This window comes from Macrotis lagotis, chromosome 5, assembly GCF_037893015.1.
Source record: "Macrotis lagotis isolate mMagLag1 chromosome 5, bilby.v1.9.chrom.fasta, whole genome shotgun sequence".
NCBI classification, from domain to species: domain Eukaryota; kingdom Metazoa; phylum Chordata; class Mammalia; order Peramelemorphia; family Peramelidae; genus Macrotis; species Macrotis lagotis.
The window spans coordinates 117026383-117098471 of NC_133662.1; the positions used below are offsets into that span (position 1 = coordinate 117026383).

At 34.1% G+C, this 72089-nt stretch overlaps 1 protein-coding gene across 1 annotated transcript; it reads right to left on the reverse strand.

Annotated features, from left to right (window-relative positions):
* Positions 1-1302: 1302 nt before the first annotated feature.
* HDAC2 (histone deacetylase 2) lies at positions 1303-56990 on the reverse strand. Its single transcript, XM_074187400.1, has 14 exons — positions 56883-56990; positions 39216-39328; positions 33767-33884; positions 31319-31393; positions 30961-31099; positions 29465-29606; positions 21937-22029; positions 21746-21854; positions 11230-11370; positions 8277-8385; positions 5773-5903; positions 4470-4625; positions 3716-3773; positions 1303-3344 (listed from the first exon to the last, which is right to left on the reverse strand). Exons 1-14 carry the CDS (start codon positions 56932-56934, stop codon positions 3314-3316), a joined length of 1467 nt encoding a protein of 488 aa, XP_074043501.1. The 5' UTR covers positions 56935-56990; the 3' UTR covers positions 1303-3313.
* Between the last annotated feature and the right edge of the window lie 15099 nt (positions 56991-72089).

Genomic DNA, 72089 nt, shown 5'->3' on the forward strand with positions numbered 1-72089 from the left:
CAGCTCCTCTTGGCAGTTCTGAGAGCTAGGACAACCGTATTAGACCAGCTATGGACTACACTGTCCCCATCCAAAGGAAGAAAAATAAAATAAACCAGCCCCTCCCCCCCTAAGAAAACCTCCTGAATATGAAATCTTTATAAAAATTATCTCTTTCCCTTAATCCTAATTTCTCATCCTGAAAATGACTAATCTGCAAACCTGTCTATCAAAAATATGTATGTACAATATTAATCTGACCATATGCTGCTGATGGAAGGGGGGGTGGCAAGGAAGGGTGGAAGGAAATTTTGTAATTTAAAAATATACAAATTTATAATAATGAATGCTGAAAAAATTTTCATAACATGTATTTGGAAAAATAAATGATCAATTAAAAATTTTTAAAAAAGAATTATATTTGGGGAGTAGTATAAAGTATATTAGAGAGATTACCAGAAAAGAGGTATTCATGTACCAAAAGTGAAGTGTAACCAATTCTTTGATTGGATGGTTCATTTGTTTAAATGCAAATGTACAGAAACTTAAAAAAGATTCTTAAAATGATGGGTACAGAGACTTAATGGGAAAACAAGAATAACAGTCTCACAGGATGATTAAGTGTAGATGAGCTGTGATCTATACTGGTTGAAATTACAGACCTATCAAAATCACATTCAAAATTGTGAACGGTTTACAATAACTTAAAATTCTCTGTTGTTAAGAAAAAATAAAATTGGTACATATATAAGTTTGAGACTTAAAGTATTCCCAAAAGAATAAAAAATGAAAAAGTGACCAATGGCTCCCTAAAGAAAAAAGTATGACCTTGGTTTATCTTGTTGCCAATAAGAGAAATCAGATACATACATGATAAAGCTGGGGCACAACTTTTAAGTAAAGCAAGGTCACTACATCAATGTTATGAGTTACATCTCTATAAATTTCAAATATGACTTCCTAATTTTGATTAACTATGTTTCTTATGCTAGTAAGCTATTTTTTCACTGATAATTGATTTGAACACCAATTTATTAAACATTTACAATGTGCACAGCAGCCCACCTATTCACCAAAACTTTCTCCCTTAGAAAGGCTTTTGTTGAGCTGGGTTAGGAATTCAAGAGATGAAAAAGCAAAGAAAGGATTGGGTCCTAATTATAGTCCCTAGGAAGAAAAGGAAACTAAAGAATCTGGAAAAAAAAAGACTAGGCAACCAAGCCAGTTGATTGTTTGGCTTATACTACTGACATATAAAAAATTCACTTTAGACTAGGGATTCTTAAACCTTTTTTGTATATCTTGGGCCCCTCTCTGCAACACACACACACACACACACACACACACACACACACACACACACACACACACACACACACAAACATGAAGACACAAAAACACTCCCCTCTCTCTCTCTCTCTTAGACCAATGAAGCCTATGAATTCCTTCTCTGTACATTTTTAAATTTACAAAATAAAATATCTAAGATTACACAGAAAACCAGCTCTAAAGAAATAATTATCAAAATATTAAAAAATTCACAGACCTCAAGTTAAGATTTCTCAAATTAGCCCATTCATCAGAAGGCTTTGCATTTCATAATCTTAACTGGATTAACTTTAAAAAAAGGGAAGAAAACAAAAAACTTAGTGGAGTCTGCTGAAATATGCAAATCGTTTTAAGTAATAGATCTTAAAAAGGATTAAATTTAAGTTTCCCTTCTCATTTGAAAGCATTTCTCAATTTCTAATACTTTTGGATATCTGATTTTCAATGATAAGTCTCAGAAATTATTCTTCCAAGTTAATGTTTTATTGCCCAGTTTATTATTACTTTCATACACAAACTGACTACTTAAACTATAAAATATGTGAAGTATTAGAAAAAAATCAAATTTCTTAAGTGTCCTAGATGATTGTAATCCATACCAAAAAATGTTTAAATTCTCATTTCTTTTGAATCTCAAAAATAGGGAAAAGAATCACAAATCAAATGGTTTACTACATAAATCTCTAACCTTATTAATCAATTAAAACAGAGATAGTGCTAAGAGCTTTAGCAATAATGTGAAAGAGCGGGAAAAGTCCATTTATATTCTTGATCTCCCTTTTTACCTACTATACAAAATTTACATTTCTTTGGAATCTCAATAATAGGGAAAAGAATCACAAATAAATGTGTCTCTAATTTTAGTAATCAATTAAAACAGAGATAATTCTAACAGCCTCAGCAATAATGTGAAAGATTTAAAAAGTCCATTTATATTCCTTTTTACCTAATATACAAATTTTCATTCTAATTCTAAAACAAATGTTGGGGGTGGGGTCCATTCACTTTCAAATGTTTTGAGAGTTGTATCCAGGAGATAATAATACTTCTAATTTAAATTCACACTGAAAATCCAATTAAAAAAGCAAAACTGAAACTTCTACTCATATAGAGTATATTAAAGATGGTTCATTATGAAATATGGATATGCACAAATGGTTTATTTATTTCTTTGACGTAAAAACTAGCTTCACCTAAGAATATTTCAAACCATCTATATATGAGTGGGACATCTTAAGTTATCTAATGGTCAGGTAAGAGAGATTAAGTTATTTGACAACGAGAGTTTGTCAAATAATTTGGAGCAGGGTATTTATATATACATACAGGATAATGAATACCAAAATTAAAAAATAAAGAAGATTTTACTGCACTTGAATAACAAATTATAGAGTGTTCATTAAAACCAATATTGCAGTTACTTCTATATCCTAATGTGGTCAATTCAATTTGAAGTATGTGAGCTCAATAATATACCTAAGAAAGAAAAATTGCCAAATTTTCAAATCAACTGAAACCAATCTCCTCACTTTCAAATGAACCCCAATATTCTAATCTTTATGTGACTCTTGTATTCTACTCTGTAAAGCAAAACTTTACCCTGTCAACCAGAAGTTGACAACATATTACAATGAAAAACGAAAGACAACCCAAGTACAATTTGTTTTTTAATAAAGATAATTACAAAAGATGGAAAATCAGCTCAGAAAGGCAAATTATTTCTTTAATAGATCGTTTTTTTAGACATAACATAATAACTCACATCAATTTTAAATACTATCACATAAAGCATGGTGGAGAAAGAAATTTTGCATCATAATTAGAAAAACTCACAATACAACTTGCCAACAACCAAAAAAAAAGCCATTTTGAAAATAAATACGGTCCATGCCAAGTAGTACAAAATGAAGTCAGCAGTCTCTTTTGAAAAGAAACTTGTACTTTTTTCTCCCAATATTTTCCCAATTTAGTACTTTTTCCTGAAATTGGTGTGAGGCTCTCTAATTCAAGGATTGCTGAGCTGTTCCGATTTGGCTCTGTTCAAAAGGCAAAATACAAAAGTGGCACAATTTTAGTTTAAAGCACTTTGACTAAACTAACATTTGCAACTACATATATAAAACAAGTATTTCTGTGACAGAAATTGTCTTCCTTCATCTTTTGTTTTCCTAGTTCTTTTCATTAAATTTCTGAGATCTGGGACTAGACTAGGAATGGTAATTTATTTTGTAAAGTCAAGCATAGTTTACTATGAGTTGTTGCAGTTGATTTCTGAGTAAATGACACTACAAATTCCATAACTGTATTCATCATTCTAGTATATATTAATCATGGTGTGTTATTTTAAACTTTTATTTGAAACTTAACCACATTTAACTCATAAGAGATTCAATTAGTACTAGATTACCCTTTGGTGTCTGTCTTTTCACCACTGTTATCCTTAGACTTCTCCTCTTCTTTAACATCTAAAAATAAAAGATCAAGAGTAATGTACAATAAATACAAATAGCTTGCACAGGAAAGCTTAATCAATAAGTAAAAAAAAAGAAAGAAAACAAATCTATATCTTCTTAAAACTGTCAATGAATAAACATAAACTTTACAGTTCTCAGTAACTAAAACTCCACAATTCTTATATCACCTATGTTAAAAGTCTTATTTAATTTCCATTCAAGTGTCAAAAAGTAAAATAGACCAGAGTTAAATCCAATGTGGAAGATAGGGTGAGATGCTGAGTCTTTGGCTGTAATCAAGCTTTATATCATATTTTTATACACATACATACGTACAAACATTTGCTTATTCCTTTTCATACCCCTCCAAGAAATAAAACAGTGCTTACTGCAGCATCTGTACCTGCACATAAGGTACTTAAATGTGTATTGACTTGAATAAACAATGAACTCTCTTAGCTTGCTTCAATTTTCCATTTTATTTTGGTTTTGGAGACTATGAATTCTCAAATGAGATAATGTCCACTTCTGAAAATACCAATTCTTCAAAATCTAAGAGAGATGCATCTCATTTTTTTGGCCAGTTATTTGCTTAGCACAATGCTCACAATGTTTGAGTACTGCTATAACTGAGTTCAAATCACTTCATAGATGAAATTTATTTTCTTAACAAATCCTTCATTTACTACATTTTAAAGACCAACTAACCTGCTTTCTTGTCCTCTGTTTCCTTCTTATCTTCTTCTATCCTTGCTTTCTTCGCTCCTTTCTTATGATCAGCCACGTTTCTACGCCCTCCTTCCCCTTCATCCTCGGAATCTGAAAATTCTTCATCACAAGCTATCCGCTTATCTGATGCTCGAACTTAAACATAATGTAAAAGTATATATTACATATTTTGGCAAATAGCGGTATAAAATTTGCATTCATTATATTCCATTAGCCTTTATGTACAGATTTTATTTTATTTTTAACAACCAATTTATTATAAGGTTTTTTTTGTCTTTATTTATTTATTTTGAATTTTACATCTCAATTCCCTCCCCCCCAGCCCCACAGAAGGCAGTCTGTTAGTCTTTACATTGTTTCCATGTTATACATTGATCTAAATTGAATGGGATGAGAGAGAAATCATATACTTAAGGGAAAAAAAAAGTATAAAAGATAGCAAAATTACATAATAAGATAATTTTTTTTTAAATTAAAGGTAATAGTCTTTGGTCTTTGTTCAAACTCCACAATTATTTATCTGGATACAGATGGTATTCTCCATTGCAGATATTCCAAAATTGTGCCTGATTGTTGCACTGATAGAATGAGCAAGTCCATTAAGGTTGATCAACACCCCCTTGTTGTACAGATTTTATTTTAATCTGTGACACTCAAAGTATAAATAACATAAAATGCCTATAACATACTAAAGCTAAAGCCAAAATTCCAAAATTAGGCCACGTTTCTCTCAATAAATACTAAAACATACTTTAATATTGGGGGGGCAGTTACAGGGAAAAATATGAAAAGCTAGAAAATTAAGGGATTTTTAAAATAATAGCTTACAATGAGAAATACTCTTACATTGTTATGCCACAGCAGCTATTTTTTTTTAAAAGACAAGTAGGTAAGATGCCAAGAAAAGTTTTAGAAATCAGAAGAGGAGATGCTCAATGTAATAACATATTTAAGAGGCAAATAAGGACTACTATTAAAATACAGCACCAAATCTTTCTGAACATTCAAATTTTTTTAAATATACAATATAGCCTGTTAAAAACATCTATTTTCTGATTAAGTATATATATTTTAGTCAAGTGGGTTTTGAATCTTTAAGGAAGACAATGAACCTCAGTTTGTTGTCAATGAGAAGCAAGTTATTTTTTACTAAGAAATATATACTAGAATTCAATTTATATCAAAGCTCTTGGTATGTAAACAATTTTCAAATAGGTTGATATTGCTGGAATGAAGAAAATCAGTATACCTAACACAATTTTCATAATATTTGATAGCTTACTAGAAATTCGTTTGTCTGGATCTTCTCCATCTTCATCACCACTGTCTTCATGAACAGCATCTTCAGGGATGGCTTGCATCTGTACACCAGGAGCATGAGGTAACATGCGCAAGTTTTCAAATAAACGTTGTCTATATTGAACAGGAAACAGGCATTCAAATAATTCATTTTTTTATTAGCCCCTAATATATTTTAAAAGAATCTTGAGCAAGATATAAGCAATCTTTTAAAGCTTGGGTACCTATGAATTCATGGACGAGATATAATTGTAATTTGCATTGGTTCTATTTTTCTAGGAAAATAGAACATTTTCTAATGTTCAAATTTCAATACTGAGTTATCCAAAGTACACAGACAAATTGTACTCACAGGAGTCATACTAGATTAAAACACAGAACTCTTAAAATACTTGAATTCAAATCTATCTATCTATCTATCTATCTGATTTTCTTTTTTTTTTAAAGTTGAATGGGCTTTGCAATAATCCAATTATAGATTAATATGCAATTTCATTCTTGGAATTTTAAATTACCCCCAAGAAAGAGGAAGCAATGAATAAAATCTACATTTCTTTTCAAGTATAAACCCTCAAACAATGCTAAAATAGAATCAATCGATATTTTCTATCTATAACATTGTCATATTCAAAATAAACATTTTATAGGTCTGAGAATAATCTTTTAAAAATTACATTCAGATTCACTACATATCATTAACATCAAGAATTGGTTTTCTTAACTAGGTAATAATTAAATTTTAAAAAATTTCTCTCATTGGTCTTAACTAATGTATTATAGAGAATTTATTTACACTGAAAATGAAAAAAATTTAAAAAAATATCATCAGGAGGTCAACCAAAGAGTTATATTTGAAGTACATCCTGTCAATTTAAAACTGGATTAAAGGAGAATGGGAAAATCTGGTTATTAGGCAAATATATTGTCAAAAAGCAATCCTCATCTAAATCTGTTCATGTTTCATTAATGGATTTCATTAAGAAGTAATTTCCTAATATTTTCATCAAAGCTATAACAGTAAAAGAATGATAATTCATTAAACATTGAAATTATTTCAAATTAAACTAAAAAAATTCTTTAAACTTATTAAAATGGTAAAATTTTGACTGAACTTTGTTGACTTTAAGTCAGTGTGCAACATTTTTCAAATTTTCAATGTTTCAGCATTTGATATTAATTTTTTCTAAACTAAATACCCAATAAAGTCTAATTTAATATTTCTTGAGGACTACTTACAAGCATCTTCAGATAGTTCATTGTTTAAGCTCACAAATCAGAATCTCCAGACTTTAACCTCAGAAGAAATATAGTCAAATTTATACTTGAACAAAAGTCCTCTAGAATATACCCAAGAAGTTTTCATCCAGCCATTGAGGAAGAAAACACCGTTCTTTGATAGGGCTCATTCTAGGTTTGGATAGCTGATTCTATGAGTTGATTAAGAATAAATCTGTTTTCCTGTAACTTTTGTCCATTATTTCTTTTCTTGCCCTTTACCAAGAGGCAGAACAAGTCAAAAATCTTCCTAGATATTAATCATTTAGACACACCGGAAGATGCTGTTGTAGTTAACTGTTTCCCTTGATTTCTGACAGTCCCATATCTTCTCCTTGCTATCTATATTGATATCCATCCATCTAATTATATTTATTTATAAAAATATACATGAATTTGTATGTCTACTTCTCTAAATGTATGTATATATCTATCTATCTATATATATACATACATACATACAAATATCTACAGTTTACTCATATAGTTGAGGGTATTGTTTTTGATATATCAATACCTTATTAAATTATGAGGTTCAAAGATCTTAAGTCTGTAATCAATTCAACCAGGAAGTTAAGGCTTAAAGTTAAGTGCAAAACTGGACTAGGTACTTCTTAATCGATTATATAAAAAAGTTAATACAAGACTCATGTTTACCTTGTTATTAACAGTAAGTTTTTTTTTTTCTGGTTTTTGCAAAGCAATGGGGTTAAATGACTTGCCCAAAGTCACACAATTATTAAGTGTCTGAGGCCAGATTTAAACTCAGGTTCTTCTGATTCCAGGACTGGTGCTCTATCCACTGCACCATCTAGCTGCCCCTATTAATATTAAGTCTTAACCACTGAGAGAGAAAATATTATTCTCAATGTCAGTTAGTAAAAATAATATCTTCAAGAAAGAACTGGATGACCATTTATCATATGTTATAAAGGCATTTCTTATTTTATTCTGGGTTAAACTAGAGTATCTGAAGATTCTGAAAAAAGTTTCAGAATGACAATTCAATGATATTAAGGATAATGGAAAAGTAAAAAGTAGGAAGAATATAATTACAGTTCATTATTTAACACTGATGTTTAAGTTGAACATAAAAGTTATAAAGACTAAAATAAACAAAAGCTTCTTTGAGAAATGTGTTTTCATGTATATATGTCAAATTTTTCTTTTATCAAATATTCGCCAAAATAAATGACTTAAATTACTACTTACTTAATCTTCTCCATATACTCTGGGGTATTCTGATTTGTCATATTTGATGGACTTATGTGCAGTTTAAAGTCTGGTCCAAAATACTCAAAGTAATCATTGTATGGCAACTCTATTAAAATAACAAGTTACAAATAAAAAGCTCATCTTTAATGTAAAAATAGTAAACAGCAATCACACATCAAGGATTATCTATAACAGGCTAAGTCCAAACAAATTCACACAAATGAAATGGAAAAGTAAAGGAAGATCTAAACTAAAGCAATAATTAATCTCATAATGCCTAGGTACAAATCTTCCAAAACAAGAAATTTGAGTTGCTTTAGTCACTGTTCCTCTTTAACTTAGACAAATGATTTCATTAGAAAAGGGCATTTTACTGAGGAAACTTCTTCAACTAATGCAGCTACCTTCTAACTTAAAAGTGTTAGACTTGCTTAGGATACTGAGTGGTTAAATGACTTACTTGCTGGTCACACAACCAATATATGTCAAGAGGAATGGCTCTAGGCCAGTCTTGTTGACTTGGAGGTCGGCTCTTTAGTCACTGTCACACACATCCCCCCTTGCCTCTATCCCTCCATCCCCTTTTTTAAAAGCTAACTGAATATGAACTACTACTATATTTGGTTCAAAGAGCTTCTATTACTATGTACTAGACATTGTTAGGGTCTGGAAATATAAAGATAAAATAAAAATGTGCTGAAAACAGGTAGTAAAATGTAGTAACATGACATTGACTTCATTAAGCCAAAGTACAAAACCATGATATTTAAATTACAAGACCACTTACAACCTCCCACATTATTATCCTTCACAAAGTATATATTAAACTTGTGCAGAGAGACATATGCAGGAAAGAATACATAACATATATACAATATATACAAGGGAACAAGGGACAGGGTGGAGCCCATACTACGAAGTCAGAGCGGGCTGGTGGAGGATGTGGTATATGAAGATTATGAAAGGTAGAGTTGAAAAGGGAATGCAGCAGGGGACAGAGCATTACAGTTTGTGCAAAGGTATAGAGAAAGATGGCAGAATCATAAGGGATCATGGAAAGACTGTCTAATTAATTAATCTCTCATTTTACAGAGTTGCTGCTCTGGTCTGTGAATTGGATTCAAATGAGGCACCGCTGCACAGTCCTCAGCCTCATTCTCTCTTCATGAGTCACCCAAGTCCAGTGGCAGGACCAAAGTCAAGATGACTGGAGATAGATGACTTCCGGTTCAGTGGATGACTACAGCAGCTCTGATGCCTGATCAAGCTTGAAGCGTTCCACAGCATCTGCTTTGGCCACTTTCATGGCCAGGGGGGCTTCACATACTTGGGTAGACATCCCCCCCCCCACTCACCAAAGTCTGAGATGTATTGGTTGCCCCTGCACTTAACAATCAGGAGTTGGCTGTCATGTTAATCTGGCTGGTCCACAGAATGTGTGAAGGGGAGTGATATACATGGTCAAAAAGTGGCCTGGCAGCAGGCTATCAAGGACAAGTAAACAGAAGCAGAGATCCAAGATGGAGCCATGGAGGTAATATAATAGATTGAGAATAAGCCAGACAGGGAGGAAAGTTAAAGGAAAGCGTGTCAGGAGAGCCCAGGAACAAGTAACTAGGAGAGGGCAATTCCCTTTCTACTTTCAGAATATTCCTAAACTTCATTCCTATCTACAATCCAAATACATCAACTTATTCTTCCCACAGGACACTCCATCTGTCTCAGCTTTTCCACAAGTTGTCCTCATATCAGGAATGTTCTTCCTCTTCAGGTTCACCCATCTCTTCTCTCTCTATTCCAATAATTATTCCTATTCTTCTATGCTAAGCACAAAGATTCAAAATTGGGTCTTTATGACCCAAGGGTAATATTGTATTCACTGCACTACTGAACAGTCTATTTTCTAACCATTTTATCTAAACCTAGTCTCTCAACTCCATAATCCCTCCTGGAATGGACATCAAATAAATTCTGCCACCTTTGCTTTTAAGGGCATGTTGATCTACTCCCTATGGACCCACTTACCACTCTCAACCAAAGGGCTATGACCTACCATTGTTCCCTAAATGGTTATTTTACCCAATTAGAATTAGACCTACTTTGAAGGTAAACCATCTTTTTTGCTTTTTTGTATTTGCATCTCCAGTGCTTAGAACATGCTTGTCATATAAGTGCTTAAGAGTTTGTGCATAATAAATATAATTCATTCACTTCTTCATCCTTGGTTTCCCTGGTTTTCTTTAAGTCTCAAGTCAAATTCTACCAAGAGGTCTTTTCTGGTCCCCCTACAGCTACTAATGATTTTCTTTCTGAGATTTCATGTACTTGTGTGTTATGTATGTGTGTTTATGTACACACACACATAGTGTACTCACTTTTCCCCAAGTTTGTAGGGAAGAAGGGGAAATAAAATGACTAGCATTTATATCATACTTTAAGGGTTGCAAAAGGATTTACATATATTTTCACTTGAGAAAATTTTTTTCAATTCAATTTTTTTCTTATTCAAATACTTTTCTGTTCACTAAAATAATTTCTTACTGCAGAATGTTTTACAAGTTTATCCAGGTGCACTCTGGGATCCTTTACCAATGGTAAAGAGGATGGTAAAACAAATTAATGCTCTTTTTGTTATATCACACTGACAACTCTCAGTCACATTCATCCTCTAACTCAGGAGTTCTTATCTTGGGGTCTGTGAATTTATTCTTTTCATTATTCTGAAAACTGTATTTTAAGATAATTGTTTGTTATACTATAACATGTCATTCCGAGAAGGTGTAGACAGGTTTCCCCAATTTTCCAAAGAAGTTCACATCAAAGAATGTGAAGAGACTTTCTCTAACAGCTAAAGGCTTCATCATTCTCTTTGTTCTAAGCAAGGATTAAACATAAGTAATTTTAACATTTTCTCATTATTTCCCCTGTTTAATTGGGTAATAATACTTGCCATTTGGAATTTCACAATCTAAGGCAACAGCAGTTTCATATGTCCAACACCGGGCAACGTTACGGATTGTGTATCCGCCACCTCCAAGCATCAGCAAGGGCAAATTGAAAGTTTTTACAACTTCTACACATTTAGCATGACCTGACAAAGACAGAAGATATATAAATTAGAAATTTTACTTGCAAAGCCAAAAGAACCCCCAAAGGTCATCTAATCCAAATGATGCCTTTCCAACAAATGACCAAGACTTTGTAAGGAGGATGGAACCAATCATCTCCCAGGCCAGTTTGGGGTCAGGGATAATTGCATTGTTTTTTATGGAAAATACCAATACTTCATAGTAAACTTCACTTTTACTAGGCCAAAGTTTAACAGGGGTTTGTGAATGTGTTTCCCAAATAAGTTTTATTTTATTTTAATGATATAGTTTATTTTTTAAATGACCATAATTTTCTTCAGTTCACTAATCATCCTTTTCCTAGAGACATCCCATATAATAGTATTTTTAAAAGGACTCCACACTCAAAAATAAGGAGGAAAAAATGTCAGTATAATTGATCCATATAATAAAAATGCCTAAAAATATATGCAATGCAAATAAGTACAGCTTGTCTTTGAAAAGGAGGTGGAATGCTTTCTCTTTGGAGTTATTCCTGTTTTTCCTGATTTTGCGAAATTTACTTTTGACTTTTTTTTGGTTACTTTTCGATTTGCATTGTTGTAGTCTTGTATTATTTGTTTTGCATGACTGCATCAATTTGATACTTCTCTGAATTCATCTAATTTTACAAGAATATTAACATTGTGTTCACATATTGTAATCAAAGGGTATCCACTTGTTTTCTAGTTCTTTATTAACTCCAAAAGTGCTCCTATAATTGTTTTGGTATATATGGTCACTTTGTTCTTATCAACAACCATCTTGAAACAAAAGCCTAGTTATATAATCTCTGGGTCAAATGAACATTTTTGATATTTTCTTATTCGTTCAATTACAAACTGCTTTCCAAAATGGCTGTAATGATTCACAGCTCCAAAAATAATGCACTAGCATCTGTCTTCCTACAACCTCTCCAAGACTGACTTTTCATCTTTTGCTACCTTTTTACTAATTAGGGTAAAATGAAATCTCATTCTTGGTGATTTGGATTATTTCTTGATATGGTTAATATTTGGAAATACTTTTGATATCTATCAAGGAATGAATTTTTGTCCTATTATCTTAACATGTCAATTACTATGTATCTTAAGTAAGATAACTTAGGTAAGTAACATTTATTAGACAAATATGAACCAAACTTTGCCCTTATTTGATAAATTGACTCAAGGTGCATTTTGTGTGTGTGTAGAAGTTTTTCACCTTCATGCAATCAGTTAAATAATCTTTTGTCATTGTCACTATCCCTTGGTTAAAAATATATTTGTTATGCATAGATATGAAAAGCGTATGATCTGCTTCTCTTCTAATTTTTTATAGCATAATTTCTATTATCAAGGTAATGAATTCATTAGTATGTATCATGGAAGATAATGTCAAAGTCAATTTCTGGAAAACTGCTTTATAATTTTCCTAGTTTATTAGCTTTTAAAAACCAGGTAGAGAGTTGTTTCCTCAGAAGTTTGTTTTCTTAAAACACAGGTCTATTACTGATTCTCTTGTCTTGTGCTTCACTGTTTACCTGTCTACACTGTCTAACTAGTTTTGATGACTAGTTATTATAGTTTAAAGTCTAGAATTGCTACTTTCTCTTCATTTGTGCCCATTTCTTTTATCTCCCTTGATAAGCAGAACTCATTGTTTGAAAAAAAAAAGAATTTTTTTGAGTCCTGCAAAGTATACCTTTGATAACTGATTAGTATAGAATACTGTAAGCTAACTTTTATGAAACTGCCACCTTTAAACTGGCCCAATAATTAACATTCTAGCCATAAGAGTAGTTTGTATTGAACCTCCATAAGTATTTTGTGTGCTTTGGAAGTGATCCCCAGTTACTTCATTTTGTAGTTATTTTGAAATGGCTTCCTCCTTTCTAATTTTACCTCTTTGAACTTTGTTATTCAGAAATATAGTTTATTTTTGAAAGTCTAAAACTTTGTTCATTACTGTTTCAAATAATATTTTTGCTGAGTCCTTGGGTGATGGTACTTGTTCTGTCATTTCAGTTGTCCCCAACTCTTGGGGTTTTCTTGGGAAAGATACTGTAGTGCTTTATTATCATTTTCTTCTCCAGTTCATTTTTAAAGATGAGGAACTGAGGCAATCAGTTACTGTCTAAGGCCAGGTTTGAACTCAGGAAGATGAGTCTTCCTAATTCCAGGCCCTGCATTCTATTCACTGTGTCACCTAGCTGGAGACACCAGCAAATAGGGATCCTTATGCCTTTAATTTTCTCAATGCTATTATTAGCACTTCCAAAACCTTAACAAATAATAGTGGGGATAATGGGCACATCATTAAATTCTTGTACTTAACTAGAAAACTTCTTGTTTATTCTTGCTGTTTTATGCTGCTTGCTTTTGGTTTTGAACATTTTGACATTAAAAAAGCCCTCTATGCCTATTACTTACATAAATGCATATTGCAGTTTGTCAAAGTAGTTTTTCATCTGCTGAGATGGGATTTTAAATGTTTGTCTTCACTATAAGTTTTTTCTTTCCCAAATGTTGAGAATATTTTTACATCCCTGTTGTAAATCTAATTCCATCATAAAAGAAATTTAGTAGGGATTTCAATTTTGAGACTATAGGTAATGTAAGACATATTTTTAAAGGTTTGATGTTAATCTATAAATCTATCAGAAGCATTTTTTTTCCTTTAGCAATTTCTCTACAGCTAGTTCTATTTTCTTCCTGAGTTGGGGATGCTTAAAATTTCTATTTGGTTTTCTATTAATATTTCTTTTAATTTTGAAACAGCCCTCTTTCTTTTATGTTTTGTTAGCATACTATTTCTGTCAATTTAAAAATTTCTGAGTTTGTTGCGATTTCACTTATTTGCCCTTTTTATTAAAATGATTTTTTCCATCCTCTTTTTAACCAGATTGGTCTATCAACATTATTAGCCTTTTCCAAGAATCAACCTTTAGTTGCATAATTTCTACAGTATGATTCTTTCTAGTTTATCTATTTTTTTTTTTTTTTTTTTTAGTTTTTGCTAGGCAGTGTGGTTAAGTAGCTTGCCCAAGGCCACACAGCTAGGTAATTATTAAGTGTCTGAGGCCAGACTTGAACTCAGGTACTCCTGACTCCAGGGCCAGTGCTCTATCCACTGCGCCACCTAGCTGCCCCCTAATTTATCTATTTTCAGTCTAATATTATCTCTCTTTTGTATCTGTTTTGTTAACTTTGCATATTATGCAAATGCATATTATTAATACTCTACTTTGTCTTCAAAAATGTTTCCCCCCCACCAAGTGCTGCATTAGGTGCATCCTAGAAATCTTTCATCAGCATGATTTTCTTCCAAATAATCGTTTTCATAATTTGTTCTTTAACCTACTCTAGGATTTTGTTGAGTCTTCAGATGCTTCCAAATTGCAAACTCTTAATTATTTTTATTACATTGTTATGTAAAGAACATATATATATATATATATATATATATATATATATATATATATATCTTTTTAAACTGTAATACCTCTATACTGTAACATGATAAAATTTGTAAAGGTTACAATTGGTGGTGAAAAGTATGTATTTTGTTTGGAAGTTGCATTTCAAAAATATATCTTTTAGCTGGTTTCTCCAGCAGAATGTTCAATTCTCTATTTTATTTTTCTCTTAAACCTACTCAAAACCAAGACATGAAAATGCCCTGCCACTTGTATTACTATGACCCACTGTGGTTCAGTTTTTAATCTGCAGACATTAGAAGCATGTTTAATATTAATGTCTGTTTTAGCATAATGAAATTATCTCATTTTGTATTCAATATACATACTATGACAGCATGATTGCAACTCCCGTTGTTTTGAAATTTGATTTACACATAAATTTTGTTTTCTAGCCCATATTTATTGTATATATGCATTTTAAAAACATGTTTCTTTTAAGCAACAGATTGTGAGATTGTTTTCTTGCATAATCTGTCACTTTTATTGGATTCTTCAAGCATTCTTTTGCTACCCCATTTTCCTATTTTGGAGTAATTTCTGACTTAGAAGTTCTTTTTTTTAGCTAATTACAGCTAGCTAATTATTCTTCTCTATCTCTACTCCCTCAACTAAACAATCAAATAAAATGCCCCTTGGGTCCTTCCCTTCAATGAATTGTTACTTTTTAGAATTTTATTTGCACCTTTTTCTAAAAAGGATCTTCCTTGTCTTTAGACTTTTGTTCTTTGATTTATAACACTTATTATTAATTAGTCCTTTATTAACATTATTCTATAAAAGAGTTTCATAGACTTCACTGGATTGTTAATGGGGGTCCACAACAAAGATTAAGAATTCTGTCCTAGGAGAACAGAAAACACTTGATTAACTTTAATCTTTATCTGTTAATATAACACTTTTCTAATACATTATCTCCCAGCTTAGGATAATTAATTTGCTAACTTTTATACCACCCTTATTTTAGTTTTTCTTTATTGGTGACTTTATATTATTTGGCTACAATCAGGATATATGAAGAGCTTCATCATAGCATCCAGTTAATGTGTTTCAACAGTCTAGATCTTCCCTTGTAGCCACTTTATTGTAGCCAATAAACAGCTGCCTTGGCTAAGCTAGAAAAATGCAAAGCAGTAGGTCAATTCTTTAAAATGAGTATACTTAAACTGTCCATCCATTGATACTTCTACATTGCTAATCTATTTCCCTTTCTAATCAGATTTCTGAAATGGTAATTTTTCATCCTACTCTTTAATGTTTAAGCCACAAGTGGTAATGCTAAAAGCTACAACTACTATCCTTTTGAGTAACTTGAATTTTGAATATTAGTAGGATGTTTTATGATTCATTTTATCTAAAAAAATTTCCCAATTTTTCACCTTAACTCATTAGAATAATTCCAGTTGGGACCATTGTAAATGAAGATTATTTCATTTTATCTGTTCTTTAAACTTCCTTCTAGAAAAGAATATTCATGACATTCAGGTATAAACATGTGAGATGTCTGCTTGTAACTAAGCTGTAATTATCTTGTTAGTCTTTTTGCTTATGACCACCATAAGTATGGAAAAGCAAAATGACTGGGAGTTTCATGAATTGATTTCTCTTGGACCCTTTGGATGAATAATTCTACTGACTACTTTGTCTTTTTGCTTGGAGTACTTAAGGTAAAAATTATTATTTACCAAACCTCTACATACTAGTATTTTAAACCACTTCTGCTCCCTTTTATGCTGCTCCATTCATATTGCTAATACTTAAGGAGGTTACCTGAGTTGGCCAGTTAAAAAATTTACATCATGGTCCTATGTTCAAAGAATTCGTATGCCTTGTGGCTATTTTATTAGAGATGAGCTACTCACACTTCAATTACTTCTCTGGCAGCATATCTAAGATGCAATCTGTACCATACTGAACCTTTCCAATATGCAAAACATTCAATAACCAACTTTCTTCAAGAATTTGAGGTCATTCCCCATAATGAGATCAGAAAGTAGGACTTTTGTAGAAGAACAATTATTCTAGAATGTTTGACTATCTTAATTTCTCAGTAAAATCTCAAAAGGATAGATGTCCACAAAGTATAGATTTAGCTTCACATAGCATTGACTGAATTTACTATTTTCAAATGAAAATTTTATTATTAGTCTATATAAACAAAGAATATTGGCATGTTATTTGAATATATTTTATATACTACTATCATAAAAACAATAATTTCTGCTTTAATGTTTTCTTGATACTCTTTGAAGAAAACTTTGGATTATTTTATTGATGTAAAAAATTCAGGAAACTATGCAAGTAATCTTTTCACTGATTCACCGCAATTCTTCTAAATTTAGGTGACAGGCCTAGTTTCCCTAATGTAGCTTCTTTCCCCTACCAATAGGAGAGGCTTTACTTGTAAGAAGATAACACATTCTAGATGATTGACCCTGGCTTCCAGGTTCTTAGTAGTCTATGGGCAGAAAAAGTCTTAACCATGTGGAATTTAGATCTTTCAGACTTGGTGAGAAGCTAAAACTATATCCAAGTAATTCAAATGAAATTCTGTGAGAAGATGAGTAATTACACAATTTAGCTATATGAAGGCAAAGTAAACTTCTTGGTACATTTTCAGTGTCTTACAAGTCCCCCAAATTGAATTGAACTATGAGTTCTGATGTTACAGGAGCATCTTTAGTATATGACATAGTTCCAGCAAATTGGGATGAATTTAGGTTAAATGAAGGAAGAGTCCTGCAAATATAGAGATGAGTAGGATCACTGGGCTACTATGTGGTTCTGTTCCCTTTTTCATCAGCCCTCCTGAGGATGTATTTCTGTATAGTAGATTAAATAATCTCCTACTTACACAGAGGGATTAGTTCAGTAGGTGTTGAATTAAGGTTGCCCAGGAAGGGCAAATCAAGTCCAAATTCCCTTGACTACTGTTGACTTCTCTGTGTAAGACAGACTATCAGCTTTAGAAGACTGAAAGAAAACTGGAATGGAATATTCAAGCAGTTAGAAACTAAATTCTCAGCTTTCAGGGACCATGCAATGAATGTTAGGGGTCAAATGTTAGATGAAAAATTAGAGATCTTTCCCGATGGGAACAGAAAATGATTTGTCAGTCCCCATCCAGAAACTCACTTTTTGGGAGTTGGCAATACAGCAAATCTTTTCCATCGATGAACTGGGGTGATCAAAGAGAAACCTAAGGCATCTGGAACACTATTCTCAGTCTATCTTAGGTGTAAGTAGATCCCACCTTCTTAGTGGAGCCTCGCTTGAAGGTTTCAGTCATAAGCTATGAGTCTCCTCAGATAAATAACCTCACAAAAATGGGCTGATCAACTGATGAAACTTGAGCAGGAGGTTAGGATAACTGTTCTGGGAAACTTCTATTGGTTCATTTAGGAACTCTGGGAATTGAGGAGGTATCAAGAGGCCACCACCCTGCTAGGTAGGTAGAAGAAATAATACCATCTTCTGGAAGGAGCTTGGGGAAAGCTCCTAAAACATGAGGGTGATAAGAGAGCAAATGATAGCCATGTCAAGGTGGTATAACAAAATATACAAGGAAATTAAGAAACCAGGTACCCCTCCCTGTGGTATCCTCTCTTGTCCTTGCCCCAGTTAGGCCATTTGGGGAGGCTGCAGAGAACAGACTATGTATAGAAGGAAGACCATAGGTTCAGTGTCTGTGCAAATCTTTTCACCAATTTATAGGCATGTTATTCTGGGTAAGGCAAATGAAATTATTTAGTTACTTGCTACTATATAGTAAATACCACACAGTATCTGGTCCCCAAGGGAGCAAATGGAGGGGAAGGAAGTTGGATCACTTCACTATACCAGCTTCCTATACAACCCTGTATCATTTGAAAGGATGGCACCTGGTAGCTTACAGTAGATCAGGAGCTGAAATGTTAAGCCTATTTCCACAGCTGTTCCTGACCAGGGCATGGGGCAATCAACTTTTCCAATGCTATTTCTCTACTTCTATGGTTGAGGCTGGTCAAGAGTGATTTGCTTTCACCTGGAAAGGAGTCCAATATAATTCCACCATTGTTCCCCAAGGGTTCCTCCACTCTCACTCAAACTACTACATTAAGATAGGCAAAGACATAAATAGGTCTGAAAGGGTATCAGTGAATACTACTACATTGATAAAACATTGTTAATAGGCCAGATGAAGCCTACTGTGACAGGAAACCCATGAAGAAGGACAAGGGTGAGGATGAGAATCAACCATAAGATAACCTAGGGTCCAGATCACTCAGTCAAAATTTGGGGAATATAGTAGGTACAGAAAAAACAGAGGATTCAAGGTAAACTGGAATAAGCTACAAATAATTGCTTTTATATGAAGCCAGAGACCTCTTGGACTTTTCAAATTTTGGAGACCCTGTATTTCCTACCCGAGTATCTTGATGGCCCCCATTTATAGTCATCTTTAATCTGCTTCTTTCAAATGTAGCACAGAAGAGGCCACAGCCCTGGAAATGTATAAGACGATATCTCACAGTCTTGGTCCTTATAGCTCTGTAAGACTCCTGCTTGTGGAAGTCTTTCTGACCAAAATGAGCAAAACCTTTAGCAGATACCAAGAGGTATCCAGAGTAGCTGACTAGTGGGCTTCTGGAGCACCAAGTTTTCTAGTACAGCTGTCACTATCTAACTTTTGTAAGTCAACTGCTTGCTTCTTTCTAGGCCCAAACTGTGATACAAGATAGTCTCTCTTAATAGGCCTCACAGCACAAAAGGTTTCTATTGCTAAATGGAAGTGGTGTGATAGAAATTATAGTTGCTTGAGTCCCTCTGGTATGAATGACTTTCATAAATAGGTAATGACTATACCAGAGAATAGTATAGTTTCCACTTCAGATCCTGGTGCTTCCTCCAGTGGTCTAATGTGCCCTGTTCCTAAAAAAAGATCTGAGTAAAGTAATTTTGCCTGACTGATCAATGGCTCTATCTGCAACAAGAGGTATGTATATATTGTCTTCTGCAGACACTATTCTGGCAACAGAGGATAGCCCAGATAATGAGGATCCTTTCAGTCCATTCAGTACACAAAAAGATCTTTAGATATATTGATTCCTGAGTGGTGACCATAAGCCTGACCAAATTGTCTGGAACCTCAATTGCACAAACACTCTCTCCTTTGCAACTGGGACCAGGGAAAGAACTGTGTGATGACTCCTACTGTATACAGTTATTTGTGGGGCATGTCAACATCCATCAAAGACATCATATGCTAAATTCCCATCAACGTGGAATTGCTATAAGAAAAGTAGAAGTTAGAGAATGGGTCTAATGCCAAATTGAACAATGGGATGGTGATGTCATGCTGTGCTAGTCACAAGTTCATATGATCTCCTTAAATAAAAACTAGGCAGTTATCACTGCCTATTTGGATAAGTTGGAGCACAACCCAAGTGATATTCAACTTGTCTCCATAAGCAAAATGGTGCTCTCCTATCTCAGGGGCATGAGGCTTGCTTCTGACAATCAACAGTTGATCCATTATGTATCTAATTGCTAAGGATAGGTGTCCAACCTCCCAGAAACAATATTTGTGACACATCGATGACATTCTAGGAAGGGGTGATTTCAATTATAGTGGTTTTGGGGATCCAGTCTCCAGAAGACTTACCTGTTAAGAATGGATTGCTTTTGGACTTAGTTTCAGCTAACGTTCCCTGGCCCTTCCTTTCCCAGTGCAGAGATGTCTTGGTCTCAGTAACTTAGCTCCTCTGAGGATAACAAATCCTCCTGAGAAGCAGGTTATGTTCCTCTTAATTGGCAGGCTTCCTTTCCTCTGGGATGTTTTGGGCAACTCCTTCCCAGAAAGGGTCTGGGAGACAAAGGGGTAGAATTGTTGGAGGATCCTTGCTTTCTACTAGCACAGGGGAATTGATAATGGTGGGTTCATAATTACCTGGTAAAAGGGGATCCCTGAGTTGACTTGGTGGCACCCATAATATGAACTAGATTTTAAAACTTGAGACTTTTTCTCCTATCCAAAACATGAAGAGGCATTATGTAAAAAAAGACAAAAAAATATGGTGGTCTAGGTGATTAACTCCTACTTCTCTGATGTAACTTCCTTTTCCCACCACCCCTGTCCTGGTCTAGGAAAAAAGCTGTCCTGGTACTTGATTGGCCCTGGCTTCCATGTTGCAGATTCATGGTCAATTAATGACAGTTAAAAGTTCAAGTCATGTGAAATCTAGGCCTATCAGCTTGATAGGTGCCTATAAACCATAACCTGATGACCTACTGATCATATGTGATTCCATGAGGAGGCAAGGGAGGCCAGGTCTATCAAAGCTGAAGATAAGTGTCAATGTATCCTTGTTGCATATCCTTGCTGTGTTAGGGCAAAGTATACCTCCTTCTGTTAAATGTTTAATGATTTATGAGTGACTCTTGTGTCATAAAATTTGAATCTAAACTAGGAGTGTTGGAATTAAAATTGCATTCTCCAACAGTCTTTGAAAGATGCTGTGGCCAAAAAATTCACTCCTCTCCAGCCAATTTGAGGATGAACATCTTTCAAATTTATTTAAAATGTACCTTAGAAAAGAAACTAACTTCACTCAAAGCTTTTCTAGGGTGGTAGGACCTGCCAAAGATTATTCCATTGGCATTGTCTTTAACAATCCAAGATTATCTCTATATTATGGCCAAGTGAGTTTACCAAAAGATTAATAATAAATTAATTTTTAAAATGACAACAAAGTTCAGCGATCAAATGTTCTTTGTTACTTTATATTATGTATGTTTATACATATTTATGTTTACCTGAGGTTTAAACTTTTATCAAAAAACACATAATTAAGTTAAACAATAATATTTTTGAAAACTCCCCTCCTACCAGATCTAGTAATTCCATATTTTAAAGTAGTTACCTTTGACGGTGAGATTGAAACAACCAAGTCTGTCACCAGATAATGAATCGGCACCACACTGCAATACTACAGCACTAGGCTGATACATCTCCATCACTTTTGATATTATCTACATGGAAACAAAGGGTATCAAAGGTTAATCCCTTTCAACATATAATAAAAAAATGAGATTTGGTATATATAATACTTACTGGCTTAAATATCTGCCCATAGGACTCATCATCTATACCATCTCTCATTGGAAAGTTGACAGCATAGTACTTGCCTTTTCCTGCACCAATGTCCTAAAAATATATAATTAAGACTTAAGAGAATTTTTCATAACCAACTACTATAAAACTTGTCAATCAAACTAATATGTTAAGTTCTATATTTATATGAAAGAAAAAGTGACAAATATAAAATCTTACAGAACTATTAACAAATACCAGCATACATTTGACCTGAAATAGCAGGCACCCAAATACTTGGCAACTAATTATGACAATAGACAAAAGACATCAAGAGGATATCTGCCATTTATTACAATTCTTGCTCTAGGAAACAAGTCATAATGGCACTATGAGCATCTCTGCGACTTAGTGGACAGAAGAAATCACAGGTGGCTGGCTATTAGGCCATTTTGCACCAGGCAGCCATCCATCCCCAAATCAAGTTACACTCTCTCCCTACTAGTGACCTAGCCATCCATGCTATTTTCCAGTATTCCCTACCTACAATCGTTTGTATAGCAACACATGGAAGAAGCTGGTTGTTTTCAGTGTTGGTTTAAAATTTGAAAAACTTGGCAGCAATTCAAGTGAGAAGTGTAAGTCTACACAAGGCAGTGTTGGTCTTTTACAACACAGAGAGGGGCCAGGTTGTGAGTATAGACAAATAAAATTCCAATATATCTGTTTTTGAAGCAACTTTTGAAGTCTGTTATTTAATAATGACTATCATTAACACAGAGTTGCAAAAGACCTTACACTTGTCATCTCATTTAATACAAGAACCATAGAAGATAGTGATAGAATTACTCCCATTTTATAGTTGAGGAAAATAAGGTGGAGAGAGGTTAAGTGATTTGCCTGAGGAAGGAAATGAACTCAAATCTTCCTGAATCCAGGTTCTACACTCCATTTCCTGTACCAGAGAGTAGCTTCTATGAATTTAAAGTAATTTTTTTCCTTTACTGTTAACAAATTAGGCAATGACATTCATTACACACCATCTTGTAAGGTCTAAGAGAAAAGAAGGTGAAAGATATTGGTAAGTTAGAAGTGACAAAGTAGAGAGTAACACAAGGAGTTGAGGATGACATCTTGGTTGCTACATTGGTGAGTGGAAGGACAATGGTACTTTCAACAGTATTCGGGAAGTTAGAAAGAATAAATGAAGGGGTTATGGAGAAAGATGAGATCATTAGTAGATATGTTGAATTTAAGTTTTCCAGTAATGGAGATAACCCTTAGGCAGTGAGATGTGAGAATGGAGGTCAAGGTTAGGTAAAAAGAGTTGATGACATCGCCAAGCAAAATAAAATAGAGGGGAAAAAATATAGAGAACCCAGGACAGAGTCTTAAGGGACTCAAGTTTAGTGGAAGTAACCTGGATAAAGATCCAGCAAAAAAGTCTGAGAATGAGTAGTTGGACAAAAAGTAAGAGAACTAGGAAAGAATAGAGAAGCAAGTCACTGAGGAATTGGCAGCCTTTTTACTTTTCTTTTTTTTTTTTTGGTGAAGCAGTTTGGGATAAGGCAGTGACTTGGTCAAGGTCACATAGCTATTAAGTGTCAAGTCAAGTTTGATATAAGATTTGAACTCAGGTCCTCCGGACTTCGAGACCAGTACTCTATCCATTGCACCACCCTTCTACTCTGGAATTGGCAGCCTTGCCACTGCCCTCTCCAATATGCAAATATAGATAAAAGTACATATACCTCTTAATGAAAATGACTGATATAATGACTGAATCCCTTTTGGAAACCACAAAGCCTGTTAATGACTTGAAATTGGTAAAAAAGGCTTTTCCTCTCCCAAATAAAATGTTTCATAGAATAAAAACTTAAAGGACAAGAAATAATCAAAAAAAGGGGGGTTATCAGTCAAAGATGGCAAAGAGATCAAAGAAAATCAAGATTAAAAAAGGGCCCCTGGATTTGTCAATTAAGAGATCATTGGTAACTTTAGAGAGAGCAGTTTTGTTGAAGAATAGAGCTGGAAGTCAGACTGAAGAGAATTAAGAAGAAAGGAAGTGAAGGTATAGATTACAATCGAGCTTCCAAAGGAGTTAAGAGAGGAAATTTAGAAGTAAAGTTAGACAGATCCAGTTTTATTTTAGGATAAAATTTAGGTATATTTGTTTGCAATAAAGAAAAAATGAGTACAAGGAGAGATTAAAGAGTGGTGAGAAGAGTGAGGAAGATAAACAGGGCATAACTGTTGGGAGAATATGGGATGAGATCTACTTTTCCAAGTAAAGAAATTTGTCTTGTCTAAGAGAAGGGCTACCTCTTCATATGAGATAAGTATGAAAGAAAAGATGAGGGGAAAAAAAAAGCATCTGAGTAATATGAGATGAGGAAAGAGAGTTCTTAACAAATAGCCTCAGTAATATAAATTTGTGGAACCAGTAAGTATGGCTTCATGATTTTTTTCATCTTCCTTCAAAGGTACATTAATAGGAAGGAAAGTAAAGAGGGAAGGAAGTTGTAACAGTAAGCCGGAATTTCAGAGTTCAATAACTAGGAAGTGTAGAACACTTTTAGGTGATGGCAATATCAAAGGTAGGACCATCTCTGAGTATAGCTGACGTAGGGTGAAGTATATTAGGCTGAACAATTGGAAAGTTATAATGTTTTGAGGGAATATCAATATGTATGATGAAAGGCAGGAGTTGGTAGGAGAGTAAGATTCTAGAAGTAGAGTGTTATGAAGAAAATAGTTATTGGAATATTAAGTAAAATACAAGATATTCAGCTACTTTTTATAACAAAATAAGGTGAGCTTTATAGCTTATCTAAATCTTTAATATCTCTAATAGCTTAACAATTCAGGAATAATATCATTCATGAAATTTGGATTTTTTTCAGACCTTCCCAGAAATAATGGTCCTCATTTCAGACATAATTCAGTTTTCTTGAGAATTTTAAAATATGTATTATTTTCATGAAATAATAAATGCACTAAGACTATGTAAAAAACATTCTCTGTATAATTCATAAATGCATATTAACAGGGTATGAAGAAAAAAATCATCCTTGCTGATCATGGCATTCTTTTTATCATTGAACTCCAATGGCTTCCCATTACTTCTAAAAACAAATATAAAATTATTTATTTGGCTTTTAAAGTCCTTTGCAGTCTGGTCCTTCCTACTTTTCCAATCTTCTTAAACCTTAATACCCTCCACATTACCCCATGAGATACAATCATACCATACTCCTTTGTTGATCAAGATACTCCATCTCTAACTCCCAACACTGCATTTTCAATAGTTCTCACCTATTCCTGGAGTTCTTTCCCCTCTTCATCTATACCTCCTGGCTTATCTGACTTCTTTAGGTCACAGCTAAAATCTTACTTTCTATAAGAAGCCCCATTGCTAGAGTCTTCCCTCTCTTAATCAACCTTCAATTTATTATTCATCTATCCTATAAATGCAAAATTTTATGTGTTGTTTCCACCATTAGATTATGAGCTCTTTGAAAACAAAGGTTGATTTATCCTTTCTTTATTATTTCCCAGACTTAGCAAAATGGCTGGCACATAGTAGGCACTAATAAGGCCTGTTGATAATATTTATTTCTATGCAGGTTAAAAATATCTACTAGGATAAGCATAATAAAAATAATGATGATGATGATGATGATGATGATGATCTTTGTCTTTCATTTTCTAAGAAGACTATGACATCAGGGAGGTGATGCCATGACAAGAAAATGAACTGAATCTGACTGAGGGGATAATGGGCTACGTCACCAGCCTCATTTTGTTCTCCAGAGTCATCTGGGTTCAGTGACCAGATATGAACAAGATGACTGCAGATGGCCCTGGATGCGAGGCAATCTTAGTTAAATGAATTGCCCAAGGTCACACAGTCAGGTTTGAACCCCTGTTCTCCTGACTCCAAGGCCAGGAAGGCAATCAATGAATAAAATTCTTTCTTTCAAAGTGTTCCTAAGATCAAGTTTTCCTTTTCTTTCAACTGCCCTTGGTTTAAACAAACACATCAAGATTTGTCCTCTTGCAAAGTAGTCAACTTTCATGTAGTACAATGGTACTTTATTTTGGGAAGGGAAAATCAATTGAACTTAGTGACTGACTGGACATGTTGGTTACAACACATAAGAGAAAGAGTGAGGAGTTTAGGATGAAATTTAAGTTGTGAGTCTGAGTAACTGGAAAGCTTGTTCCCTGGATGCTAACAAGGAAAGGTTGGGGGAGAGGAAAGGGGAGAAAAGAACAGTTATTATATGCTCCACTTAAAAAAAAAATTCTATTTCTTCTTTGGTTTTCTGATTATGTTCTGAGAAAAGATGGCCTTTCAGATAATCTCCAAATATATTAGGAAAGGAAAAAGAAAGTAGAAAGATTTAGGACAACAAGGAGGCACAATACCAATAAATGCAAACATAGCCAAGTCAATTTTATATCAGACTAAATATTTTAAAATTATCAGCACAATTGGTATAGAATTCTATATACAATGTGAAAAATGTCAAGCAAGTTAAAAAACTTTCAAACTAGATAGCAAGAAATTCTATTAATTTCATTGCTTACTATAAAATATTTTAATTATAATAAACACCAAATTTCTCATGAATTAAATATAGAATGAAAACTAAGTCGTCTTTCAAAAGAAGATAAGGTTTCAATACTCTCAGTAATTCAGCATTAATGATTTCTCGATTAAAGAATTGGTGCCATCTTGTGGACAGAAGAAGTAAAAATCATACTTAGAAATATTTAGAATTGAAGCCTTAACAATGATTTGTTTTATATGTAACTACCATTTAGGAAGAAACACTGTACAGTGATCATTCTATCTCCCAAATATTTAAATATTTCAAAGTCATGAAAAATATTAGTTCAAAGTCATAAAAAAGGAAACAACATATTAGATATAAAATTTATTAAATTCAACAAATATTATTAAGCACTTATTCTGTGAAAAGGCATTGGAGATAATAAATAGAAAAACTATAAGACAGCACCTGCCTTCATGATACTTCCATTAAAGGGCAATTACTGTCTATTAAAAATATCTATTTCTCTTATAGTTCATGATTCGTGGTTTAGTTATAGCAGGTAGGAAAAAACAGTAAAATATTAATTGGTAATAATCTAAGAATCAAAAGAGGAAAAAGTAATTTCAACCTAGTTCCTAGAAAATTCCTTTAGAATATCATAAACTTAACACAATTTTTTTTAATCGTGCAATTCCAGTGAATAATGAAAAAAAGCAATTTAAAGTTTCATGACCAAATAAAAAATCAGTGTTGAGAGTTTAATAGAAAAACCATGACTGTTTAGCTTTTAAAATTACATAATTTTTGGTTGACTACTTAAAAAAATTCCAACTTCTTAAATTCTATTTTTGTGGCCAGAGCTTCCATTGCAAATTTCTATTTTAAAGAAAGTTGGAAGAATATTATGACTTCATTTAAAAAAGATACTATAGTGATATTTAAATGCTACCTTTTATTAACATCTAAAGAAAAAAAGCATGCTGATATGCGATTCTGTTAAAATTGCTGCAATAGGGGCGGCTAGGTGGTGTAGTGGATAAAGCACCAGCCTTGGAGTCAGGAGTACCTGGGTTCAAGTCTGGGCTCAGATACTTAATAATAATCACCTAGCTGTGTGGCCTTGGGCAAGCCACTTAACCCCATTTGCCTTGCAAAAAACAAAAAAAAACCAAAAAACTAAAATTGCTGCAACAATGACATTTTGATTTATCACTAAATCTATTTTGGTAAGCAAATTTAGGAAAACTAATTAGAACTTGAATAAAACAAATGTTATGGTGACAAAAATTCAGATATATTTTGCAGACAAAACTGAATTTTAGGAAAAATTTAGTGTATAGTTAAAAGAACTCAGTATTTTTCAGTTCATCAAAAATGAGATTTAGGTTACCATCAAACTTCTGATAAGATATAAGCTCTATGAAGAACTTTACACTCATTTTGTCTTCTTATTCAAGAGAAAGATAGTCTGCAGGTCCTTCAAGTCTGAAACCTCCCTAAGACTATAAATTGCAGAACTGCATAGAGAAAGCTTTTTATAAGAAAGAAATCATAGATGCAGACTCATTACCTCACAATCTACCCCTCTCACACCCCTCCAAAAAAGAGAGAAAATAACCTTAGTACTCTGCTACAAAAGAATGTTTCTGAAGAAATAATTTCATTCTTTATAAATTAGTGAAAAGGAAAAGACACAAATTTGTTTGAGTTATAAGACATGTTACCCCTGAACATTACACTATATTCTATTTAAAGTTACCTAGTACCATAAAAGCATTGCTTGGTAGGTAGCACTAATTAGGTCAAAGGATTCAGGATCCAAAATAATGAAGTAAGTTCCAATGTCTTCATTTTGCACAAAAGCAGAAACTGGAATGCTGAATGTTTAAGTACTCCCTAACCAATGAGCTGATGTAACCAGAGTCACCCAGATTATAAGTAGTAGGAGCTGGAATTTGAATCCAATTCTCTTGATTCCAAATCAAGTGTTCTTTCCACTATGCTAAATCACCTTTCAATATTAAAAATGGAAGACATAGCTACTAGACAGCCAAAATACATACTATAAATGTTTATGTTTTATAGTACATAATAACCATTAAGGAATGGTTATCTATAAATAAGACAGATACTTGATAGTATCATTCTACTAATCACAATATAATAATAATCAGTCTTTGTAGACACTTGACAATATCAGAGAGGTGCATAGGAAAGCAACAAATCAGTTCAGTGTTCTCAATGTGCAGAAACTGAACTAAAATCTTATTAAAAACAAAAACACCTTTTTCCTTTTACAATTAACTTGCTTCCCTTTGTGGTTAATAGAGTTATGAATGACAATATATTTCTGAAATATTTCAACACAAAAAATTATTAAAATTTAAATTAGATACCAAGGTAGGGCTGCATTGGGAATTGGCTGATGGATTTTATAATCAACAGATAAAGTAAAAACCCCCCAAACCCTATATTCACTCCATCCAGAGAGAAACAAGAAAATTTAAGAATTAAGTGAAATTAAATTAAATTAAACCAACGATGGGGGCTGCTAGGTGGCGCTGTGGAGAGCAATGACCTTGTCAGGATGACCCGAGTTCAAATGCGGTCTTAGACACTTAATAATTGCCTAGCTGTGTGACCTTGGGCAGGTTATTTAGCCCCATTACCCTAAATAAATTAAATTAAAAAAAAAAAGAAAAACAATGATGAAAATTGCAGTTTGTTACAATCATTTTAAATCAACTAACAATACTTTACAGCTACATCAGTTATGCAATGGTTCATGAGACAAGTACCTTTTATGACTGTGGATACTTAGTAAGATTTTGATGAGGAAAATAAAATTCAAGTTTAGGCTCCAGAAAGTTTTACATATACTGTGTTTAATGCACAGAAATTAAGAAGGCACATTTCTTAATCATTTCACATATGAATTCTACAATTCCCCATGAGATAAAACATATTAAAATGTTTAGGAGTCTTACCCTCAAGTCTCCTGTGCCAGGAAAGTATTCACCATACTTGTGGAATGATACAGTCATTACACGGTCTGTTGTATAAAAAGCTTCCTCAACACCATCACCATGATGGATATCAATATCAATGTACAGGACTCTCTGATGGTATCTACAAAAAGATTCGTAAGAAATAAGTATTTTCAGGAAAAGAAATTCAGAGAATAAAACATATTAGTTAAGAAAGAAAGAATTTGCCAAATTCACAAAACTACCAAAACTACATGGCACAATGGGGCTGCAAGGTGGTGCAGTGGATAGAGTCCCAGCCCTGGAGTCAGGAGGACCTGAGTTCAAATACAGCCTCAGACACTTAATAATTACCTAGCTGTAGAAACTTTAGGAACATTAAAGAACTATAAAAACTTAAGGAAGGAGAGAAAGGAACAGACTTTGACCAAGATACAGAATTATCAACAAATTTTAAGGGGTTTTCTCCTTGCTTTATAGGCCATCATCAGGATCTGATTTGTTTTCCTTTTCAGTGTTGCCATTCTCTTTATGGTTTAAGAGAATCAAGAGGGTAGTACTCAAGATCTCTTTACCACTTTTTTTTTTTTGCAAGGCAGATGGGGTTAAATGGCTTGCCCAAGGCCATATAGCTAGGCAATTATTAAGTGTCTGAGGCCAGATTTGAAGGCAGGTACTCCTGACTCCAGGGCTGGGGCTCTATTCACTGCCCCACCTAGCCACCCCTCCTTACCACTTCTTAAAGTCACTTAACCACACTGCCTTGTAAAAAACAAACCAAAAAAAACAACAAAAAACCACCAACTACCTGGCAGACAATCTATGATCACTTGAATTATAAAAAAATTAGCATCCAATTCAATTCATATTTCTATTGTTGAGAATCATAATTTCCTCTCTCTATATACTCTGGGTGCTATTTCTTTAATCTCTGTGTGAAATTCAGGCAAAGAGAACTAGTACATACTTCTATTTTCTGTTTTAATATAACATAATACCTGCTAATGCTTCCAACAATTACAGTAAATTTAAGAAGTGGTAAGGAGATCTTCCCTAGCCTCTTGATTCTCTTAAGGATGAAGTCAAACTGTAAAGAGAATGGCAACACTGAAAAGGAAAAAAAAAATCAGATCCTGATTATGGCCTTTTATAAAGCAAGGAGAAAACCCCTCAAAATTTGTTGATAATTCCATAACTTCATCAAAGTCTATTCCTTTTTCTCTTTTCTTAAGTTTTCAAAGAGTCCTTTAATGTTCCTAAAATTTCTTATAGGACATTAATTTTGGGTTTTTACATTAATATTTTATTCTCTTCCAAAAACTTTCAAGAATAGCCCCTCTTAATGTTGGATTAAATGATTACAAGTCAAGAATAAAGTAGAATAAAGTATTTTAAAATTATCTTTTGCTAATGGGGAGGTATTTTCTGGTATATCTGGTGATGCCACTATAGTTACCATATCAAAAAAGTAACTATTAATTTTTTAATTAACTTACTTGAGCAATTCCAGGATGGCAAGGACAATATCATTAACATAACAGAAACCTGATGCCTCAGATTTCTTTGCATGATGAAGACCTCCAGCCCAGTTAACAGCCATGTCAGTCTGTTGTCTGTTTAATTTTACTGCCCCAGCTGTGAAAGAGACATTTAAAAAGAGAAAATGTTGTTAGTTCTAATAATGATTAAAATAAGAAACAATTCAGCATAATTTTTCATTACTCAAAAGATAGGGAATTTTTAGGTCTTGATTTTCAAGTCAAGAAATATTTAAATGTCACTCAGGTGTTTTTAAACATGGGAAGATTAAAATTTTAAACTCATTTAATGTAGGATTTAATCAGGATAACTTACCAACAGAGCCACCAGTTGAAAGCTGGCAGAACTCAAAAAGCCCATCAAACACAGGACAATCTTCTCCAACGTTAACTGTGAAAAAAGTACCATCTAATTTAACTTAATTTATTAATGCAAAAAAATTAAACACAAATTCTTATATGTATAAAGTTAGTCACTGCCATGAAGGAACTTAGGAGTTAGTATAAAGTGGATACACAAATGCATATTAAAAAAAGTGTATATAAGTATATAAAAAAAGATTCCAAAGAAGGCAGATTATTTTTGTCTTGAAAGAGCCATATTTCAATAGCCAGAATAGGGAAGTTTTCATATTTACAAAGCAGTACAGTTTGAGACAGAGTAGTGTGAGATAATAGAAAGGTATTTAAGACTGTGGAGGCCCTTGAACATCCAGCTAAGAAGTCAAGGTTTCATTTAGGAAGCAATGAAGAGATTTATGAGAAGTAAAATTATGCAGTAAGATCTGTACACATGAAAGTATTTTATGTGATAGAATAAAGGTAACCAGAAAAGGAAGGGAACAGATATTTTAATAGACTAAATGAGAAGCAATGATATTCTACTATATAGAACTAGACAAAAATATCAAAATTTTTTCAAGAGAAATACTGAAAAAATAAGAATGATGGAAGGTTGGATTATTAGATCTCACTCAAGCCACATTTTAATAGTAACATAAAAATGATACGGTAATGGTTACACCATAAACATAGTGGAAGACAACAGTTAAATACTCCTAAACAAATAAACACAATAACCCAGTATTTAAAAAAATCCAAGAAAACTAATTATTAAGGAATGGATACCTCATTCAACATGAAATGCTAAGAAAAACCCAGAAAGCAGTCTGATCAAACATAAATTGAGATCAACATCTTATAATACAATAAATTCCAAATGGATAAACGATCTAAATAAAAAATCAAACCATTTAAAAAATAATTGGAAAGAGTGAGAAGATAGGGGAAAAATTCTAGACACAACCATAGAAGGAATAACATGACAAAATAGACAATCAAGATGATGCAAAATTACAAAGCTAATGTACAAATGAAATCTGTTTAACTAGAATAAGAAATGTGATAGATTAGGAAAAAATTCTTTTGCATTAAATAACTGATAAATATCTGACATCCAAAAATATATAGGGAACTGATAAAGGTTAAGAGGCATTCTCCATTAAACAAGTGGTCAAAGAAAAAGAATAGGTTTCAAAAGAAGAAAAATAAGCTATCTACAACCACCTGAAAAAATGTTCAAAAATCACTTATAATCAAAGAAATGAAAATTAAAACAAAGTTAAGACAGAAATCCTTCAAATTAGCAAAAATGCTAAAAGATGGGAAAATACTGTAGAAAAAGCTACAGTAACACTAATTCCCTGTAGTTTGGAGCACACAAGTTAGTAACAGTGTAATAAAAACACCTAAATTATTTATATGAAGTTGACCCAGCAAGTCAAATTCTAGAAAACTAAGCATTTCCCCTCCAAGTAGGTTATTCCCAGCAAGAGACCCATATGTATAAAAATGGTTATAAGGGATCAAGCATTTATTAACTGCTATCTCATTCAACCCTCACAACCATCCTGGTGAGGCAATTATTATTATTATTATTATTATTATTATTATTATTATTATTCCCATTTTTTTGGTTTTTACTATTGAAGGGTAAGGATAATCTTGGTATCAAGATTACCCTAATTTAAAAAAAAGATTGCTCTAATTTATTAGTTTTCAAAAGTCCAAATACATATATACATACATATATATATATATATATGTATGTATGTATATATATGTATATATGCTTTTTTCCCCATTAAAAGTTGGTAATAACAAGGTCTCTAAAACCAATAACACAATTTTGAAATCCTGGCAATTTCTACTAGTTATATTACTTTTACAGTCCTAAGTCAATCCTTTGTTAATTAGAACAAAAACTATATAGAATAATTAAGCAACCCTAAATGTCATTTTAATAATTTTCAAGAACTACAGACTATCATTACTTCATTTCACTCATATAAAGTAACTTTCAACATTTTAGTTCAGTTTCCCATCTGTACAATGGACAGACTAAAACTTGTGCTATTTATCTTACAGGGCTGCAATTAGGTTCAAATGAAATACTATATATAAAGTACTTTGCAAACTTTAAAATGTTATAAAAATGTTAGCTGTCATTATCATCATGAAGTACTGAAAATTAACTGAAACAAAATAAATGCTAACTAGATACTCTTCATAAATATCAGTATCTTAATATGTACTGATGAAATATATATAGAATGGGAGGTGATGAATAAGAAGATTAATGTTAATCCTATCAAAACTATATGTGATCATTTAAAAATAAGCTTTTCTATAGTCTCATATAAAGTCCTATGTAGAGGAATTTTATGACACAATATTAATATCTACTTTTAATATCCAAACTCACATCTTTGCATCTGCTTGCTATACTCAGACATGTTATCTGGCCTTATTGAGCGTAGAAATTTGATGTATTCATCACTGTGATACTTGGTCATTTCTTCAGCTGTAGCTTTATGGGGCCTCTGTAGGAAAAGAAAATTTTAGGATTATATCGAATTATTTTAAAATTAATTCATTGACAAAGGATGTTTAAACATTTCTATTTGTTGCCATAGCTAAAAAAGTCTGAAAAAACAACCTATTCCAGAAAGACCAGTTCAAAACCTCAGATTCATAACCTTAAACGTCTATGCACAAAAGTTCAAAGTTTAACTAATAAGAAAGAGGAATTAGATGTCCTAAACAAGAAGAAAATAAACTTGAATCTCCTAGGTATCACTGAAATTTGGTGAGATAAAACTTCTAACTAGAATGTACTCTGGATGGATTATGCCTTAATAAAAAAAATTATGAAGAGGAAAGGAGATAATGGTAGTGCAAAAAAAATTATACTTAGGTGAGGAGATCTACAAATCCAGATTCAGGGTGGGGAAAACATGATGCAAAGTATTTCATTGCAAATCAATGGATTGAGAAAAAGAAATAATTTTTTTCATTCATAACAAGGGCAGATCACCAGGATGAAAAAAGAAAATAGTTGGAAAGTATAACACAATATAAAATAAGTCAGATGATAGAAGACTTGAATTATGCAGACACTTGTTAGAGCTCTTAGTGCCAAAAAGACAGCAATTTTTTGACATACCTTAATGATAATTTGGTCATTCAGAAAGTAGAGGAAACAAGAAGGAGGAAAATTTACTTTTGGATATGATTGAACAGAGACACTGAATACTAGAGTAGAATTGATGGGAACCTTTTCCAGGAGGTGACTACTATGTCCTTAGTAGTATGTGTGATTCAGGAGAGGAAAGTTAGGAATATTCTGGCATTCAAATACCTTATATCTTGGGAGAGTTCTTTCTTTCTTTCTTTCTTTCTTTCTTTCTTTCTTTCTTTCTTTCTTTCTTTTAATATTCTATTTATTTGTTTTTATCAATATTTTTTTTTGGCAAGGTTTTGAGTTTTACAATTTTTCTCACTCCCTCTTTCTCCCCAACAGAAAGTAATCTGATATGGGCTCTACATTTATAACCAAGCTAAACACAGATCCATATTGATCATGTTGTAAAAGAAGAATCACATCCGAATAGAAGAAAAATGACATTATACATAAGACAATTTTTTAAAATTGAAGATAATAAGTTTTGGTCTTCATGTAAATTCCACAGTTCCTTCCCTGGATATGGATGGTATTTTTCATCACAAGTCTCTGAAAACTGTTTTTGATTACTGAATTACTGAAATGAACAAGTTATTAGTATGCATCATATTCTTCTGGTTCTGCTCAAATCCATCACATACATGCACCACAATTTGTTCAACCATTGCTCGGTTGATAGACATCCCCCCAATTCTTGGTCACTACAAAAAAGAGCTACTATGAACATTTTTGTTTATGTGGGATTTTTTTCAAGATCTCTTTGGGATAGAGACCCAATGGTGGTATTGCTGAATCAAAGGGTCTGCACATTTTTATTGCCCTTTGTACATAATTCCAAATTGCTCTCCAGAAAAGTCGATTCAGTTCACAACTCCATCAACAATGCATTAATGTCACAGATTTCTCATATCCCCTCCAACAATGATCATTTTCCTTTCTAGTTATATTGGTCAATCTGAGAGGTGTGAGGTGGTACTTCAGTTTTAATTTGCATTTCTTTAATCAATAATGATTGAGAACAATTTTCATATGATTATAGATAGTTTTAATTCTTTTGAGAATTGTTTTTCCATATCTTTTGACCATTTATCAGTTGGGAATAATTTGTTTTTATAAATTTTACTAGGTTCTTTATGTAGTTTAAAAATGAGAACCAATTACTACATTCCTTTTAATCTTAGTTGCTGTGGTTTTGTTCATGCAAAACCTTTTTAAGTTAATGTAATCAAATTATCCAGTTTGTTTTTCATAATGTTCTCTATTTCTTCTTTGATCATAAAGTGCTAGCCTTCCATAGATCTGACAGGTAAACTATTCCTTGTTCTCTTAATTGGCTTATGCTTCACCTTTTTTTTGGGGGGGGGGGTTACATGGCAGTGGGGTTTAGTGACTTGTTCAAGGTCACACAGCTAGGTAATTATGTGTCTGAGACTGGAGTTGAATTCAGGTCCTCATGAATTCAGGGTCAGTGCTCTATCCACTGCACCACCTAAATCCTGTACCCATTTAGACTTTACTTTATCTTGGGTGGGAAATGTTGAACTATGCTTAGTTTTTGCCATCCTATACTTGAGTTTTCCCAGAAGTTTTTGTCAAAGAATGAATTTTTATCCCAGAAGCTGGAATCTTTAGGTTTATCAAACAGTAAATAACTAGTCATTTACTGTTGTTCCTTTTGTAAAGTATTCCACTGATCCACCACTCTATTTCTTAACCAGTATCAAATACTTTTGATGACTTAGGCTTTATGATATAATTTTAGCTCCTGGTATGGGTACACCACTTTCCTTTGCATTTTTAAAGTTAATTTTTTTAAAATTTATTTATTTAAGGCAATGGGGTTGAGTGACTTGCCCAAGGTCACATAAGCTAAGCAATTGTTAAGTGTCTGAGGCCAGATTTGAACTCAGGGGCTGGTGCTCTATCTACTGCACCACCTAACTGCCCCTTATTTGCATTTTTTTTTATTAATTCCCTTGATATTCCTGACCTTTTGTTCCTTCATATGAATTTAATTACTATATTTTCTAGTTCACTAAAGTAATTTTTTAGAAATTTGATTCGTTATGGCACTAAAGTAATTTAATTTAGATAAAATTGTCATTTTTATTATATTAGCTCGACCTACCCATGAACAATTGACATTTGCCCAGTTATTTAGATATGATTTTATTTTTGTGAAAAGTGTTTCATAATTGTCTTCATAAATTTTCTGAGTTTGCCTTAGGTAGACTTCTAAGTATTTTATGGGATTTCTCTTTCTATCTCTTGCTGCTGTATCTTCTTAATATTATGTAGAAACGCTGAGGATTTATGTGGGTTTATTTTATATCCTGTAACTTTGCTAAAGTTGCTAATTTTTCCAGTAGATTTTAGATCATTTTCTAGGATTCTCTAAGTTTACCATCATATCACCCTTTTCAGGTAAGAGTTTTGTTTCTTTATTACCTATTCTGGTTCCTTCGATTTCTTTTTCTTCTCTTACTGCTAAAGTTAACATTTCTAATACAATATTAAATAAGAGTGGTAATAACAGGCATCCTTGTTTCACCCCTAATCTTATTGAGAATGCTTCTATTTTATCCCCATTACATATAATGTTTGTTGTTTGTTTTAGGTAGATACTTCTTCTCCTTTTAAGGAACATTCCATTTATTACTCTGCTGGGAGAGTTTTCAAAGGATTAAGGGTTTTCAAAGAGGTTCCAGATCCCATGGACTAAAAAAATCTAAAAGGGAAGTCAGCTCAGGAGGGTCAGGAAAAATTCAAAAGTGAAATTCCTGAAAAATAAACAAAGGGAAATAATTCTAATGAGAAGGAACAATAGGAGCTATGAAGAGAACAATGGGAATGAACATGGAACTCACTAACCAAATGACAAGCTATAAAAAAAGATATATCCACAAGATCATAGCAAGGTTGGGCAATTGAAGATGAATGTTGTATGGTCCTAGGTGATGATAAATGACAAAAGAGAAAAGGCAGAGGGTCTCAATTTTTTTTTCCATATCTGTTTTCCCTATTAAAGAAATGAATATTACAACAGAAATATCTGCACAATACCCAATATAAGTAAAGGAGCACTAAGTCCTCTTGGATAAATTCAAGTTTTCTGACTTAACTAAACTATCCATATGCTCTGGAACCAAAAGAACTGAAAAGTAGGATGATTGAGTCATACTGGAAAAATATTTGAAAGCAAAGAAGGCTGGAGATGGTCTGATTTTCAAAACAGAATGATTTATACACTATAGACCAGAGAACTTACCTTTAATTCCTAGGAAAATTCTAGAACAGAACATTAAAGAGATTAAAAGCCAGCTAGGAAATGAAGTGGTTTTTACTAAAACCCAGCAGAGCATCATCCAGAATGGGTCATGCCAAAATAGCTCCATTTGCTTTTCTGACAGGATTATTCAACTGGTATGGCAGGCATGTTAAAGAGTTTATATAGATTTTAGTAAAGCATTTGATAAAGCAGCTCATACTATTCTTCAGTACATTAAAGGGCAATACAATTAGATTCAGAATCTGCTGAATACTTGGATTCATAGAGCAAACATTAATGTATTGGTCAACTTGGAAATCTCCTTTCAAGTATCTGAAGGATCTGTGCTTTGCTGTCCTATTTAATATTTTTATCCATGTATTCAGATAAAGAAGATATAGATGGTATCAAATTTGCAAATGGTACAAAGATAAGGAAGAATAGCTAACAATGAATGACATTCAGTATATAAAAAAACTCTTGACAGGCTGGATAAGGCTAAATCTAAAAAAGATGAAATTTAGTAAGGATATAAAGTTTTATATTTAGATTCAAGAAATCAATTTCACAGACAAAAAAAGGGAGATTTACATGGTTTACTGAATTGAAAATTCCATAAACCAACAGTAGGATATGGCAATCAAAAAAGCTAACACAATCTTGGGCTAGATTAAAGCAGATATCCCATGAAGGAAGTGATACTTAATTCTTTGAGAACACCACATAGGGAATAGTTTAGGAAGGATAATGATAAAAATAGAGATTCCAAAGATGATCAAACAGAATAATAAAGTTTTGAGTTAGGTCATAAAAGCATCAATTGAATAAAATGGAAATGTTTGACTTTAAATGAGGGCTGAGATAGAACATAATATAATGTCTTCAAGGATTTGAAGAATTGTCAAATGAACAAGGATTGGACTTGTTCCATTTCACTCCAGTGGGTAGACCCAAAAACAATTAAGAGATTTGTAAAAAAAGGCAAATTTAAGCTTTATATCAGAAAAAAATTTCTAACAGACCTATCCAAAAAGTGGCATATGGTGGGTATTTTCTCAGTGGAAGTCCTCAGGTAGAGGTCATATATTATACTGGGAATTCATTTTCAGGTACACACTGGATTAGACTCTACTAAGGATCCTTCCAATTTTAATATTTTTATTTCTTTATACTGCCATATTTTATTAATTAATTGAGTTAATGAATTGATATTAATATATGATTCTTTAAATATAAGGAAATAGACTATTTAAGATCCAGGAGTTTCAAGAAAGTTGAGGATGGAAGAAAAAAACACTGATGATAATTTTTTCACTCATCATTGTTAATAACTTCTAATTTTGTCAAAATTGTGCTCATTTCAAAGTAGCAGCTCAATTAAAATTTCAATCAGGAACTTTATTATGAAAAGGTGATACTTACATATATTTCCATTTTTCTATACAACCCATAATTTAACAACAGGTTATGGGTCATGCGGATCCTATGAGGTTTCATAGGATGACCCTGTCCATAATAATAATTTCCAATATCACCTGAAATAAGAAGAAATAAGTATAATCAACAATGACAATATTTATAGTTTACTAAGAAGCATTTTAAAGGACAACACTTTATCAGAATATCTTACATAATAATATCCTGAATTATATCATTTGACAGCATATCATCAATTAAACAAGCCACACTGAATTTGGAGATGTTCATGAAGGAGCAGAAAGTGTCCTTTTATTAACTCACTATGACACCCATACTGAACTCTAATATGCTTATATATAATATTAATTTCTTAAGTCCCTTCTAGTTTGAAAAAAAAATCTAAGACTTTCATGAAATGTTATCATTACCAAGTCAATGGAAAATAAACCAGTTTGAATTCAACAATTTATAGATGCAGATAGCAGTTTTACAGGATAACTTTTCATTAATAAGATTAAACATCTTAAATATTCACCCATTAATTATTTAAATAATTATTATCAAATATTGTTAAATATTAATACATTAATACTAGCTATCTTAATACCTTAAGGAATTAATACCTTAATATCTTTTTTTTGTTTGTTTGGGTTTTTTTAGGTTTTTTGCAAGGCAAATGGGGTTAAGTGGCTTGCCCAAGGCCACACAGCTAGGTAATTATTAAGTGCCTGAGACTGGATTTGAACCCAGGTACTCCTGACTCCAAGGCCAGTGCTTTATCCACTATGCCACCTAGCCGCCCCAATACCTTAATATCTTAAGGAAGAACACAGATCTTCTTTACAATAAAAATACACTTAGTTACCTTTTTTTTTTTTTAGATTTTTCAAGGCAATGGGGTCCAAAGCCACACGGCTAGGTAATTATTAAGTGTCTGAGATCGGATTTGAACCCAGGTACTCCTGACTCCAAGGCCGGTGCTCTATCCATTGCACCACCTAGCCGCCCCTACACTTAGTTACTTTAACAAAGAAAATATATATTTTTCAGCCAGGTGAACGAGATAAACTAAAATACTGTACTAAAAATTATTTGTTTTTTATGATCTTGGTAAATCCGACAGAGAAAAATTAACAAGTCTTTTTGATTTTTTAGCTTCCTCAACTTAAGATGAATAAATACAAAGGAAGAAATTGTTCTTACTACTATGTTAAAAGGAATATTTGATGAATAATAATAAAAACCCTGATAATCTTTTAAAAAATTCTCTGATAAATCTAGATTCTCAGTGTGACTGTAGACAGTCACTCATATATGTATGAATTTAAAAAAGTCTTATCAGGCAAAGGAGGTAGAGTCAAGATAGCAGAAAAAGAGTCAGAATTTTTGAGACATTCATCTAATACACAACTCCTCTACAAGTTAGAAAATGTGCCAAAACTGATAGGGAAAGTCAAGAAAAAATGCCAGTGAGTCAGAAAACTTAAGAAGATAAGACCGAAAGATCTGTGGACACTGGGTTGGGGCTGGCCAGGTATAGCAAGGGACGCAGCAGCATCTGCATGGGGAGCATTCTAGTGCACAAGCACTGTAAAGGGGCAGATTGTGAACAACGGAGCTGGAAGCACAGGGGCAGAAAAAAAATTCCAGGAGTTCCTGAGCAGCATTGGGAACATGAATGTTGTCAGCTTGAAGTTCTGTCACTCATTACTCAGTTTCAGGTTATAATTGCAGAGAGAGAAAGGGATAATTATGAACAGGAAAGGCCTTCATTGTATATAGAGTAAGGAACAAGTTCCAGAACCAAAGCTGTGTGACTCTGAGTCCAAGAGCAGAGGAGTCTTTAGCCCCCCACACAAATCTATAAAAGAGTAACCTGGGCAGGAAACCAAGATTAAAGCGTGCCAGCAGTTCAGTTGCTCTTTATCTCACATGTTCCTAACAAGCTAGCAGTGACTGAGTGCAGCAGTAGTCTACTGAAACTCCAATACACATATGCAAACAGACCTAAACCTGCAGGGCTCAGACAAGGGAGGTAGTGAACACAATTCTCTCCAGATCACATTTGAACCACCAAAACCCTTGCTGGCCATTAGATTGAGCTGCGAAAACAGAAGAAGGACATCTCCCCAGAAGTGAGCAGAGCCTGACATTAACATAAAATCCAAAGTCAATAAGTAACCTCGAAAAATAAGTAAATGAAAAAAAGAAATGTACTACAAAGAACTATTATAGTGACTAGGAAGCTCAAGACATAAATACAGATGATAACAAAAAATCTACAAGCAGAGACTCAAAGAAAAATGCAGATTGGATGCAATCCCAAAAAGAATTCTTAGAATAAGCTTTTTAAAAAAGATGTCTCAAAAGAAAAAAAACAAATAAATAAAATACTAGCAAGGAGAATATCACAAAGAACATCATATAATATTTGGATTTATACCAGAAATGAAGAGTTGGTTTGATAATAGGAAAATTGAAAGCATAATTGACCAAATCAATAAGTCACATAAACACCAAAAATATTTCAATAGATGCAGAAAAAGTTTGACAAAATAGAAGACTCATTTCTATTAAAGCTCTAGAAAGTGTAAGAATAAAAGGAGCTTTCTTGAAATGATAAATTGGACCTGTCTAAAATCAAAAGCAAGCTTTACTTGTCAAGAAGATAAACTAGAAGCCTTTCCAACAAGAGCAGGAGTAAAGCAAGGATTGAATTACTATTTAATATCATACTAGAAAAGCTAGCTATAGCAATAAGACAATAAAAAGAGATTAAGTGAGTGTAGGCAGCTGAAAAAACAATCTGCACTTTTTGCAGATGATATGATGACTGACCCTAAAGTAAACTAAAAAGTTAACTGAAACAACATATTCAGCAAATTGCAAGAGATAAAATAAATCCATATAATTATCAGTATTTCTGTATATTACCAAGAAAACTCAGCAGAAAAAGAAAATCCATTTAAAATAACTTTAGTCAGCATAAAATACTTGGGAGCCTACTTGCTAAGATATTCACACAGGAACTAAATGAACCTAATTTCAAAATACTTTTCACACAAATAAAGACAGATAATATCTGGAGAAATATGAATTGGCTATGAATAGACTGAAGCTATATAATAAAATTAAACTACTATCAATTTTTTCTTTATTATTAAGTGCCATAACAATGAAAACTACCAAGAATCATTTCATAGAGCCACAAAAGACAATACAAAACAAAATCCATCTAGAGAAACAAAAAATAAAGACTATCAAAAGAATTAAGAAAAAAATAATTGAAAGGTGGTCTCAGAGTACTGGAATTCAAATTTAACTGCAAAACCATCATCATCAAAACTATACTGATTGAATGTGCAATACAGAGGCTGATCAATGGAGCAGAGTAGGTATACCATATACAGAGAAGCAAATGAACACAGAAATCTAGTAATGGATAAATCTAAAGATACCAGGGCAAGAAAATCACTATTTGACAACAATTTTTAGGAAAACTGTAAAATAGTCTGGTAGAAATGAATCACTGACCAACATTTCACATTTTATACTAAGATAAACTTAAACTGAGTTTATGATGTAGATAGACATAAGAGAGAATATCATAAGCAAACTAGTGGCAGGGAAGAAATTATCTAACAGACCAATGAACAGTGGAAAGTTTTATGATCAAACAAGGAATAATGAGGCTCACGAAAGATAAAATGGAAAATCTTGATTAATAAGAATACAATTTTGTACAAAAAAAACCCAACAGCTAAAATGAGAAAAATAATAAACTGGGGGGGGGGATCTTTGTAGGCAAGTTTTTTTCCTGATAAAGGTCTCATTTCTAAATTGTAAAAGGAACCATAGTTATAATAAATTTATGAGAATAAAAGTCATTCCTCAATTGATAAATGGACAGAGTATATGAATGGACAGTTTCCAGAGGAAGAAATAAAAGCTATCAATTGCTAAATTAAAAAATGTACTAAATCATTAATAAGTAAAGAAATACAAATTAAAATGATTCAGATACTATCTCATGGAAAATGACAAATGCTGAAGGGAATATAGTAGAACAGAAACATTAATGTATTGTTAGTGGAACTATCAAGTAGTCCAATCATTTTTAAAAAGCAATCTGGAACTATGTCCAAGAGTCTATTAAGTAGGGAAGACTTTGGATGTAGTGATACTATTACCATGATACTATTACCGCCACCCCAAAATACAAAAAAACGAACCCATAAGTTCATAAAATACTTATGGCAACTCTTTTTTGTAAGAATTCCCAATCAATTGGGGAATGGTTGAACAAGTTATATGGAATATGAATGTTATGGAACACTACTGTGCTCTAAGACATGATGAAGGAAATGGTGTCAGAAAAAACTGGGAAGACCTGTAAGAATTTATGCAAAACGAAGCAAAGAGAACCAGGAGAACAAGTAAAGTAACAAGCAATACTGTAAATATAATCAACTATGAAAGACTTGTAATTCTAATCAACACAATAACCCATCACAATCAACAGGAATCATAATGAAACATTCTCCATTATGAATAATCCCCAAATTATAAATGATTAAGAAAGGATATTGCTTAATATCCATGTCTCAACCAAGTGGATAAGTGAATAGAAACCATTAAACAGATCCATTAATATAGTCTTTTGTTTGATGAGACCTATTCATAAAATTTTATTTTAAGGTGTACATTTTATGAGGTCTGTATCCCAGAGATAACAAGAAAAAGAAAAAAAAATATTCATGGCAGTTCTTTTTGTGGTGATGAATTAGAAATTGAGAGGATGTTGATCAATTGGGAAATGGCTTAAAAAATCGTGCCATATTACTGTGCTATAAAAAATGACTAGAGGAATGATTGAGAAAAACCTGGGGAAGACCTACATGAATTAATACAAACTGAAGTGAGCAAAACCAGATCACTGTATAAAGTAATGGCAATATTGCAATGATGAACAACTGTGAAAGACTTGTTCAGTTGAGTCCAACTCTTCATGACCCCAGGGTTTTCATGGCAGAGATATTGAAGAAATTTGTCATTTCCTTCTCCAATTTACCTTACAGATGAGGAAACTGAGGTAAACAAGTTTAAGTGATTTGGCTACATTGCTAGTCTCAGGTCACATTTGAACTCAGGCCTTTCTGACTCTAGGCCTGGAAACCTATTTCCTGAGTCAACTAGCTTGCCTTCTTCTCCTGGTATAAGAAAACACCCCCTACCAATGCAGATGATCATTTTGCATCTTACAGGCTCAAAGGTGACCTGCCCATGTCAATGCCTCTGCTACTTATCTTGATTTTTTTTAATTGAAATTTTATTTCTCAAATTACAGGTAAATGTTACATTCATCCATTTGCAAATTTATGAATTGCACATTTTTCTCCCACTCTCCCTTATCTCCCCTATCCCCATGGTGGAAAACAATCTGGCAAAATTTATACATGTACAATTGTGTTTAACATATTTTCGTATTAGTTATGCTGTGAAAGAGGAATTAGACCTAAGGAGAAAGGGAAAAATACATGAGAAAGAAAGGAAAAACAAAAAAGAAGTTTTAAAAAAGTGAACATAGTATGCTTTGCTCTGCATTCAGACACTACAGTTTTCTCTGTATGTGGATGACATTGTCCATAGTAGGCCTCTTAGGATTGTCCTTGATCTCTCTTACAATGTTGTTCTTAATGTGTGCAATGTTCTCTTGGTTCTGCTCACTTCAATCAGCAACAGCTCGGCAAATCTTTCTATGCTTCTCTAAAGTCCAACCATTCATGGTTTCTAATAGAACAACAGAACTCCATAATATTCATGTGCCATAACTTATTCAGTTATTCCCCAATTGTGACATTCCCTCAATTCCCAATTCTTTGCCACTACAAAAAGAGCTGCTATAAATATTTTTGAGACTTTTCTCAGTTTTTATGATTTCTTTGGGTTATATACCTAGTATTGGTATTACTATATCAAAGGATATGAACAGCTTTATTGCCCTTTTGGACATAGTTTCAGATTGCTCTCCAGAATGGAGAGTGCTCAACTCACCAACAATGCATTCATGTCCCAATTTTCCTGCATGCTCTCTAACATTAACCATTTTCTTTTTTTGTCATCTTAGTCGATGTGATAGGTGAATGGTACATTTGTCCACAGGACATATGCCTTGCTGATTCTAAGACTATTCTCTGTGCCAAGGTACCTTTCCATATTAATTATTTATTATATGATGTACATAGCATAGAAAGTAGGTTTTTTTTTTTTTTAGTTTTTTGCAAGGCAAATGGGGTTAAGTGGCTTGCCCGAGGCCACACAGCTAGGTAATTATTAAGTGTCTGAGGCCGGATTTGAACTCAGGTACTCCTGACTCCAGGGCCGGTGCTCTATCCACTGCGCCACCTAGCCGTCCCTAGAAAATAGTTTTAATAGTTTTACTACATCTTTATTTTTAACCTACTCCTTTTCAAATTATTAAGCAAATGGATGAAATGATTTATTAATGTGAAATATAAAAATAAATTATTATTTTGTTAAATTATATGTTTTGTTATAAGTTGACAAGCTATTCTCAAATGTACTGAAGCTTTATGATGCAAAAGTACGTTGAAAATAATCTTGTATTAGGAGTTGTTGAATACTTTTTGAGTTATCTATCTTATTGAGAGCAGAGAAGCCTTTCAAAATGTCTTATTTATAAAAACAATTTTTATGAAAATTCTGAGGATAAAGATTTTTTGTTTCTCTATGATGGGCATCAAAATAATTCCTCAGAGATTAACTATCCATTTAAAAAAATGCAGTGATATTTCCAAAAATAAAAATTAAATTTATATATCACCTTAGGGTTTACAAAGTTATGAATACATTATTTGATATTAAGTATTCATACTTAATTAAAACTATTAGTTTTACTTTTTGAGATAAAGCACCTTGAATCTATTAGTATTTCTTTTTTTATCTTTTTTCCAAACTCTCTTCTGAAAATGATTGAACTAGGAACTTAGGAATTGCTTAAAGATTAGCCATTTCTATTTTCCAGGTGCCATTAACAAAGACTGGCAAGCTGTAGGTCATTGTTAGGAAAGCAAAGGTATCTTCTATGACAATAAGTGGGTAACAAAAATTCCATTCATTTCTGTATTAGCCACAAATCATAAATTATCCAGAGATCTGCTACGACTGTACTTTAAGCAGCAAAGAATTATTTATAAAGGCAAATATTCAGTAAATTCTGAAATGGCACTTCAACCAGTAACCTTATATCACAATCAAAGGGGAGATAGTTGGAATGCTAGTAAACAATGTATCTACATAATTGTCAGAAAGCAACATATTGTATCTAATCCCACTATCAAACTGTTTACAAATATGAACATATAGGAGTAGGTAAAGAACTTCCAGTGATCATTGGTAAATGTTCTCTAAGTTTATATTCATTTGTCCACTGCCAGTCATCTTGACTTTGGTTTTGTCACTAGACTTGAATGACTCTATAAGAGTGAGGCTGACAAATTTGCACAACTCTTTCTTACTTAAATTCAATTCACTGCTAAATAAAGATATCATTTGTGATGTTACTGGTGTGCTTCAAAAAGAACAACAGTTTTGAAATTTTACAATTGCTGTATTTTCCCATGTATAAGATGCAGATTAATTTGGAAAAAATATTACATAGTTATTGAACTCAAGTTTTATTCATCATAAAATTCATACAACTCATCACTGTCAAAACTCTCATCCATTAGCTCATCTTCATCTCTGTTTGATGACAAATCACTGTCTTAGGAGAGTTTCTGACTGTTCTCCTGCCTTTGCTCTGGTCTGTGGTTGAACACAAGCACTCCCTGGGTAAGTCCAGTGCATGGACACATGCTTAGTCCATTCCGTTTCATGAACCTGAAGCACAAATTGTGTCCTCCTTTGAAATCAGTCAATTCTTTTTCATCAGCAATTCTTCTTGCCTCATTTTGAACCATCTTTGTGGACACAGGAATTCCAACAGCCCTTTGCTCTTCAATCCATCTCTTCAGTTCCCTCTCTCTAACTCAGGTCATTTTGATGACTTGTCTCTCATGAAATTCCTCCGCTGTGGAATTTTCAGAAGGGTTCCGTCTTCCTGTAGCCAGTCTTGGATTGTTTTCTCAGTTGGAGGAGGGCCAAACTGATGTTCAGCAGCATGATTTCCATTCACTTTTGCAATATGGATCACTTTGAACTTGAATTCAGCACTGTATGAAAATCTTTTCTGAGTCATTTCTGGGCATAACATGGCAAAATGTAATCTAATATACCAGTAACAAATGCAAAACAATGAGTGCAAAGATAAGAAGTGCAAAAACAAGCAGGAAATTCAGGTAAAAAAAATCTATGAGTGCAAAAACAAGCATGAAAAAAATGGGAATGCAAATAAAAAAATGTACAGCGATTGTATAAAGCACTCCCAATTTTTAGACCCCAAATTTTTTGAAAAAGGGTGAGTCTTATATATATAGGAAAATATGGTACATACTGCAATTCCTTGTATGTTCACATTTCCATAACCTCTACTATCAACACCTAAGGTTCATAACAATTGAAGTTGTACTAGGTGATGCAGTGGATAGAGCACTAGCCCTGGAGCCTGGAGGACCTGAGCTCAAATCCAACCTCAGACACTCTGGCAAACACTTAACCTTGACTGCCTCATATCTAGGACCATCACCAGTCATGCTGATCCATGTCTGGCCATTGGAGAAGATGGCTCTGGAAAAGAAGTGAGGCTGGTAACCTAGCACAACATCCCCCTCACTTAAATCCAATTCATTTGTGTGTCATGGCATTATCTCCCTGATGTCATAGTCCCCTTCAAGAATTAAGGACAAACATTATCATCATAATTATAAAATATCTACAAACACTAATTTGAAGTATTTCTTTAGTTTCTTATTCTACAAATATTTGTTTTATCAACACTATGTACAAGGTACTATGTAACTCACCAGATGGAGAGCTTAATTTTCCATTAAAACAAAATATCAAATTATAGAAGGATTCCCTCAAGAAGCTGTCACTTTTCATTTAAAAATGCCTAAAAGATTTTGAAGGTTAAAGATGAAAGAGGAACAAATAGGAAAGATTAAATTGTTCTTAATTTTTAAAGAACTACTTTTGCTCCCTTTAATAGTATGACAATCTAGGTTGTTTTTTGAGAACAGAGAGAAAAGTGGTTAAGACATTTGCAGGAAGAGAGGAGTGACAAAGATGTCACAAAATTCTTCTGTCTTGCTAGATTAATTTTAAATTATGAAGTACTATGAATCTCCTCTCCTTACTTAGACAATAAGAACTCAATAAACAACACCCCCCCCCCCAAATTAGCTTGTGAAAGAACTATAACCACAGTTTGGTTATAAATTAGACAGGACATTGAAATCCACCTAATCTAACACACACACACACACACACACACACACACACACACCACCCCCAAAGAAGACTTCTGACAATATTCTTCTAACCTGTGCTTAAAAATGTTCTCCACATTTAAAATCTTAAGTTCTAAGAAAGTAAAGCACTCAAAGAATATTTAGCATTTATCCATTAGAAGAGCCCTCAGAGGCTATATAGTCAAACCAGTACCTGAATAAGATTTATTATAACAAAATTTCCAATAAACGTTTGACTATTTAAGTCCCTGCTAGAAGACTATCAGTCTATATACCTCCTCACTTTTGGAAAGTTTCTCCTTCATGATGTTGCTAAAAATTCCACATACTGATTTTGTTTCTGCCCTGTGGAGAAAACTTCTATTTCTTATAAGATATAAAAAACAGCTCAATTTCTGAGAGTTCAGAAAAGTAATTTGCCTTTTGTATTATTTATCTCTCCATTTCATGTCTAAATTATGTTTGGAGCTATTTAACTGATTTAATTGGATCCTAAATCAATGGATCCTCTTCCATGTATGTTCTTCCAGATGTAGATTACAGGTCATGTTGAATTCTTAAAGGTTATCAATTATCAGTTTATACCGTGGTCCAAGGTAGCAGTTGCCAAGCATTAGCCTGGTTCAGAATCATCACCAGTTAGATGGTCACCAGTTGCTTTAATCACAGTAACTCATAGAAATACAGCCCCCAATCCCAGTCCCATTTATTGAGTGATAAAATGAAACTTTTAAAGTTTCATCTGGATTCTCTTGGAAAAATATATAACAAAAATAATTTTTAAAATCCATATCGAATAAATTAACCATACCATATTTCTCTAAAAACGGCTTTACCAAGGATTAGAAGCCTTGAATATCCATGGGGCATAGGTGAAATCAAGTCAACAAGTATTTATTAAACAGTTTAATAAATAAGGGTAACTTAAGTACCTGAAATACAAAGAAAAGCAAAAATATCTTACTTCAAGAAGTTTACAATCTAAAGGAAAAAATAACAAAAAATTATACAAATATAAAACATATATAGAGGATAAATTTAGAGGTGACAGTCAGACTTCTTTTAGTAAGATTACTTTGATAGATGAGTAGAAAATAAAGAACAGTAGGGAGAGGCCTAAGGTAGGAAGAAAGCTAATGCAATATTCATAAGTATGAGATGGTTATGAACTGGACTATGTGGTGTGTGTGTGTGTGTGTGTGTGTGTGTGTGTGTGTGTGAGAGAGAGAGAGAGAGAGAGAGAGAGAGAGAGACAGAGACAGAGACAGAGACAGAGAGACTGAGTGGCAAACAGACTGAATAATAAAGTGAGAGCAAGTAAAGGATGACATCTAGGTTTTGAGCCTGTCTGAATTATGGTACCTTCAATGGTAATAGGGAAGGAGGAAAAGTACAAAAGGGGAGGTAGAATGTAGAAAGTCTGGGAATATTGAGTATAAGATGTCTATGGAACACCCAGTTTGAGATGCCTAATTGGTAACCAGCAATGTGAGAATGGAGGTCAAAAGAAGTAAGGGTTGGATAAATAATTATGAGTATCATCAGCATAGAGAAAAACAGAATCCAAAGGAGTAGATGAGATAGACAAAAGAAACAGAATAGAGGGAGAAATGAAGGAGGGACCCAGGAAAGCTTATTCAACTCAATACAGGCCATGTTTCTCACGAAAAAAAAAAATCATTAAACTTGTATTAAGTAAGGGGTGGCTAAGAGGCGTAGTAGATAAAGCACCGGCCCTGGAGTCAGGAGTACCTGGTTCAAATACAGTCTCAGACACTTAATAATTACCTAGCTGTGTGGCCTTGGGCAAGCCACTTAACCCTATTTGCCTTGCAAAAAAAAAAAAAAAAACTTGTATTAAGTAAAAGATAGTTACTCTTGCATAAAATACTTGGTAATATATCTACCAAGACATAATACTCTTTGCAGAAATAAAGGCAGCTATAAATATTTAGCAATATCAATTTTTTAGGAATGGGTTCAGTCAACTTAATAAAAATGACAATACTACCTAAATTAACTTATTCAAATTACCAACATAGCAAAGAATTATTTTACTGAGGAAAAAAATAATGAAATTCTTATGGAGGAAGATCAGATCAAGAATTTCAAGGGCAATAATGGAAAAAAGTGGGAAAAAAAGGGGAAATCTGTTAGTTGTAGATCTCAAAATAAATTAAAAAGAATTACTCAAACAATTTGGCAATAATTAAAAACAGAAAGGATAATCAATGGAATAGATGGAAGTATATAACCCAAAGAAGTAAATGAACACAGTAACTATTCAATAAACTCAAGGACACTAATTACTGGGATACAAACTCATCTTATGACTAAACCTGCTGGGAAGACTAGTAAAGTACTTACTTGGTGCAAATTGGGTATAAACCAACATTCATACCATATACCAAGAACAACTCCAAATGGATTCATGTTTTAGATGTAAAAGGTGACATTAGAGGAAGGAATACATTACCTTTCAGATCTATGGACAGGGATAGAGTTCATGATTAAACAAGCAACAAAGAAAGGACCTCAAAAAATAAAATGAACAATTCTAATTACACAAAATTTGAAAGTTTTTATACAAATAAATCTAATATAGATAAAATTAGAAATGAAAATATAACTAGGAAAAAAGTCATCATTAGTTTGCATGATATCTCATTTCCGAGATACTAAGAGCCATTCTTTAAAAGTTATCATCATGTAAAAATCCAAATAATTAATAAATCAAATTAAAATTATTATGAAGTTCTACTTCACATTCACCAGATTGGTGAAGATGACAAAAGAGGAAAATGATAGTTGTTGGGAGGGCTGTAAGAAATTAAGTATATTACTGCCCTTTCTGGTCTATCTGAACTGGTTTAGACATTTTGGAAAGATATATCCAAAAAGCTACTAAACTATGTATAGCTTTTGACCCAAACATATATTAGGCTTTTACCTCAAAGAAAGCAAAAGATTGATATGAAAATATTTATAGTAACTTTTTGTGGAAGCAAAGCATTGGAAATTATGAAGGTGATCATCAATTGAGGAATGGCTAAACAAATCATAATATGTGAATGTAATGGAATATTATTGTGTGCAAAAAATAATGAAATGGACAGTATTAAAGTAAAATGGAAAGACCTCTATGACCTGTTGTAAAGTAAAATGAACAGCACTAGGGAAAATAATTTATAAAATGACAACATTATAGAAAAAACTTCCAAAGACTTTAGAATTTAAACTCTTACTAATATAATGATAACCCAGAGGATTAAAATGAATCTCCTACTAAGCTTAAAATATAGACAGTGACCACATAAACAATATGGGAATTTGTTTTGCTGGATTAGGCATATTTAACGTGAGGGTCTTTTTCTGTTTTTCTGTTTTACTCTTCTACCGAGGGACAGGGCAGTAGAATGGAGAATTTTTTTTTAAAATAAAGAACTTCATATAAATACTCAGTTTGAGCAAAATTAAGTACTCATTTCTCTGACTGGCTTGTAAAGAGGACATGCTCCATTATGCAGTAAATTTAAGTTATGATGACAGAGGAAGATGATAAAAATGAGTAATAACTTTATGCCAACTAAAAAAGTTTTAAACTCTTGTAGCTAATATAATTTCAAATATAGCAAATTGCTTCATCTCTAGTAGTATATAGCTATTATACAGGGTGTCCCAAAAGTCTTAGCAGTTTTAAAGCTTTAAGCGTTACACATTTGTATATGTGTACAGATACACACATTACACATTTGTACATGTACATTACACATGTGTACAGATACACACAAATAGCTTCTGTTTTAAAGGGGCTGTTTTTTCCAAATTTGGTGGGGGGTGGGTTTCCATCTCAAACTCCTCTCAAACTGCTTAGTATCTTTAGGTGTTTTCCAATTATTCTAATATGTCAATAAGGGTTCTAGGTGGAAAAATGCAATAGTTGCTTATTCTAATATATTACATTTCATTGATTTAGAGCTGAAAGGGAACTCAGAGATCAACTCCATTTAACAGTTAAGGAATTAGATACCGACAAGTAAAGGTTACACATCTAGTAAACAGCAGAATCAGAATTCAATCTCATCTTTTGACTCTAAATCTAGATCATTATTCTGCCTCTAACACGTGAACACAAAAATATGCAATTTACAATGTCCTACAGCTTTTATTTTATCACTAAATTTATAACTCTCTTTTATCCAAGAGTTATTCCATGCCTAACGATTCTCTGAGGTGGCATTATTGATCCTATCAATATCTCAAATTCAGAAGTGTTTTGTGGCCAAATTAATTTGGGAAATATTCTTTAAATGGTTGGTGAGTTATCTAAACTATTTCTACTTTTCCTTCCTGATGATTTCCTAGTAATATTGAAAATCACTCTTACTCTTGAACAGTGCTCAAATATTAGCTGAGTTAATGAAATTTGCAGTTAACATGGGCATTTTTATGCTCTGTGTATCTCTCCAGTTATTTTTCTTTCTCCTCTCTCCTACTACTTTGTCCTTCTGAGTTTTAAAATGAAGAGGATGAAAATAAATGGTCACCAAAAAAAGTGAAGAAAAGTCATAAAAATATTTTTTTCTATTCTTCTGGACTGAGGAGGCACTTAATAACTTATTGATTTCAACTAAACCATTAAACTTAAGGTTGTTTCTGAGAGATACAAATTTTAATTATATACATTATCCTAATTAATATTCTTGAAGATCTGAAAAACATTTATATTTACCATACATATCTCAGCACCATTTACAGGAAAAGAATCAAAACTATTAAATAATGCTAGAGTACAAATAAAATAAAGTTATTAAAATCAAAGATATCATTGCCAAATTGTTAACCAATAGTGGTTCAAAAATACAAGAGGAACCCAACTTCTTTTCGAAGATAAAATTCAAAATGCAAGGCAGCAAATGCTGATCTAAATTCAATACTCTAAAATAGTCAACTCTAATCAATCAACTATTAAGCATTTACTATGTGGCAACTCAGGCACATAGGGAAAAAAAATCAGTCCCTGCTGTGTAGGATCTTACATTATACGAAGGCAACAATAGAGATAAACAAATAAATACCAGGTAATGAGGGAAAGAAGTGTTTATCTGTTGGGAAAGGTTTCATGAAGAAGCAGGCTCTTGGATTGGGCTTGAAAGAAAAAATTCTAAAAGTCTGGGGTGGGGAGGAATGAGTATAATTTGGAATAGTCTTTGCAAAGGCAGGGAGATGGGATATGATGGAATGTCTTGAGGGACAGTAAGTAGACCAGTTTAACTAGATTGAAGTCTAAGAGAAGTAATATATGATTAATTATATATTAAGATAGTTAAAGGTTGACCAATTAAGAACACAGATTTAAAAAAGATGAGAAGTAAATTAATTCAACTCAAACATTTATTGAGCATCCACTGCATTTTATAGGTATGCTTTTCAGTAGGAAAAGTCTATCATGAGGCCTTTCATGACAATGAGGCAAAATTCAAATAAAAGTTAACCCAATAAATCCATTTCAGAAGTACAAAACACAAATGCTAGCTGAGGACAGAGGGGGTTGGGGAAAAGGTCTTCCAGGAAAAGGCATCCAAAGTGCCATTCTTTTAAAACAGAATTCATAATAAAATAGATGAAAAAGAGATGATGCTCTTGGTTGTTCCATTAGAAGCAAAAAAGCAGAGGACTTTCTTGTGGGACAGGGAGTAGTCAAGTTTAGTTGACTAAAGAGCCTGGAAGAATTTGATAAGGCTGAAAAAATATAAGATGGTGTCAGATTGGGGGAAGAGATCAGTGTCACATAAAGGATCTAATCTAATGATTTTCAAGGTTGTATCCCTAAAAACTTTGATGGAACACAGTAGGATAACTAATTAAAATGGCCCACAATAAAGAAATGCTGACAAAATCAATTTCTATTGCCTTTCTCATTGTTTCTATTCCATCAATTCTGTCTTGCCATGAACCAAAAAAACCTTAATATATTCACTGAGTAGTAGCCACCATATCCCCAAAATCTTCAGAGCTTTAGTAGGGTTAACTCAATTCTAACATTTATTTAAAACACTGCATGCAAGCTGGTGGTAGAAAAATTTAAAAATGACAGTTCCAGCTCTCAAGGACCTTACAATCTACTAAGAAGGATACATTAGGTAACAAACATGCTTAGTTATAAAGAGAGAGTAGTGCTACAGGGAAAAAAGAGACTAAGTTTCTCCCTAGGATACCACAGATGTTAGTTACTAAGATCAAGAGAGAAAGTACTGACTGGTTCACTCCATTCACAGCCCACAATTCACTGCCAAGACCAACTAACAGCTGTTTGAGGCGTTCTATGGATCAGGTTTCCCTGAACTCTTCAGACCTTCCCTTACAACACCAATTTTAAAAAGAGTGCTCTAAAACTAAATCTAAATAAAAAGAATCATTTGCTAAGAGAAAGAATCAAAGTCTATTTTGGTTAAAGAAACCAAAAAAAATTTATGGTACCCACAAAACACGTACAAAAAGTGAACTTTTAATCTTGCTAAGACACCTTAAGCCTCAAATATAACTATTAAACAACTTAGAGTAAATAAGTATTTTAACAAAGATAAAACTACTGCTTTATTTGCATAGCCATAAAATAAAATTCTCATAAAAATTTGATAAATTTTTTTGGTTCAGAGAAAAAAACATAAGAAAAAGTGTGTCAAAAGTTATGACATTTTCCCTAGAAAGATGGAGTACTGATTTCTAAAAAAAAAGGTTCAAAGGTAAATCATCAACATCTATTTTTTTGGTGTGACTATGATCCTATGTAAGCTCCCTTCCAAGAGATATCATATCAAACTTAGGAAAAGGAAACTTTTGAGTCATTTCATACAATTATTCACAGGAACATCAGGCCAAGATGTCTAATTTTCTGCTAGAATTTGGGTTTTTTTTTCCCTCCCAGCATAATGTTTCACTAACTTTCAAAACATTTGTACACTCTCCACTCAAGTCCCATTCATGCTAAGGAGATAACGCCAGGGCTCACTCACTACACTTAAGAAGGGGAGGAAAAAAAAAGTGCTAGTGGAGGCTCTTCACCAGGTTGGCCACAGGGTGATTTTTTTTTCAGCCACATCAGTTGTTGAAGAACCTCTAATAAGATGCAGAAGGGTTGCAATAGGTACCAGTGGAGGTGAATCCTTGAAAGTACTCAATTCCCTGCAATCATACAGCATTTTTGAATTTTCCTTTACCAGGATTCTAAATCTATCTACAGCCAATGTTCCAAAACGTCCTAAAAGGCATCTCCCACCCCCCAATACACATACCCCTCACTGAACAAAGACTAACAAAGAAGTGGGCGGCAACCACGTCCAACTTGGCATCCATGAGATAGACAGAGGCTTCACCAAGGCCAGGCCCCATCAGATCTGATTTCCAAACACAAGTAGCAACACCTCCACGCCCCCCCCCCCCAGTCACCTCTCATTCCTCTTAATACGAATTGATCCTTATACCAAAAGTCTCAAAGTCGGTAAAAAAAAAAATCTGTTTTTTTTTAACAGACCCCAAACGGTGACATTCAAGCCGAGGCAGAAGAGCCCCCCCTTTTTTTTATCCCACTGGTCCTGAGGACGTGGGGCTCCGTGAACTGGAGGGACAAAGGCTAAGGAGGAGAGGAGGAGGATCATTCCTTAGCACGAACGTCTGAGGCCGCCTCTCAGGCCAGGCTCGGGGTTTGGGCACTCTCTTCCCCCTGCAGCAGGGGATGGATGAAAGGTGGGAGAGAGGGAGGAGGGAGTGAAAGGGGAGGGAAGAGAGGAAGGGGCTGCGGGGGGCAGGGGAGAGAAGGCGGGGCCGGCTCTAGGGGGATGCGCCGCTTTGTGTAAACCCAGACCATCTCCCCAATAAACTCCGAAAGCATTATTTCGGGAGAGTCGGTGCAAATGGGATGCACTCCTGCCCCCCATCTGCTCCCCACGCAGGCAAGTGGGAGTGAGGGCGGGCCTTATTCGCCATTACCCCGAGCCCGGAGCAGCCCGGGCGGGCTCCCCGGGGGGTGGTGACTTTTCGGGGAGGCGGCCGGGGCTGGGATGCCCGTTTTCCCGCCTGCGCGCGGGCCGGGGGCCGGGCGACCACCTCTCCTTCCCAGCGGGAGGGGCTCTTCCTGCGGGGGGGGGGCGGAGGGCGGGCCGAGGCTGCGGGCAGGTGGGGGAGGGGAGGGTCCGCCCCCCCCCGGCGCCCCCTCCCTGGCAGGGGCGGCCTCCTTTACCGTCGTAGTAGTAGCAGACTTTCTTCTTGCCGCCTCCCTGACTGTACGCCATGGGTGCCCGTCGCCGCCGCCGCCGCGGCTGCCGCTGCTGCTGCTGCTCCGCCGCTGACTCCGGGCGCCCGGACTGCTGCAGCTGCCGCCTCCGCGGCCGGCCGGGAGCGCGCAGGGACGGAGGCTGGCCCGCGCCGGGACGGCGGCGGCGGCCGCGGGGGCGCTGCAGGCGGGCGGGGAGGGAAGCGGAGAGGGAGGGAGGGAGAGGAGGGAGGGGTGGCGGGAGGGGGATCGGCACCGCCCGGCCCAGGCGGGGAGGAAGCAGCGCCGATTCGCGACGCTAGGGGGGCGGGGGAGGCTCGCGGGGGGCCGGGGACGCGCTCATCGCGCCGGCCGTGGGGGGAGGCCGCACAAGGCCTTTCCACACGCGGCTGCAGGAGCCCCCTCCGTACGCTATCTGTCTATGCACAAGGAAAATAAAACACGTGAAAGGAGCTGAAGAGACGAAATCGAGTCACAGGTTTACCCAACGACGACATAGCAAAAGCCGCTGCTTGGATCTCCCTCTCTTTCGGAGAGGGCGAGATGGTCGCTCCCACTCCGCGCCGGCGCACTGAGGAGTTCATCCGTTCCCTCTCCTTTGAGTCCGCCTCCCTCCGAGCACCCGCCTGGACCCAACCACGTGCTCCACCCCAAAGCGGGCGGGGGTGAGGGGCTGAAGGAGCCCCCCTCTCCCGGCTCTTCCCCTGTGCGGCTGCGCCCCGCTTTGCACTTTTACCGTAGCTCCCCTCCTCTCAGCTCTCTAATGCTAGTCACCATCTTGGCCGTCGTGGACCCTGAACTTCTCACAGGCTCGTTTAAAAGCAAATAAATCATGAAGACATGTGCGGGCTCCTATGTGCCGCCGCTCACTCACCTCAGCCTAGCCTTGCTCCCCTCCTCCCCCACTTCCTCCCTTAAGAAATAAAGTCACTCGATGGACACAGAAAGGCATTTTTTTTTTGGATGCTGAAGCCATTCTGTTTCCAAATCTCTGTCTAAAAATAAAAGCAAAAATAATACGTTTATAATGGACTCTTTTGCCTTTTTTTCTCATCAATCCTAAATTTATTAGCTATTGGAAAGAAAAGAGCTAAACATGTTAGAAATGTCCCCTAAAAGTTAGTTGTTAACAAAATGTCCATCAGCACCTGGCTCTGAACCCTCCATATACGGACAAGTGAATTTGACAGGTTTCTGTGCCCTCCTGAGTATGATGAATGGGAAAGCTGCAGACAGTGTTGTGTCTTCTCAAGATCCATCAACACCGTCATCAGGGTGTATGTGTATGTTACATCAAGAAGGAGGGGGAGATAATACCCCCAAAACTCCAATGGCAATCTTTAATCTGAGCCACCTATCTTGCTCCATAGCATGTTCAGTAATTCATTGAATGATGAGTATGGTTGTGATCTATTTCTTAAGCTTGGTAGGTCTTTACAATGGTTTCATTTTACATCATCTTTTGACTATAATCACCCCAAAAAACTGAGTTATGAGTAAATTTTTCTACTAATATATTTTACCATTGACACTACCTCATGTACCACATGATAGGTAACTTTAAAAATGTGTTGTTTTTACAACAGCTTTATTTCTGAACATATTCCATCTATCTCCCATCCCCAGAGAGCCATTCTTTGTAATAAAGAATAAAGAAGAAAGGGGAATAAAGGCATTTCTTCAAAAACATCAACATTCTGACATATGTAATAATCTATACACATAGTTGCCTAGCTTTGCAAACAGAGGAGGGAGATAAATTTTCACATTTCTTCTCTGGGGCCAGGTTTCATCATTACAAATGCAAAAAATTCAAGGGACTTTGGTTGTTATTCTTTCCATTTACATTGTTATCATGTATATTGTTTCTCTGGCTTATCAGTTCATATATCTTTCCATGCTTCTCTGAATTCTTCATATTCATCTATTCTTAGAGGACACATAAATTCTAACAGATAACTTCTCTCCGCAATTGACCATTAGTGGCAAAACTTTCCTTCATAAACACTTTGGGGCATACACTCTCCAAACGGCACATAGTGTCAATAGTCCTAGTGAGGCATATACTTAAAGTGCTTCAAGTGAAAATTCATTCATAACTCAATTTTTAATTTTGGATGCTTATAACTAAAAGATAGCTGAAAGTTTACCAAGTGTGAAAGCCCCAAAGCCTAAGAAATAAAATAGTCCAAGAAAAGGACCATAGATGGAGAATTCAATTCAACAAACATGTACTTTGCACTTTCTATATGTTTGAAAATTCTGAACTTATATACTTAAAAAAAATCAAATTGATTAATTATTATGAATAAAAAAAATATGGGGAAATAAAGGCAATTTTGAAAAATGGATTGGTCACAATTCTTAAAATCTACAGCCAAACCTCTTATCAGAGTAATAGACAACAACAAAATGAGTGATTCAATTTTTACCTCCCAAAATAATAAAGATTCAAAAGAACAATTCACAAATGATACTCATTCCCTGAATAATTGAAAATTGCCTCCAACTTTATGCTAATAATTCCATTTCTCCAAGTCTCAGTTTCCTTATCTAATGATGTACAAAATACAGTATCCTTCTGAGAACCCTATTTAAATTTAGATCTGGGTAACCAATAATGTCTTTCTAGAGACTCTTCATTTTATGAATTTAACGGCTGTACTTTAAAAACTAGGATCAATTCAATGCTAAGAGCAAGTAGAGGGCAACAACTATATGCCAAAAATTTTCTAAAGACAAAAATGAAAATCCTTGCTTTCAAGGAGCTTCCATTCTAAAAGGGGTTTGGGAGAGGGTGTTGCATACAGATAAGTAAGTACAAAGCATGTAAAAAGTAAATATAATTTAGAGGGGGCACTAATAAATATGTGTTGTAGAGTCACTCCATTTTTAATTAATATAAAATAATTCTTTAATCAATCACGCTTTCTCTTTCCAAGTATCTTTTCTTGGTCTAGCACTACTGTGGCAACATCAAAGGCAATCAAGTAGGGAAATATTGGACAAATTGTGAAGATTGGCTCTAGGATGTTGTCACAAAATAAAGTAGCCTCAAGTTTAATTCTAATCTTCCCCAGAATCACGGTATTTGCATTTTCATGGTAGTAGATCCCAAATGGCAATTCATAGCATATGAACAGCTCCAACATTCAAAAATCCAAAATTTGAGACTTAAAATTTTAATGTACCTAGTGATAAAAAATATTTCAATGTAGAGCTGTCCAATAATTCTATTAATTTGACTACATCCACTAACTATTGATGAACAAACATAAGTTTTTGTCAATGATTTCAATATTTTATGGGTTATCTATAGATGTGTGTTTGTGTGTTTGTGTGTGTGTGTGTGTGTGTGTGTGTGTGTGTGTGTGTGAGAATGTGTGCACATTTTTCTCCCTTACATTCCACATTGGCAAATCTTGCCACCATGTCTTGTAAGGCTTTGAGTTCCCCATCTCTGGAAGTTTTAGAAAACTAAATTACTATTTTATTTTAGAGACATTATAGACAAAATTTTCTGTTATAGATAGGACTGAATGACTCCTGAGGTCTAACACTATGATACTCTGATTCTTGTTATATGATGACAGAACTATAAATAATTGTAATAGCTAGTATTTGTAGAGCACTTTAATGTTTGCCAAGTGCTTTCATCTCATTTGATTCTCAATACAATTCTGTGAAGTAGAAACTATTATTATCTCTAATTTACAGATTAGGAAGCTAAGATTGAAAAAAGTTAATTGACTTTGTTCAAGGTCTCAAAGGTAATACAAACATACCTTAGAGATATTATAGGTTCAGTTCTAGACCACCCCAATAAAGCGAATATCACAATAGTTTATCAATTGAATTTCTTGGTTTCCCAGTACATATAAAAGCTATATTTGCACTATATTGTCTAAAAATGTATATTCCTTAATTTAAAAATACTTTATTGCTAAAAAAAAAGCTACATCTGAGCCTTCAGTGAGTCACAATCTTTTTTACTAGTAGAAGGTCTTGCCTTGATGTTGATGGTTGCTGACTGATCAGGGAGTTAGTTGGTCTAGCTTTAGGGCTTTCAACATGACTTCCCTCACTAAGTTCAATCATTTCTAGTTTTTGATTAAAAGTGAAAGTTGTATGACTCTTTCTTTCATTTGAGACTTAGTAGGGTTATTAATGACCTGATTTCAATATTGTTTCTTAGGAAATATGTCACCCACAGAAGAGGGAGAGATTCAAGGAATTTTAGGTTGGTGGAGCAATCAGAACATAAAACATTTACCAATTACATTCACCTCTTATATAGGCATGGTTCTTGGATACCAAAATAATTACAACAGTAACATCAAAGATCACTGAGCACAGAGCACTATAACCAATATAATAATAATAATAATAATAGTTTGAAATAGTCTAAAAATTTTCAAAATATGACACAGAGACATGATGTGAACATATGCTGCTGGAAAAATGGTGCTGATAGATCTGCTTGATGCAGGGTTGTCATAAACCCTTAATTTGTAAAAAAAAAATCTGCAAATCACAATGGGGCATACTTTAAGTATCTGAAGCCCAATTTAAATTCAGGTCTTGCTGTCTCCAAGATCAACACTTTATCCATTGTACTACTTGACTGCCTCTTGATGTTATTGCCTAACTTTAGTACCTCTTTTAGTCTCTTGTAGTTACTGCAGTTATTTCAAGGATCTGTGATTTCATCTTTGGTGGTTGACAGGGACTCTCTTGCTTTTATATTTGTTTTCCCAGAAAGGGAGTAGAAAGCAGATTTTTGGCCATTTATGCTAAGCCCACTCCTATCCCATGACTATCTCCTTGTAAAGAGGAAGCAGGGAATAAAGAAAGGAAAAATATAAGAAAATTGAATGGAGAAAAATACACAATTAATGATCATAACTGTGAGTGTAGAATAGGGTGAATTCACTCCAAAATGAAAATTGACTCACTTAAACAAAGAGTTAAAATGAAATCATAGGCAGCTAGGTGGTGCAGTGGATAGAGCACCTGCCCTGGAGTCAGGAGTACCTGAGTTCAAATCCTACCTCAAACACTTAATAATTACCTAGCTGTTTGGCCTTGGGCAAGCCACTTAACCCCATTGTCTAGAAAAAAAAAGAAAACTAAAAAAAAATCAGATCATAGGCTAAGAAAATGAGCAAACAACAGAAGAAAAAACTCTGACCATAGACAATTACTTTGGTCCTTTGGAGGATCAAATCATAAAAAAGTCAAAGCTTCTATATCCAAAATCTCTAAGAAACATATTAATTGATCTCAGATTAAGAAGAGCTCAAAAAAGATTTTGAAAACCAAATAAGGGAAGTAGAGGAAAAATTGGGAAGAGAAATGAGAGGGATGTGGGAAAATCATGAAAACCAAGTAAGCAGTTTGTTGAAGGAATTACAAAAAAAAATGCTGAAGACAATTGCATCTTAAAAGCTGATTTGAGTTAAAGGAAAAAGTCAACCCAATGAGGAGAAGAATGCTTTAAAAAGCAGAATTGGCTGGATGGCAAAGGAGATGTAAAAGCTCTATGAAGAAAAAAATTCTTTAAAATGTGGAATGGAATTAAGGGAAGTTGATGAGTTTCTGATAAATCAAGAAACAATAAAAAACTAAAAGAATGAAAAACTAGAGGAAAATGTGAATTATCTCGCTGGAAAAGCAACTGGCCTGGAAAACAGATCCAGAAGAGCTTATTTAAAAATTATTGAACTATGAAGAACAAAGCCAAGACTTCATTTTTCAAGAAATAATCCAGGAAAACTGCCCTGATATCATAGAAACAGAGGGTAAAATAGAAATCAAAAGAATTCAATGATCATCTCCTGAAAGCAATACCAAAAATGAAAACTCCTAAGGCAATAAGAAAATATTACAAGCAACCTGAAAGAAACAATTCAGATCTCAAGGAACCACAGTCAGGATGTAAAGATCTAGTTTTCTAAATTAAGGGTTTATGAGGCTCGGAATATGATATTCTGAAAGGCAAAAGGGCTTGGATTATAACCAAGAATCAACTATCCAGCAAAACAGAAATACTCTTTCAGGGGGAAAAGATGGATATTCAATGAAATAAGGGACTTTCAAGCTTCCCTGATGAAATGACCAAAACTGAACAGAAAGTTTGATCTTCAAGGACAGAACTCAGGTAAAGCATAGAGAGGGTGGATGGGAAGGGAAAATTATGAGGGATTTGATGATGTTGAACTACCTGTACTCCTGCATTGGAAGATGATACTGATAACTCATATAAACCTTCTCATTTATTAGGCAGTTAGAAGGAGCATATATAGACATGACCCAGGAGAGAGATAAATTTGACCGTATAATATATTAAAAAGATGGAGTTAATGGGTTAAAAAGGAATGTGCTGAATGAAAGGGAAAGGAGAGGTAGAATGGACTAAGTTTTTTCACATTAAAGAGGCAAGAAAAAGCTTTTTGCAATGGAGTATAAGTGGGGGGAGGTCAGGGGGAGTGAGTGAGCTTTTACTCTCATCAGGAGTGACTCAGAGAATACATAAGATACACATTCAATTGAGTTTAAAAATCGATCTTACCCTAGAGGAAAATAGGAGAGGAAAGGGATGAGAGAAAGGGGACAAGTGGAGGGGAGGGGGCTCTAGGTCATAGAAGAGAGGTAAGATGGTGGGAGACAGTACTCAGATATAATACACTTTTGAGAAGGGACAGGGTGTAAGGAGAGAGAATAGAATAAATGGAGGTGGGGGAATAGCTAGCAATAACAACTGTGGGTGAAAATATTGAAGCAATTTTTCTGATGGACTTATGATAAAGAATGCTATCATCCTAAAGAAATACCTGATAGTCTCTGAATACAGACTGAAGATCACTTTTTTCCTCACTTTATTTTTCTTGAAGTTTCTCTTTCTTTATTTGAAGGGGATTATATTTACATTTATATGATTATTGTAGCAATGTATTTCATGGCTTCACATCTTTAACCTACACCAAATAACTTGCTTTCTCAGTGAGGGGAGTGGGGTGAGAGGAAAGGAGAGAATTTGAAACTCAAGGTTTTAAAAGTAAATGTAACTTGCTTTTACATGGGGTTAAAAATATTTTTTTTTTAAAAGCAGAATCTAACAACATATTGGTAATAATAAACACACTTGAAACATAAAATATCCATAGAGTTAAAATATAGTGTTGTTGTAGCAAAATCTATCATGCTTCAGCTGAACTGAAAAAAAGCAGGTTAGCAGTTATATAGAAATATGTTTTGCATGACTCCACATATATAAGCTATATCAAATTGCTTATCTCAAGGAGGAAGAAAGGTAGGTAGGTAGAGAGGAAGAGAGGAAGAGAATTTGAAACTCAAATTTTTAAAAATGAATGTTCAAAATTAAGAATTGAGAAAATTGGGAAAAAATATTGCATTAAAAAGAAAAGTCTGCCTCTACTAGAATATAAGCTCCTTGAGGACAAGGTCCAGTTTACTTTTATACTTATAATCACAGTATCTAGCATAATAGTTGGACCATACTGAGTGCTTAATGAATGCTTTTACATTGATTCATTATTCATTTCATTCCTCTGTGCTTTAGGAATTTCATTTTGGCAATGTAGAACATGGAATAGAGAAGGAAAATTTGAGACAGAGAGGCCAATTGCTCAACAATCCAGGTAAGAGAAGATGGAAGGTAGAGGTTCTATGAAAGGAGATAAAGGGACAAATGTAATAGACAATATGGAAATATGACCTACAAAATTTGATCATTGATTAGAAATGACAGGTTTTGGTTTTTTTTTTTAGGGTTTTTTGAAAGGCAAATGGGGTTAAGTGGCTGGCCCAAGGCCACACATATAGATAATTATTAAGTGTCTGAGGTGAGACTTGAACTCAGGTATTCCTGACTCCAGGGCTGGTGCTCTATTCACTACGCTAGCTGCCCCCCAAATCATTTATTAGATTAGGAAGTTGGGAGCGAAGAAAGAGTAAAGGATAACTTGAAAGTCATATGAATCCAAAAGACTTTAAGAATTGTGGAACCATCAGAAGAAATGAAGAAGTCTGACAGAGGGAAAATTATGAGATTTATTTTGAACATATAGAGTTTGAATTGCTAATGGAATATCTGGGGAAAGCTAGTCAACACATAGTTGATAATATAGTACAAGAATTCAGGGTAGAGATTAGGGATAAATAGAAAGATTTGGGAATCAGCTGCACTATTGATAATTGAACCCTTTGGGAGAAGATAAGATTATTAAGAAGAGAAAATAAAAAAGGCCCAGGATAGAATCTTGGAAGAATGAAAAACAAACTCATATTAAGTAGGTAAGAGAAAGATAATGATCTAGTAAAAGAATGATGAGTGGATAGACAAATAGGAAAAACATATGAGCTTGCAAGGCTACCTAAGCCATGGGAAAAGAGGGTCTATGAGGTGGTAGTATCAAAAGCTCAGGTAGGTCAAGATTGTTGAGGGCTAAGAAAACATCATTGGATTTTTTTCAAAAATGTACTATTGATGCTTTTGTTTTTTCATAATTTCAGAATGTTACCATCCTCTTGCCCTCCCCATACCAGACAATGAACCCTCCCTTAAAGCAAAGAAAAATACTTAAGCAAAAAACAAATACTAATACAACAATGTATGTAATATTTTCAACATTGCATCAAGAAAAGGGAGATTTTTTTTTCATGATTTTTTCCCTCTAAGATAGTGATTTGCTTTAAAATAGCTCATAGTACAGGCCTTTAGATTTAGCAGTTAGATCAAAAATATTTGGAGAGAGAATAGTATGCTGGTGTTTGATGTCAAATTATGAGAGACTGAAATGTGACTGGAAATGAGGAAATGGAGAGCTTGAATGTGGGCAACTAATTACAGGAGCATGGTCATGAAAGGAAGAAAAGATGAAGGACAGAAGTCTTGAAGTATAACAGTTAAGTGAAGATTTTCTTTTATTTAAAGGGTCATGGAGAATGTTAATATAGGGAAAGAAGGAATTAATTGATAAGGATATATTGAAAGAGAAAAGGAAAGAAAGAGGAGACAAGCTTCAATACACAGTAGGGAACTGGGATCAAGAGCACTACTTGGAAGAGCTAACTTTATTAAGAAGGTCCATCTATTTACCAGAGATTGGAGCAAAAGAAGATAAAATGGAAAATGATGAAGTGTTTTTGATGTTTGAAGTCATGAAGAAGAAGAATTTGAGGTGGATGGTTTTTACTTTCTCAGTAATGTAGGAATAGATTTTTCTCTGCAGAAAGGGACAGAAAAGGTGTTATAGTCAGCTTGAGGAGGGAGAAGAAGATTTAGAAGAGATTGAACATTAATTAAGTTCTTATCACAGGTTTTGTGCTAAGAATCAAAAATAATATAAAAATAAATAACTCTTTCTTCAAGATGCTTGCATTTTAATGAGAAAAGATACACATAAGTGGGTGATGGAGAGGGAGAAGAGAAGAAGAAATTGGAAGAAGAAACAGATACACAGCAGGGTGACATGCAGAGAGGTGTGGAAACCTGGTTTCTGGGTAGGTAAGGCAAGAAACTTGATGATTTAGAGCTTAGGGGAGCTAGAAATGAAGCCCTAATTTCCAGTGATATGGGATAAATGCATGATTGTAAGAAAGAGAAAGTCAATCAGAAGGAAAAAAAGGGAATGTTAAGTAGCAAGGAAAGTCCAGTTGAGATTATTTTGCATAAATTTCTAGTGAACCCAATTGGTATGGTCAAATGACTTAAAAAACAACAAGATTTTATTGCTAGCTTTTTAAAAAAGTTAAGCATCATCATAGTTTTCCCAGTGTGCTTCTTTCTAGCCATGTTTGATCTTTATAATTTCACTACATTCACTTTAAAATTTTTGTATGTGATGGTTCTTTCCATTCCATTGCTATAATCCATTGTTTTCTTGGCTCTGCCTCTTTAAGTTCATACTGTTTTTCCCCTCCTACTTTCTATTCTTCACATTCATAACTTCTTTCAACATAGGAATTCATAACTTCTTTCAATATTTCTTTCAACATTCCATTACATCTATATACTTATGGCATACAAAAAGTTCAAGAGACAAAGTTTCTAAGTAGTTAACCATTTTATTAATCATATTAGCACATAATTAATAAAAGACCAAAGACCCTCATGGAATTGACTCAAGGCTTATGAGCCCTTGGAAGAATTGGTGTTCTTGAGGATGGCAATTATCTCTGATTATTCAACAAGTAATGAGAGAGAACGAATATTATAAGGCAAGATGGGTATCCAGTCTAATGAAGGACTGGGGAAATGTGATTTTAATTATATCATTTACTTCCAAACCACCCTTAGCCTTGATCAATCTTTCAAAGAATTTATTTCCATCCAAACTTGAATAGAGCATAATGGGCTTCCATACCAGGTGGAGTCTGAACAAGTATGAGGAGGTTAGTCCAATCTCATTATTAGCAATGTTTTCAGATACTGGCTCAGTCTAGTAGAGAATAAAGTTTTAGAAAGGGATAAATCCTGTGTCGCTCCAATATTAGCAATTAATTATTTAATAATCATTTCTCTCAGAACACAATTTGGTGATTCCCCAATTGATAGGCATCTGCTTTGTTTCCAGATTTTGCTATCACAAAATATATTGTTAATAAAAATTTTTGTGTATGTGAGGACTTTTTTTTATTTAACTAATAAATGACTTCCTTGGAGAATATACTCAATAATGTAATCTGTGGGCATGGACATTTTAGTTACTCTATTTTCATAATTCTAAATTATTTTCCAAAATGGTTGTCATGATTCATAGGTCCACTAATAAGGTTCTAGAGTGCCTATTTTCTGTGATCCCTCCAATATTGACTATTTCCATTCTGGCATCATCTTTGCCAGTTTGTAATGTGTGAGTTGAAACTTCAGGGTTATTTTGTATGTCTCATAATTAGTGATTTGAAGCACTCTTTCATGTACTTCTGGATAATTATAAAATATATTTTCATAATAATGATATAATATTAAATGAAACAAAATTTATTTTGAAAACTGTTGGTTCACAGTTTTTGACCACTTATGTATTGACAAATGGCAAGTATCTTATATATTTGTAAATTGTTAAAAAATCTTGGATACTGAACTTGTATAAGAGAAATTAGGTGCATTAATTTTGTCTGAGCAGAAGCTTTCTAATTTCATGTTATTAAGAATTGCTATTTATGGTTATCTATTTTTTTTGGTAATTGACTCTATCCAGTTTTGTTAAGAACAAATTTCCCACTCACATCTGTAAAAGTTATTAACATCTGCTTCTCATCTAATTTTTTTGATGTATGATCATTACTATTATGGCTCCTATTTGGAATGTACTATGTAATATGGTATAAGGTTTTGGTCTAAGCCTGATTTCTGACTGACTGGTGTACAATTTTCCTAACAGTTTTTTCCTTAGTTTTTTTTAAATCAAATTGGGTGTTCTTTCCTAGCTAATTTGTGTTGTCCACCTTATTGAACACATAGTTATTGAAGGTTATTGTTTTTGATTTTCTTTTACCTTATCTGCTCCACTAATATACTCTCTATTTTAAAAGTCATTCCAGGAGGGCAGAGCCAAGACAGCAGTGAGAAGGCAGGAATTTCCAGAAACTTGTTCCCCCCAAAACTCTAAAAGTCATCAAATTATAACTCACCAAAATCTAGAGGGGCTGAACTCACAGAAAGACTGAGTGATACAATTTCCCAGTCCAAGACAACTTAGAAGATTTCCAGGGCATGTCTGTTCCACCAGGACCAGGGGTTGGAAAATGCCACAGTGCATCACAGCTGGGCTGGGCACCTGGGTTCATGGCAGAGGGAGTGGTTTAATAATTGGGAATAGTCATAAGGGGTGGTGAGAGAACTCTGCTGCACCAGAGTGAGTGCCTCCCACCTCAGAGCAGCCCTGTGGAAAAAACCTGCAGTGGGAGTCGGCAGAGCCACCCAGCATGTTCATTCAGAGCTCTCAATCCATAGACACTAAGAGGGTTAGGGGAGACTGTTGTAATCTCTCTGCTCTCCTTGGGGCAGGACTCAGCTGTTTGCCCACGCTCCGATCCAGGTTGCCTTTTGGACTTCCACACCACCATAGCCGAGCAAGGACCATCCTCACACCTCCAGGGCAGAACAGTGGGTCATCCCCCAAATCCCCCAAAGTCTTGGAAGTGTGTTAAATCAGTTATAGATTGAGGAAATGAGCAAACAACAGAAAAAGAAGTATCAGACCATAGAAAATGACTTTGGCCCAAGGCCAAAATACATACTCTGAAGATCATAAAATCAAAGCTTCTGTTTTCAAAACCTCCAAGAGAAATAGAAAATGGACTCAGGCTATGGATGAACTCAAAAAAAAGACTTTGAAAAGCAATTAAGAGAGGTGGAGGAAAAATTGGGAGGAGAAATGAGAGCAATACAGATAAATCATGAAAACCAAGTCAGCATCTTGGTGAAAGAAATACCAAAAAATTGAAGAAAATAATATGTTAAAAAAACCAAATTGAAAAAGCCAAATGGAAAAAACAACACAAAAGGCAAATGAGGAGAAGAATGCCTTAAAAAGCAGAATTGGCCAACTGGAAAAAGAGATAAAAAAGTTTTCTGAAGAAAATAACTCTTTCAAATGCAGAATGGAACTAAAGGAAGTGGATACCTTTGGGAGAACCCAGGAAAAAATAAACGGCTCCAAAAAAACCCCAAATTAGAAGAAAATGTGAAATATCACAGTAGAAAAACAACTGACCTTGAAAACAGATTCAAAAGAGATAATTTAAAAATTATTGGGCTACCTAAAGTCATGACCAGGATAAGAGCCTAGACTTCATTTTTCAAGAAATAATATAGCAAAATTTCCCTGAGATTCTAGAAGCAGAAGGTAAAAGATGGAATTCACTGATCACCTTTTGAAAGAGATCACAATCACAAAAGAAAAACTTCCAGGAATATTATAGCCAAACTCCAGAACTCCTAAGTCAAAGAGAAAATTCTAAAAGCTGTGAGAAACAAGCAATTCAACTACCATGGCTCTGTAATCAGGATTACACAGGTTCTGGCAGCATCTACATTGAGATCTCATAGGACTTGAAATATGATATTCTGGAAGGTAAAAGATCTTGGTTTACAATAAGAATCAACTTCCCAGAAAAACTGAACATCCTCTTTCAGGGGAAAAGATGGACTTTCAATGAAACAGGGGACTTTCAAACTTTCCTACTGAAACAACCAAAACTGAACAGAAAGTTTGATCTGCAAGAAGAGGACTCAGGTGAATCATAGAGGGGGTGGACAAGAAAAACTAACTATGAGGAACTTAATGATGTTGAACTATTTGTATTCCTGTGAAGAAGATACTAATAAGTCACATGAACTTTCTTATTCACAAGAGCAGTTAGAAGGAGCATATATAGACAAGGCACAGGAAGGAACTGAACATGATGGTATAATATAGTGAAAAGATGGAGTCAATGGGTGATAAAGGAAAGTACTTGGATGAAGGGAAAGTAGAGGAGAAGGGGTTAAGATATTTCACATAGGAGTCAAGAGGATGCTTTTACAATGGAGTAGAATAGGGAAACATGATGGGGAATGAGTGAGCCTTCATTCTCATGAGAAATGGCTCAGAGAGGAAATAACATACACACTTAAGAGGGTATAGAAATCTATCTTATCCTAGAGAAAAAATGAGATGGAAGGGATGGGATAAGGAGGAATGGAGGGGAGGGAATAGGTGATTGAAGAGAGGGAAGATCATGGAAGAGGGTACTCAGATACAACATACTTCTGAGCAGGGACAGGGTGAAAGGAGAGACAGAGAATAGAAAAAATGAGTGGGAAGGAATAGAGTAGAGGGAAATACAGTTATTAATAATAACTGTGGGGAAAATATTGAAGCAATAAAGAAGGCAACTCATCCCAGAGTCAGATCAAAGTGCATTTTTTTCTCTCTCACCTTTCTTGAGGCTTCCCATCCCTTTTTTTGGGGGGGGTTATGATTATTCTCACAACAAAATTATTGTAATAATACTAATATAAAATAGAAAAACTAACAAATCATTCCAGATATTTAATGACTTCTGTTTTTCTCAAAGGAATCTTAATCCTATTAATATCTTCTTTGTAATTATATTGGAATAGCATTAAAAAGTTTAAATTAACTTTGATAATATGTTCAGTTTTTAATATATTGTCATGGTCCATCCATGAACACTATTTTTTCCAGCTATTTAAGCTATTCTTTATTGCTTTAAGAAATATTTTCTAATTGAGTCTACATGAATTTTTTATATCCTTTGATAGATCAATCCCTAAATTTTTTAAGTTTTTTAATAGCTATTTTGAATAGGATTTCCTTTCCTTTGGGGGATGAGAACAAGTCATTTGGGGTAAGTGACTTGCCCAGGGTTATATAGTTAATAAATGTCGAATGTCTGAGATCAAATTTGAACTCAGGTCTTCCTGACTGTAGAGCTGGTATGCTATTCATTCATTGCACCACCTAGCTAGTCCCTTTCTTCCTATTATTGGTATTTCTATTATCTCAAATTATATAGGAATGAGGAAATTTTTGTTATTTTATTTTGTAGTTTGAAACTTTGCGATAGTTATTACTTATTTGTTGATTTCTAGGATTTTCAGGTATATCAAGATATTAATAGCATGTAGAGATAATTTAATTTCCTCTTTAGCTATTTTTATGCATTTAATTTTTTCTTTTTTTATTGCTGTTGCTATCAATTGCAGAACTATGTCAAATAATTGAGGGAAAAGCATCCTTTCCCTTACTAATACTCCCATATAATACTCCTGCATTTGTTGGAAAAGGTTCTAAAATGTCTCCATTCCATGTAATGCTTGCTTTTAGTTTTAGCATTTTTTTCCACTATTCTCTCACCTCACCGTGGCATCGAACAATAGGTTGTACATACACAATTGTGTTTGACATATTCCATATTAGTCATGTAAAACACAGTTTTCAAAGTGTTTTTATCTATAAAACATGAAATAGAATATACATTTTTGAGTGACTGCTGCATATAGGACATTGTTGTTGAGGTGTTTGACTCTTTGCAACCCCTTGGCAAAGATACTGGAGTGGTTTGCCATTTCCTTTTCCAACTCATTTTACAAATGAGGAATCTGAGGCAAATGGGGTTAAATGACTTGCCAAGGGGCAC

What these genes read in the sequence shown, in the direction of transcription:
- HDAC2 (XM_074187400.1), bottom strand. Translation starts at nt 56,934, where the DNA reads ATGGCGTACAGTCAGGGAGGCGGCAAGAAGAAAGTCTGCTACTACTAC. An exon ending in ATAGAAAAATGGAAATATAT is followed by an intron (nt 33,885 to 39,215) that starts GTAAGTATCACC and finishes CTTTTCCTACAG; the next exon opens with AGGCCCCATAAAGCTACAGC. An exon ending in TTCAACTGGTGGCTCTGTTG is followed by an intron (nt 31,100 to 31,318) that starts GTAAGTTATCCT and finishes TCTCTTTCACAG; the next exon opens with CTGGGGCAGTAAAATTAAAC.